The sequence below is a fragment of the Xiphophorus hellerii genome, chromosome 23 (assembly GCF_003331165.1).
Source record: "Xiphophorus hellerii strain 12219 chromosome 23, Xiphophorus_hellerii-4.1, whole genome shotgun sequence".
NCBI lineage: Eukaryota > Metazoa > Chordata > Actinopteri > Cyprinodontiformes > Poeciliidae > Xiphophorus > Xiphophorus hellerii.
This window is the reverse complement of record NC_045694.1, coordinates 11,677,782-11,749,870: the sequence shown is the minus strand read 5'-3', so window position 1 is coordinate 11,749,870 and position 72,089 is coordinate 11,677,782. Positions and strand designations below refer to the sequence as shown.

Here is a 72,089-nt window from a genome sequence, read left to right as displayed (position 1 = left end):
AGTACTTCTTTTATGTGGAAATCTATTTTTGATCAGTCTGCGGAGCAGCAAGACCCAGAAGCAGCTCCAAAGAAACGGAGGGGACGGCCACCAAAGGCAGCTGCTGCCGCCGCCGCTGCCACCGCAGACGATGCAGGTAAATAAAGAAAAATAAAAGAGCAAAACATTTTAAATATTTTTTAGCTCTATTTAGGTAATCCCTGCACACCCTCAAAAAAACAAAATTGGGTTTGATTTTTCAAAATCTCTACTTTAATTTGCCTAATAACTTTGATAAAGTTAAGCTGTTTGTGTAAAATGATTTGCAAGACAACTATAAAATGACTTTTGCATGTTAAAATTAAAATTTTAACCATTATTTCTACAGTTAAAAAGGAGAGTAAAGCAGATGAGAAGGAAAAAGAGCAAAATGATGAAGAAGGGGAGGAAAGCGACAACGAAGAAGATGGGGAGAAGGGAGCTGCAACCAAAGCAACGACTCGGTCTGCAGCTCGCCTCGAAGCTGAAAGGTAATTTTAAGTTTTCTCTAATAAATTAGCTGTAAAGATCAGCCTCAGCTGTGGGTCCTTTTTCTTAAATCTGCTGGAAAGAGCTAAAGCAAAAACGAGCCCGTTCATCTGTGGTGGTACACAAATATCTGATCAGTGAAGATCTTAATATCTTCAGACTGAAGAACCCATTGACGCCGTTTCATCACATTTAATGAGAGCAGGGAAGATTTAGCACTAAAGCAATAATTTTGTTTTATTGCTCCTCAGAAACAAGCCAAGTAAACCCTCCACCCGGGCGAGTCGACAGAGCGGTAAAGAGGAGACCACAGCTGGCACACGGTGAGTTCGTCTCATTGAGGTTCAGCAGCACCAACGAGCTTTCAGGAGCAGGCGACCAAAAGTGACTGCAACCGGATGCCGTTTCTCCCTAAAAAGAACATTTTATTCAAAAGCTTTCCTGGAATCTAGCGTTATTAGTTCCCAGAATGAAAAGAATAAATCTGTCCCGTGAACTGTAGGAAAACAGGTTAAACCCGCTTTAATACGAGCCGAATTTTTGATCGGCTTTCTAATGCTTTTTGGAGTCTTTCAAGTAAGAAGTGATCCATTCCTGTTTTTCAAGAAAAAAACAAAACAAAAACGATTTCTTCTGAGTTTTTCCAGAATTTTCTCTCAGGGAAAAACCCGCTAATCTTAACAATTATTTGACACATTCATCTTCAAGTTCAGCTTAGAAACATCATTTAAAAAGGTCAATACTTTTTTGAAAAAAAAAAACAGTTTTTGTTCCAATATTTTTCCTGATTTATTTTATTTTTGTCATAATTTTTTACATTAAAGTTTTACAATAATCTTGGAGTCGAGACCCATTTAGCTACTATCAAGATGTCTGACATTTATTTTTTCTTTTTATTCAAAGAATAAAAAGAATAATATGAATCTAACATGTAATAAATTGATCATAGAAGGTGTAGAATAACACCATTCCGTCAGAAATGCATACAAAGTTCAGGATTTTATGCAAAATAACAGTTTGTTCAGGGCAGTGGCATTATTAGGACATCACTTGTATTCGAACAAAAGTTTAAAATAAAAACATGAAATAAAGAGGCTGTGTGTTATTTGCATTGAATGCGCAGTAATAAGGCATGTTTTATGCAGTACTAAGTCTACATTGAAGACCACAGCATTAAAACCAAATATTTCATTAAAACTAAAAGTAGCTTTATTTCCTCACATCAACAAAGTCATAAAATAAATTTTGTCGTTGAAGAAACTTTACGATTCTGGTTGTGATTTTAAAGATTGTATTTTTATGGTAAAATACATTTTGATCATATGATTCTTTGTGTCTTTTAAGATTTTTTTTTCTTAATTAATTTCTAAAGCAATAATTTTGCTTTAGAAATTAAGCAAAATTATTGCTTAATTTAGAGCAGATTTTATTTTTTTTGTCACAATTATCTTTGTTTACCCTCGATCTGTTTCCGGCAAAACTTATTATTGTTGTTGTTTCAGTCCATATTTTTGGTGGAAAGTCTTCAGTTTGTATTCATGTGATAGGTACTGAGCAACTTCTTCACAAATAACCGTTGAATTAACAAACGTACCTACACTCTGTCCTTGTTTCCCTCCTGCAGCGGGACGAGGGCCCAGGGTTCAGCCAAGGGGGGCCGTAAACTGGAGGCCAGCCCCCCTGCTGTGCGAACACGGGGAGGACAGAAATCAGAGGAGCCCCCTTCGAAGAGAGCCAAACGCTGAGACCTCTGACAGCGGTGGAGCAGCGCACCCCCTCAGTGTTGTTTTTACTCTGCTTATTCAGAGACTTTCGCAGTCAGTCGGCATTTTGAAACTGTTTGTGCTTCATTGACTGTCAGTATCGAAACCCTCTGGATGTTATTATGCACTCTGCTCTGATGGCTGAGTGTAAACCAGAGGATCAGTAAGGAATCCCTCAGAATGCCTTCTGCTGCCCCATGCCCATATGGTTCGGATCACACTCATCATTCCACGGTTTATTCAGTAATTCCCAGTGAACCGGAGCATTTCAGACCAATCAAAGGCCTAATGTGCAGCCGAGCTGAGCTTTGAGATAAAGAGGCAGCATCAGAATTAACTGTCAGTCAGCAGAGAGGCCACATCTCAGTCACAGACGTCTCAGTTACCCTGACACACACTTGGTGCTAAAGGCGTCTAATCTTTGCTGTGCGTTTTATTTCTTGTTATTCATTCTGTGAATGAAAAGTAAACAGATTTCCCATCACTTTTTTCTTTTTTTATATAGCCACTAAAAAGAAGTATTAGTAAAAGAGAGCTGCAGGAGTTTTGATGTAAACACTGGGTTCCTGTTGGCATTTTTGATAACAGCTGCTGCAAATAAAATACTGTTTTTATGCCATAAATCCCAATAAACACATTTTGTTTCACAATTGTAAAGTAGTCAGTAAGAGATTTGTTTTGGTTCTTATGTATATCCACTGTTTTTTTGTTTAAAAAAAAAAAATTTCTTAGTTTTGTTTTTATAATAAATTCTCATCTGGACCTTTTTTGTGAATATCTGCAGATATTTACGTAGTTTCCGTTTTGTATTTATTATATTAGCTTAAGAGACAGAAAATATAAGCAATCACTCTATTCACAACATTAACATATCAGTTTATGTTTGAAATTGGATAGGAAGAAGTGTAAACTTACTAATTTCTATCCAAGTATCTCAAAATCAAAGTTGTTCCCGTCTCATCATGTTGAAGGAACCATCAGGCATCCTACTTGTTAAAACATTCAACATTGGTCTTTAACATGCCTAACTAAGCTCATGATGAAATTACAAGTGACATTTTCCTACAGCAAAAAACGACATTATACAACAGATACAAACATGAGATATACATCAAACCTTCAACTAAATGCCATTTTTAGTGAAATGTCTTTAAATCTTATTTTAAACTGGGTGATGTTTGGACATTCCTGTATTTATAGACTGAAGCTATTCCCCAGTATCACTCCACAGATGCACTCAGTCGAGTATTTCTTTACACACATCAAAGATCGCCTGATTAACACAGAAATGTCTCAAGTAAAAATCAAAAGGGGCACATTTATATTCCATCCCACTTAACAGATATATTGATGAAACATCTTTCACAGTAACTACAGCTGCTTGTTTTGGAGGCTGTTTCTCCACCTGCTTTTCCCCCCAATTCTCCTTTGCAAAGAAAGAGCAAATATTGATGCATATTCTCAGCGGGATTCAGATCTGGGCTTCAGCTAGGCCATTTTAACACATTAGCTCTAGGTGTGCATTTAGTGTTGCCCTGCTGGAAGGTGAACCTCAAGTTTTATTTTGACTGTAACAGGACTCTTCCTCTATGTGTTTGCAGTGTTTCCTGCATGACTTGTGGCAGGCAGATTGCAAACAGGACTTCTTAGGGTCCTGGTACAACAACAGTTTTCCTCTTTCCACTCTTCCATAGCGGTTGGACTTTTAGAGGTGAGAACTGTGGTTCTTTTGAGCTCCTACATGGTCTTGGATTTCTCTCTCATTGTCCAGCCTGTATAGAGTTAATTTCCTGCCAAAATGTTGCAAACTAATAAAGCATTATAAACTGTTCTCAAACACATAATATATATCTGTTGTAGAATTACCTAAGTTTAGTTCTAATAAAACATATTTAAAATAAAATAAAATATCTAGAACATATTTTATTTGTGTGCAACATTTTGGCAGGAAATTAACTTTGTAAGCCTGTCTGGTTAAGTGGATGGCTTTACATACTAAAGCTTAAACTCTGCTTTTGAAGCTGTAGTATGTAACTTTTATTACATTTTTTAAGAAAGTTTTTTTTAACATATTTGTTAGAGTTATCATTGTCATGATAGTACAATATAGGACAAATAATCTGTGAAAAAAAAATAGACCTGGTGTTAACTGAATAAAAACACTGCTCCATCAGAAACAACCAATCAGAGTCAGTAGGTGGGTTTTAGTGCTGTCAGTCTCTACGTACTGCACATCCCCCTTCCTCTCCACCCCTTGCTCTCTACTACTGCTGCAGCTTTTCCAGGTCAGCAAAGCCTACCATGAATGCTAAGGCTAGCTATCCCCTGATGGCGGCTGATGAAAGGTTCTCCTGTAAGTGTAAGTTCCTTTGCTGTCATTGGTGCAGAGAAGGTACCTGAGTTTGATTGACAGCGCTGAGACCTTCCTCTTGGTTCTGATTGACTGTTTTTGACTGGAACTGGTGTATTTATTCAGATGGAAATAGTAGCGCTGGGAGGAGGTGGAGGAGCTCAATCGTTTTCACACATTATCTGTCTCATACCATGTTGTGATGATATAGTGACAGTCTTAACAAATATGTAAAAAAATATATTTTCGTAAAGATTACATACTGTAGCTTTAAACTACATACTGCAGCTGTTTCTGATGCTGTTCAGAACAAACCTCTGAGACTTTCACATAAGAGCTGGATTTATACAAATGGACTCTACTGATTGGGTAACTTCTGATGGATATCATTAGCACTGGATTTTATTGAAGGGTATCAGATTTACAGGGGCCGCCGACTACATTTGCTTGATAAAGTTAAAGGGGGGTTATTATTACTTTTATGAACATTCGGTTTTTCTCTCTTTGAACCAAGCTGCTGTAAGCAAACATTCTCCTGGTCTTCTTTTCCTTTTCTTTCTTGAATCTGTGAAAAGATCAAACGGCGAAGCTGATTTATTTTTATTAATTTGCCCTCACTATATCTGAAACATTATACTCTGTGTTTCCCCAAATGGATGTGCTCTGTGCCGTGTGTAAATAAGCAACGACCTTAGCCAATCACCTCTGTGAGGAGGAGAAGAGAGGACATTCCTGCCTGCTAATGGAGGATAAAACTGACAAACTCTGAGTGAAATATTCCACCGTCATTAACACATTAGAAGCCTTTAATCGCTGCACCTGAACCTTTGGGATCCAGGAGGGAGGGGATGAAAAGCCAGAATTGGACGTTTTTTCCAGCCATTCCTGTGGCCTGCTAGGTTTTTTAGTCGTTAAAGGTGTACCTCTCTCAGGTATTTCCTGATTCTGCAATCCAAGCTCTAAAATATCAGACCAACAAATTAAATTAAAAGGCTTGGATTAGGTTTTACTCAGCCAAAAGGTTTGGCAGACAAACACTGCACCTTTCACTCACTCATGTCATTACTGCAAGTTATTTACATTGTAGTCCAAATTTTTGGGGGATTTTTTTCTTCGTCATCCTTGCCAAAGAAGGTTTTCTGCACCTATATTTAGGGCACACAGACAGATTTATGGGCCACCATTTTTATAAATGGATTATAAAAGGACCTCACAGCTAGAAAAGGATTTAAAGGGGAGCATAAAAAGCAGCAAACCGGGACCAAAATATAAATCAATGAATTTAAATCCTTTTCTTCAAACTGGAGCTACTTTGTAAATGTCGATTCCATTTTTACCCATTCCAACCACAAACTTCTATGAATTTTGCTCAGATCCTAAGCAATAGACGGGGGTAGGGGACGCTCAAGTCCAGTCCTCGAGAGCAACCACTCCGCAGTTTTCACATGCATCCCTTCTCCAACACGCCTGATGCATGTCTTTCTGCTCTGCAGAGGCCTTCTAATGAGTTATTCATCTGAGTCAGGTGTGTTTCAGAAGGGACACACCTGAATGCTGGAGGATGGTAGCTCTGCTGGACTGGACCCAGGCAACCCTACAATAGAAAAGGATACGTGGATCTCAGTATTTTAGTTCATACAAAACTGAAAAGTGTGGCATTCAGCGAATTCACTACTTTCTAGAATCATCTTTTGGTGCAATTGCAGCTAAATAAAAAAATGCCTCTACACTTTTGCATTACTTGAGACATAAACACCTGCCCAAGTCTTTTTTTTCTTTTTTTTTTTGCAAATAACACAAAATTAGTCATGTTGGGCGTAAATGTTCTGTGAACATCCATTTTAAGTCTTGCCACAGATTCTCAGTTGAGTTTTTGCCAGGAGTTTGACATGTAGATGAATATGTTTTCATCAAAACCATTCCCTTGTGTCTTTGTAAGATTTGGCTTGTTAATTTCCTAATAAAAACAACAATCTCTGCCACAGTCTGAAGTATTTTTAAACCTCGAACAGCTTTTCTTCCAGGACTGCCCTGCATTTCTCTCCGTCCGTCTTCCGATCAACTCCGACCAGCTTCCCTGTCGCCTCTGAACAGAAGCATCTGAGAGCAAACTTTACTGTGATGTGTGGCTTCATTTCAATGAAGGTTTTCTTCTCACCACTATTTCAAAATTACCAAATTTTTGGAGTGCAAGACAAATCATTGTCCCCGTCAACAAACTGAGATCTCTGCAGCTCCTCCAGTTACCATAGAGCTATTGGCTCGGATTAATGCTCTTTTCCCCTTTTAATTCAGAACATACATAGGTATGCTCTTTCCATTTTCACCTGAACTACAACAATGGAAACAAAAGACAAAGTACAATATTAAACAGGTACAGAAGAAACGGTCTCACAGCTCTTTCCCCTCCTCAGCAGGTCTGCAGATGGTAACTGTATAGTTTATGCAGCAGGGCTGTGAAAAGATGGCGGTTTCGCATGGCTGTCAACTAGAATCGAGCTAACTTTTGGTTTGAGCGCCGGGGATCCCCGAAGGCGACTGCAGGGGGAACAGAGGGGCTCTCTCCTGCCCCTGTTTCTCTGCTCTGGGAGTGGTCTTTCCTCTACTGGGGATTTGCCCCAGCCCGCTGGCACTAAATGCATTGCTTTAACATGGACCCACTCCTCTTACAAAACATAAAAGTTAACAGGTGTTTAATGTCAAAAGAGTTTAATACACCAGTCTTAGAAATAGCCAGCGACAGGCAGCAGGGAGGAATGGTGACGTTGAGGTTTTTAGCTTCTTTTTTTTAAGAAGTAAAGAAGCACAGAAAAATATGTTAGAATTTTGTTTTCTCACGGCAGTGTGGACTGATGTTCTTTGCAAAGTATCTGTAACTTTTTTACAATCGTGTAAACAACATGTGTTACTTCTTTGCGTCATAGTTCATAAGAAGCATATTATTTAGGCTTTTTGTTTTACTGCTGCTGGCACTTTCAAATGCCATTTTCAGCTATGTTTTCTATTAAAGCCATTTTCTTTTAAAACACAAATTTCTTGTTTTATTTTACTCTAGCCAACTCAATATGCAGAGTGCAAAAAATCTATTCATGGACTAGATTGAATTCAAGCAAGGAACTGTGCATAAGATGGAAAATGAGCCTGAAAACACCCTGTAATAAAACATGGTGTATTAAGCTGCGGGGATGGAGGGACAGAGAATCTCATTGGGGTTGATGAGAAGGTGCTAAATACAGGCTGCAAACAATTTATTTTGTTAATTTTAGATCTATATTTAGATTTTAGAATAAAGGAAAATCAAGAATTTTCTTGAATGGGCTGTTCCAAATTTATGGAAAAATACGGGAGAAAAAACAGGTAGTCCATTAGCAAATAACAAAAATATTACAAAAAATCTATTTTGTAGCATAAGTGTTATTTATTGCAGAGTCTATTAATAGAATGCAGGAAAATGCACAGACGTCTTGTAAAATGTTCATATTTTAGCGCTTTTAAATTGAGAAACACTGCAGTTCTATATCAATTTTGGGCACCATTATTAAGAGACTCTTCAAAGGGCTTGAAGGGTCATATGTGGTTCCAGAGCCATAGGTTGAAGACCCCTCATAAATCCACAGCTGCAATGGGTTAGATTAAATCATATTCGTCTGTGACAATATCCCAATCAAAGTCTAGACCTAAATTCAGTTGAAAATCTGTCAAAAAAGTTTATATTTACAGAATCTCATCATCCAACCAATGTGAGTTGAGTTACTTTTGCAAAGACGAATGGAAAAAACACATATGCCAAAAATATTAATTTGGAAACATTTTTGAAAATGATATATGATTGGCTTTCTACGTTACAGTTATGTTCTACTTTGTTGGCCCCTCTAATATGCATTGCATGTGGTTGTAATGTGACAAAATGGTAAAGAGTTCACATGATATGAATCCTCTTGCAAGCCACTGTTTGACATTCACAGATTAGATCAATTCTGCAGCATTGTTAGTCACGAATATATGTTTAGTTTCTCCTGTTTTGTTAACTCTGCAGTCTCAGAAAAAAGAGGTGAGTTAGCTTCAGCAAAAAATGAAAAATGACCAAAACAAAACGGAGACAAATCTTCACCTGTCCTGTTTCTGTTTTGGACAGCCTGGACAGGTTTAAACTTTTTTTTTTCTTTCTGCATTCCACAGAAAAGGTGATTGATCAGCTTCACAAGCTCGGTCCCCGAATTAGCAGATCGAGGCTGCTGTTCCTTGAACACTTCTGAGAGAGATAAATGCAGCGCTTGCATTCTTGAAACAAAAACTGCAGCTGCTGTCTCTGACTCCCACTTCACTGTGTGAAAAGAAGAGAACCTTAATATCTCAAGAATTTCTAAATGGCCCTTGAAGTATCCATAACCACATCCACTCCCGCGCCCAAGAGTGATATTTTTTTGCATGTGACATGAACCCGGTGAAAGGATTTGAAGGACATCTTTATTTAGGCGTGAGCGGAGGAGAAAAGAGCCCTGAGTAGGCAGCCAAAGGCCCTTCAGAGCCCGGGAGGCTTTTATGATGTGCTTCAGCTGCATGCATTATGTGTTGCATGCCAGAGTCTGATGGGAGCTCGTTTGTCAGCACGACGGAGGTGAAAATAAACTATAAATCACGCCTGTGTTATCTACACACATTAATTGGACTGTAACAGTGAGGAGCTTCTGCTCTTGTGTCTGCAGTTCTGCAACCATTGTTGGGCTGCTTTGAAAAGCTTCCAGGAGACAGCAGATCCTTCTCTCTGCTTGAGTCTTGCTTCCATTTGCTGCTAAGTGTTCTGTCTCAAGTGCTTTGCCATTTTAAAGCTCGGTTGCATGCAAGGATCATTATTTCTTTTAAAAAGAGAGAGAAAGAAGCTTTGGTTGTAGCTTCAGCGACGAAAACTGCACTTAGAGCTGGCAGTAAGCCCCCACTTTCCAGTGCTGAATTTGATCAAGTGTGCGATCAGACATCTGATGAGAAATCTAGAGGGCGTTTGGGAGCATTTACTGCAAATGACTCCTGGCACTGCCCTCTCTAATATTGCTCCATCTGATCACAATTTGGCATCAAAAGGAAGAGGGAGGCTTGGGTATAATTTGGTGCATTTCTCCTTTTTTTTTTAATACTGCACAAGAGGAAAAAGAAGAAAATCAAAACCTGTCATAAACACAGCATGAAGAGGGGAGGAAACAGAGACATTACCAGAGTACATGATGTGCTGCTGCATCGGGTGAGATTTTTTAAAATCAGAGGATTAAAGTTAACAGAAGTGACAAGAAAACATGAGTCAGGATGGCAGAGGTGAAAGTAATGGTGTAATTTGCCATTAAAGTTTATTTCTTTACTGGAAGCGTGGCAGGAATCTCACCTCAAAGTTAAAATGAATGTGAGCAGCCAAAGAATCTGGAAATATCAAAGGATTCATGTCATCAGTGGTGGTGGTGGGGGATAAAATACACAGTTTCCTGGCATTGCCATTATGAAATAAATGTCTAATGTTTCCAGTTTCATTCTGCTGTAGACGTTTCTTATTCCTACCACCAGAGGGAGCCAGCACACACAAAAGACCCAGTTGGTTCAGGGTTAGTTTGAAATGTCAGATTTCTGGAGAAGGGACCGCAAGAATTTCTCAAAAGGTTTGGATTGTTTATATTTTTTTCACTCTGACATATATTGTTGACATTTTTGAAATATTTTAAACTTATTGCCTAATAAAGAAAATATGTCATTCCAATGTAAAGTGCTTTCAGATGCGGTATCTTTTTCCGGAAAGATAAAATTAAATAAATTGAAACATGACAGTGAATAAATTAAAAAAAAAAAAAGTTTCATCTTAGCAATTGTTCGTCGTCTATTTCAACTACAGAACAAAAAATATTACCGATACTATACTTATCACATTTTTGGTTTTTAGTAACATAAAAAGTAAATTTAAAACCACAATAAATTGTTTAAATTGCTAAAATGTCATAAATGGAAAAAAGAAAAGAAAATTTTTTGTGGCCATTTAATAAATATATGCAAATCATACACATTATTATTAATAATAAAAAAAATATGTCATCACAAATCTTACAAAAACGTGTATTTAAATAAGAAAAACGTGATCATGAAGCTAAAAGTTTCTGTATCTTTTATTGCTCCATTTAATTTTTAACATAAATACACAGTGTGTTCCTTAAAATACTTCAATACTGGAAGATAAATATGTAGTCGATGTTGAGAAATATCAAAATTTGATTAAACGGGTGAAGGGAACCATTTCATTTAGAAATTAATTCATAGGTTTTCCACTGAGAGTAAAAAACCGTTGGTTCGTCCTATCATCTGATTAGATAGACAAGAGAGCAGCGACATGTTATTATTGTCATTTTAAATATAATTGATTCACTTTTTAAGAGAAAGGGGAATAATTGCTGGATTTACTGCAATAAAGCAGAGGAACACCATGACGTTTTTTAATTCGGTTTACATTGAATGGATGCCCTCTCCAGAGAAGAAGAAGAAGAAACCAAGCTGCTGTTTACATTTCCTGCCACTTACTGCTGCTCTTCCTCGCAGTGAGGTTCAGATCAACTAGCAGTGCTCTGCTCCACATCACCGGGATGGCCTCACATTGTCAGACATCTCTAGTTATCCTCCACTTTTCCCAGTTTATAAAGCGGCAGCGGGTCAGGGAACCTGATTTTAGGACAAGAAAAAACAAGAGTGTGGCATTTAAAAAAAGTAAAAAAAAGTGTACGAAGGACAAAGAAATGACCAAGAAAAAAAAAAAAAGCATATTCCAATAGTGGTCAGTAGAAAATGGGTGCGATGTTGGCCTTGGACGGGATGACGAGTTCCTGATAGAACAAGGGCAGGGTGTGTGAAAATCTCCAGATGTATCTGCGGTTTGTGTTTCCCACCAATTTCAGTTGTGATTTTTATGTTGCGGCGACAGACTTTTTATTCCCAAGGAGCCTGCAGTCCTGAGACAATGACTCACAAGTCTATGCACCATTATAATTCGTGTTTATCCCACACAGCAATCCAACGTAATGTAATTATTGTTTATATGAGAAATCTGCCGCTGATTTGGGGTGAAATTTTCACCGTCTGGGATAAAATATGCAAAGTTAGTTTTACTCTGTCTGGTCAGACAAGACATTACAGACTTAAAGATGTCCCAAAAAAAAAAAAAAAAAAAAAAATCAGAGTGGTATATTGAGTGGCCACTAGATGGTATGATCTGTCGGCTTTGGACGAGCTGACCTCAGATCATTTTCTTTGTAATTCAGCATAAATTCAAACTCAGCACGTCTTATTATCTATTTACTGCCCTTAAGTTATATGCAGGCTACGACATCAATGTGATGCTGACTTTATTTAAGGAGGGATGCGTGTTTTTTTCCCCCTGGGATTTACGCTTCGAAAAACAATTTCAAATATTATCTAAAAGACGAGCAGCAGGAATAAATTGTTTGTAAGTGTTAACATATTTTTTGTTATTTACAAAACATTTGAAGAACACAGGCGGTACTATTTTGTCTCTTCAAATGATTTGTTTTGTGCACAACGCACAAACAAGTGTAAAATATATACACTTTAATTTAAAATAGTGTTATTCTGATCAATAATAATAATAATAATAACAATAATAATAATAATAATAATAATACATTATGTTATAATTTCCCTCAGTTTAATTAATACATTTCATTTTAATCAATCAGGTCCAGGTTCTGTTTGTATGTGTTAATAAAGGCTTAATAAACAAAAATTAAACGTGACAGAATCACTCTATAGATAACAAAATAATAATGACAATAATAATAATAATGAAAAAACCATTGGCCTCCAAACATGAGGCCAGAAATGATTCGCCTAAATCAAATGTCTTTCCAGAAAGGCGTGAATGAAGCAAAACATTTGGATCCTAATTATGCGGTCATTTTATTGTGCACTGCGCACTTAAACAGGGAAAACCTGCGGTTTGCAAATGCGCCTTGCTTTTAATCAGACGCGTCCTGCTGTAATTTGGTGGCGGTTTAAGCTGTGAAAGGCGGAGGGTGGAAGGTCCTGATGTGGATCTTCAGGACAAATATTCAAATTTCTAGATTCCGGGATGTCGCTATAGGCAACATGTCATCTATTTGTATATTCTTATGTTTATAGACTATTAAAAAATTATTTTTCTTCTTTCTCAAACATTTTCTAAGCGCGCATTTTTACGCATCTTTGGGCCACCACATATGATCTGACGCTTTAATGATATTAAATCTACCTCAATTGAGACACCCCGCAGTCTACAGCTGCATTCAGGCCCATATTATCAGGAACTGTGTGCACATGTTAAGGCATATCTGTTTTTTTTTTTTTTTGCTTGTTTTTGCAGCAGCACTTCGACTGCGGTGCAGATTAAACAAAACACAACAGATCCCGAGTGATCCGGAAAGCATGCTTCTCCCACTTTGTTGCGTCAATTCTAGACTTGCTTCCCAGTTTGAGGAAACACTCATATTAGGCTACCGACAGAGCTGTCAAAATGATGAAGTGAAAACCTTAAAAAAAATAATAATAAATCCCTGAGCGTTTATTGTAATAAAGCACAGCAATGTTGGATTTAGGCGATGTGTAGAAACCTGGACATGCTTTCTCATATGTTTTATTGCTTTATTGTGATATTGGATTGTTTTATTTTTCCCTGAGCGTTAATGTGTCTATCCCACAAAATGCTAAATTCTGACAATACTAATTGTTTTACATGATTTCAAAAATATCCAAACTCAACCAACAGGCAAAATCCAGTCCTGCAAAGATCTAGTTTGATCGCTGATTTGGAGAATTGCTATGTTAAAGAAATAGATGAAGATCCAACCTGCTTGTCACTTCAGGGTCCAATAATTTAAAAGAAAAAGCTTCCTTTAAACTTTTCTTAACTTTCCCCCACCCGAGTGAAGGCAGCATGACGTCATTTATGCAATGCCCAATCATTAAAAAGGCTTTCCCCCAGTTTAGCCAATAGCCGTCAGAGGGGAGTGCATGTGAGTCACAGGTGAGGCTGTTTGGTTGAAAAAAATGGGCAAAAAGGGCCGGAGTCTGGAAAGAGTCTGAGCTGATGGCAGATCTGTGCGGCGGATAAGCATCGCGCCAGCGGGTTTTTGCAAAACCTCCTCTTCTTCTGCGGGAATGAGAGCGGAAAGCAGCGCTGGAGGGAAAAAGTTCAGTTTGAGCAGAACTCTTGCGAGGGAGCAGCCTAATATGTGGATGAACTGACATTTCCTTCTCCACCAGGGCTGATTACTCAACTTCAACACCGAGCAAAGCGTCGCTCCCCTTGGAAAAAATGGCCGTCCGTGGCAACTCGCTGATGCCTTTTTCCATCCAGGCCATCCTGAACAAAAAGGACTGCAGCAGACACTTACCAGAGCTGGACGTATGCTTCTCCAAAGCGGCGTGTTGGAAAATATTCGGAGAGATGAACGACGGGTCCGGGAGGACCGAGGAGGCGTCCTGTGTGCGGACACAGCAGAAAAGTTACGACTCGGACTCCGGACTCAGCGACGACAACGACGGAAAGACTCAAGCAACGCGCAAGCCGGAGAGGGACGGCGAGCCGGGATCAGACGTGCCGGAGGAGAGCCTGCAGGAGGAGACGGACCATGAGTCTGCGGCTGCGGAGAATGCAAAGAGTGACAGTGAGCCCAACAATACTACGGGTGGGTAGGCCTTTAGAAGACGAGCATACGTGCGTAAAGATACCTCAATGTGTCACAGCGACTGTTTTTGAGTTAAAGCTACAAATTTTGAGTCAAACTGCGTAACAATTGTTAATAATAGATGTTTTATTTTGTGGGCAGAGATGTCTCGACCACGACGGTCGTTTAGGACATTGGACCTAATTTGCAAAGACTTCTCCACATCCTGCTCGCTTTTACGCACGAATTGTTCTCTGTTTATGCTTGATTATGAATGGGAAGTCTGGCACATGTTTAAGCCCCTCACTATTATACCTATGTTTCCTGTATTATTATTCATTTATACTGCAAGATTGAATTGCGGAGTTCATGAGACGTTTTTTAAATTATAATATTCTACAAATCTTCTGGATAAATTGGAGATGTTTCCTTATAACTGAACAATCTCAACAAGACAGTTCAATGCAATTTATTTACCCGAAGCCAAATAATATATATATATATTTTAAAAAAAAACGAACGACGTAAATTATTGCTGAATATCAGAAATTACATGCACGTCCAATTTGTGTGTCTTTTCCGCAGACTCCAGCAACCCAGACGAGAAGAACCTGGAGCAGCCCAAGCAGCGGAAGAAGCGCTCCAGAGCCGCCTTCTCCCACGCACAGGTCTTCGAGCTGGAGCGCCGCTTCAACCACCAGCGGTACCTCTCCGGGCCCGAGCGGGCGGACCTGGCGGCCTCCCTGAAACTAACAGAGACACAGGTCAAGATCTGGTTCCAGAACCGCCGCTACAAGACGAAACGCCGGCAGATGGCCGCAGACTTGATGGCATCCACCCCGGCGGCCAAAAAGGTAGCGGTGAAGGTTCTAGTGCGGGACGACCAGAGACAGTACGGCCCCGGGGAGATCCTGCGGCCCCCGCTGCTCTCCCTGCAGCCTTCCTACTATTACCCGTACGCATACTGCCTCCCTGCGTGGACACTGTCTGCGTGTGCGGGGAATCAGTGAGAACCCTGAGACTTTTATTTATTATTCATTTGTTTGCTTCTCTTCCCGGGAACCAACATAACTTTACGTTTTTTTTTTCTGACAAGAAGAAGAGCCCTGAGGGGAAAGTTAATCAGCTCTGCGTCCCTGATTTGTCTTCGGGTTGTTTCTAGACTTTTTTTTTACACTCTCAAATACTTTAAATAATATTTTAGTAAGAGTCTGTGTCTGATCTGCAGATGTCCTTAAAAACTATCTGGAATGATATGAAAAACTGATTTGTGTCATTTTATCTCGATGCTGGGACCCCCTCAAGAACCCTATAGACTTAAAATGACACCTCATATGATTTTACATGCGCCTTCCTACCTCTGCAGTGATTGGAAATAGATATATTCCGTTGACATTTTTTAAAACGAGCAACTCTCTGTTAGAGATTGTGTTTTGTTTATTAATTTTTTGCTGTGTTTGTAAAGGTAAGATATTTAAGCACTTTTGAGCATATATGTCATTTTTCTTCGTGCAAAATGCATGCAGCGCGCATGTTCGGGTTCGGACTTAAAAGAAAGGCTTGTTGGGCCTGAGAGTGGCACGAAGCGACTTCTGACTGAAATTTGCATGTTTTTGTGTTGAATGGTTGTTTAGATGGAATAACATTAAAACATATCAGGCATTAATTATTGGATCTGGATGCGATTTGTTTTGTTTTGCGTTCTTTTACTTGGAGCAACGTAGAAAACAAGAATGTTTTCCAACATTTTGGAGCGTTTTTCCGTTTTTACGCACACATTAATTTGCAACTTGGTCAGGTAAAATGTACTCATGATCAGTAATACTAATTACTAGTTCTCTAGGTTATATTCTTTAGTTTATTATATACCCACCTGCAGTGACCAGGGCGATGAACTGATTTGGTTAAATCATTTCCATGCCTTGAAGTGAGTTTTCTATGTTTCCTCCTTGGGCTTGATATATATATATAAACAAAAACAGTGATTTACTTAGCGAATAAAGTGTAATTTATTTCACTCTCTCGTCTCTTTATAACATAATCCCTCAGAGATTTTATTTCACCTGAGCCATGGTGGCTTTCCTCCTGTCACACCATGATGAATTGCTCTGTAATTCCTGCACAGGCCGAACTGACAGCTACCTTTACGGCTCTATGTCATCACAAACAGAGGAGTATTCCGGGGTTAAGGAGGCTCATGTCACTACACCTACATTTAAGAACAAAGAATAGGTTTCTCGTTTTGCCCTTTGAGTGTTTTTTTTCCCCCTCTCCTTCATGCTAAACAAAGGCTTAAACGCCTCTTTCTTCGCGGATTGAGGTCTTTATATTGGAACTGAAATATTGCAGGAATCGCGTAGGCTTGTTGTTCCGAGTATATTTACAGCCTGGGTGTTAAGTTGAGGTCAGAAGGGAGCTGCCGTGCAATACTCCCTCATCTTTGACCTTGTAAAGGCTTATTCAATCCCCCACTGACCCTACTTGAAAGCGTTAGACTGCAAATCAGTCCAAACGTACTGAAATCCACTTAATATTGTCTGCTTCAGATGCCTGTGAATCAACTGTTTCCCTTCATTTTTGTTGCGCAACAGTCTTACGCACCGCTGATCTGTTTGATGCAGGCATGCGATCCAGAGCAGCCAACGCATCCTTGGTTGCTTCAGATTTCGAAATGACACACAGTGATGATAGTGACGAGTCCCATATACTTTACATGTATATGTACCTGCATGTGTATATATCTGATACAGAGGGACATATAGGAGCTGGAATTCCTTTCAGCCTTGTATTTAGGAGGGAAACACCCGTATTGGCGTCCATTAACATCCTGTCTCCCCATTATTTCTTTATTGCGTAAACGCTACTGTGGCACAATAATAGCCAGATTTGAGCGATAAATGAGTAAATACTCTTTGCAAATAAAATGAATTTCTTTCTAGATGCAAAAAAAAGTTTACAAGAAAATTATTGACGGACTTGAATTCTGCTCAAAATATTTGGGATTTTTGATTATTATTTCCTTGTTTCGCTGCGATACATATTTGTAAAAGAAGAAGAAGAAAAAACATTTACACCCCTGGAATCAGCTCTGGTTTGGTTCATGTGTTTATCTTAATTGCCCCTCTGTATATATAAAAAAACATGACTAATTGCTATTTAACAATAAATTCTATTTAAATACTCCTGGTTCAGTTTAACGTGCGTAATTTGGCGCATCATGAGCCTGGAGTCACGTAATCAAAATTGTTGCTCCATATAAATTATGAACGAGGGATTTAAATCACATAATTATTTTACTGGTCATCATTATTAAATTTTTTTTTTCAATGTTGTTTTTTCAACAGAGACATCATATAGTCCCGCAACACGAATTGGATTGTGAATGTCTTCTTTATCCTGGTGCATGTAGTTGGGTCTCTCTGTTAATAAGTATCTAATTAGTGGAAAATATTGACACTTCTTTATGCTAACTTATATATGATGGTCTGCTGAATCAAGAGCCCTGGACTTGGGTAGGAGAGCCGCAAAGAAAAATCTGAGAGAAAAGGCAGTCAAGTGTGAAATATTTTTTGTCCAAATGTTTTATCTACAGACATTTGAAATAGATTTTGATCAGCTTTGAATATTTGTTTTCATTTATAGAGTTCTCTACAAATACAGATTTATTATTTTATCAAATTCTTTTTTTTACTGCAAATTGTTGTTTTATTTCAGATTAAAACCTCATCACGTTTTGAATTGCGCTTCTAAAAAGCATGTCATTGCACGATGAAGTGTCCTTTCCTTTCCTTTCCTTTCCTTTCCTTTCCTTTCCTTTCCTTTCCTTTCCTTTCCTTTCCTTTCCTTTCCTTTCCTTTCCTTTCCTTTCCTTTCCTTTCCTTTCCTTTCCTTTCCTTTCCTTTCCTTTCCTTTCCTTTCCTTTCCTTTCCTTTCCTTTCCTTTCCTTTCCTTTCCTTTCCTTTCCTTTCCTTTCCTTTCCTTTCCTTAGCCATGTGCTTCACAGTGGCCAAGGAGCAGATTCCTCTTCATCCCCTGTGATTCAACTTCTGGACCACATGGATCACACTTTCAAACAACACTGTCCGCAAAACAGCTGGAGGCTTTAAAAAGAATTACACCCAAATACCTCGACAGAACAGACTGTAAATTTGTATTTTTAATTCTGTAAATTGGAGGAAAACAAAGTATTGGTGGGCATCACACATGAAGTTACAGTGTGATTATTTCACAGCTTGTAGTTTGATACATTTTAGAGTCCCAAAAATAATATTTTTAAAGATTTAAAAAAACACACTTTTGCTAAGAATTATTGATTCAAATTTAATTTGGACATCTATATTTGATATGATTTGCACCTGTTTATCTTGTAAGTTGTCTTAAGAGGGTATACACTGTAATTTATACACCATATAAAAAGAGAGATGGAGAAAATGGAACCCTGAATGCTGTTTGGAGTAAAAGCTGGATTTAAATCAACAAAGCAATTAGTCAATTGTCTAAAATTATTGTGAGAAATTTCTCTTAAGTTAAGCTGCTACAAGTTGTTGCAAAATATTTGTCTTTTCAATGCCAGAAGGATTTATAGAAACCTCTGTATATTTACTCTCTATTGGGCTAGAATCCTTCAGAAAAGCCTGTGAGTTTGTAAGTTCCCTCTAGACTTAATGCTGATGTGAGTCTGTGTGATTTCATTGACATGAAGTAAATCCTTTTCATAAACAGCCCCCCAAAGAATTTCTACAGCTTGGCACCTGGTTTCACAAGCAAAATGATTACTTCAAGACTTTTTTTGACTGTCTACATTTTGAGTTCATTACTTACTTTACAAACTTATGTTGTCACCAAAACGTGATTTATTTAAGCAAAAGCAAAACCTGAAAACATAATAATTCATCCCAGTAAGATTGCTTGTTATATATCACGGTGTCAATATCCCTTAGTAATTGTTTATATTTAGTAAATATACAGTTACTTAGTTTGCAGAGCAATAATACATTTCTGAAAAGCAGAATGCCTGTCCGAATCAAATGTCTTTTTGAATTAAAAGGTTGATTTCAACAGCATTTCAACAGCATGCATAACAATTATACATCTTTGCAATGGTTCAATGCAAACCCTCAATATATTACTGCCATGTGTGCCTTTGATAGGTTTTCAAATGTGGTGCCCAGATGGGGATCACTGATGGTCCAGGGATGGCGCACCAAAACCAAAACCTAACCAAAATTATAGGAGTTTTATTAAGATGTTGTCATTAATGGGTGAGTGGGGGCTTAGGTTACAGTAGGAACGAGTGACAAGTACTCAAAACGTCAGTGCAGGGGGACAAAATAAATAAATAACAGTTGTGTGGGGGAAGCCTCCCCCCACATAACTTCTCCAGGAACTGCAACCAACTTTCCCCAGCAACTATAACAAATATACTGATAATACAACTGTTGCAATCCACTAATTTCTGACCCATTCCACTCTGTTTCCATCAGGTTAGGAATACACAAGCATCTGGGCACATACCTTCATGTAAATTCCTCTTATGCACCACAGCCACTTTCATGAAAGACATCATTTATTTAGATTGCTTGGTCTGCTTTTTGGGTTAATATATATATATTTTTAAAGAAGACCCCCCATGACCCTATAAAGTTAAGCAGGTGTAGATAATGGATGGATCACTTTTTCAAACATTTTACTTGCATTTACTGAATTTATTGATTGTACACTACCATGCTTTACTACACAAAACTGAGAAGTTCAAGAATTTCATTTCAGTAGTATTTGTTGTACATGACAATAACTTTTATTGAACTGAACTGACTTGCCAAAATGTATTATTTACAAAGTCAAGCTGAAATGTATCCCTCAGGGGCACCCAGAGTTTTCAAAACGGAGGACAAGGTGAAGTTCACATATAATTATTAATAAAACCAAAAGCCATATAAGAATTTCTAGAGCTATGCTACATGCACTTCCAAAGCGGCGTATTAAAAACAATAGAAAAGGGACACAGGAATAAATAGAAAAAATAAATTTTTCCTCACTTGTCTTCTATCTTAAATTCATATAAACATCTCATCCATATTAGACTGGCCAGCTGGGGCACTAAATTTACAAGAGTAGCCATCCACCCAAGGTCCCCTTTGGTTGCGCCACTAATAGGATTTTCTATTTATTTTCATATTTAATATCTTTTTAATTTTTTTTAAAATCAGTAAATGTATTTTATTCCAACACTTTCACCAATAGTTTGTGAAGCCGAAATAACAAGCGGGCAAAAACACTTTAAGTACATTTACATACGGACAAAAGAGTTGTTAAAGTGGTCTATAAAACGCTCATAATTGGGTACTTTAATGTTTTCCACGGCACCAAAACTTCATAAAACGTACTCTGTCATAAATTACAAAAATGTATTAGAGTTTGAAAAAAATAATGACCGAAAATGTGAATTGTAAAACAACTTAAAATCCTGCAGGCTGTAATTATTTTAAGTATTTCTTTGATCTTTAGGTTTTCACTTTTCACTCCCTTACTTTGTCTGGCGTTATCATGGCAACGACAGCACGTCACACACGGCACAGACTGGACCGCACACACGCCGGAGGATTCTGTTTCCGGTTCGAACAGTTTCCTGTGAACACAAAGGGGTTCATGGAGATTCTGACCGTGTTTACAGACTGACATGCCAAGCCGAGGCAGCGGTACGTTAGTGGATCATACCGAGGGGAGAGCAGCTGCAGCCTGCGTTTGTGGAGTCAAAATGGCGTCTGGTTCTCCAGTCAACTCGGCTTTAATCCATCTGTGATTATTCCGACAGCCGGACAGCAACCTGTAACTGGTTACCAGGGCGTATCGGACCGACGCGGGTTGGAGCACAGGCAGTGTCATGTCGGACTCGGAGGAGGACAGTCAGGACAAGCAGCTTAAAATTGTGGTGGTTGGAGACGGAGCATGTGGGAAGGTGAGACCCATCGTAAAACGCACACTGTACCTTCCCCACTTTCAGCGTTATTAGAGAAGGCTGACTTGTGTTTTATTTTCACTCCGACATATTGTTTTTTTTATCGGTAGCTGAACGTTTTAATTAGCATCCAGCTCGTGCTCCTGCTGACGCTGTACTGTCTCCGCCTGGTCACCATGGCGACCGACGCTAACTTAGCTTGACAGGCTAAAACAACAAAGCTAACAACATTCAAGCTCAGATTAAGCTACTCAGTATGAGATTCTGTTTGAGATTTGTGCCTCTATAGTCCAGTTAATGCTTAAGATATACATCATAAACAATCTAAAACATGCTGGCACAATTCTGCTTTTGCAAAAGACGAAGTTTAGTTTTCATATTATTTAATTCATTTTAAATTGACAGTGCATGCAATGGATTACACCATGTAAATCTGCTAGATTTGGCTAGGCAGGTTTATTTTTATTCATAGTCCCTGGAAGATTGATAGCATAGGAAATAAAAAGAACAAGTGGATAAATAACTCTCATTCGTTTATCCACTCACAAGTGAAGCCAAAGTGTTAAAACAAAACAATAAAATAAACATAAACATACAAAGATGATCATGGAGGTACACACTGATTGTTAATGTTTAGATGTAATTTGGGGTTCTTTAAGATGAGCTGTAAAGATGGAATAATTAGAGGAGTCTCTTGAAGTTGTTCCTAAACAATTTCAGTATTTACAGTTTTGGACTCTGTTGGTCCAAACACTGTGGGAATAGATGGGCCTTTACGGTCATCTTTGACGGTATCCCCTCCTATTGGCACTCCTAAACCTCTGACTGATTAAAAACATTTTAATAAGGCTGAGCAGGTCACTGTAAAATCCTATACATGAAACAAACATGTTTAAAATGAATAACATTAAAAACATACACAACTTGTTACTCATGTAAAAATAAGTGTAATGTATTTTGTTTTAGCTTATTTAATAAGTATTTCTTAAGCTGTCACCTGTAAATCAGTTTACTTCTATCAAAATAAAAAAAAAAAATCATAATATGCAAGTTATGCAAAGCTTAAACTATCATTAAATGCAGGGGTCTTCATTGCATTTTTGTTTTTGAACAGGTTGCTCTGTTATGTGATGTACATGAAAAATGTTTTGGATGAAAAATCTAGAGAGAGTAACAGCTCACTTGATGTTAACATAGTTTGCTTTGCTTAGTAATATGGAAAGATAGACAGATTGGAAATATAGCTTGTTTTTTATTATTAACATCCCCTATACTCAAGTAATTTTCCATAAAATTAGTTAAGGTAACTGTATGTTTATCAAATATAAAGCCACTAATTTCTCTTAAATGGCTGATAGAAAGGTTCTAATAATCTAACCTGTATGTTTTCTACAATTAGTAATTACATTTTATTTTATAAATATTTTGGCATCACGCTAAACATCTCTTCTATAAAGGAACGATAAGACCTTTCTAATTGCAGGTTTTATGTGACATCAACTATGCAAAATGTGTATTTTGTGCCGTTAAATCTTACTCAGATCTGTTGCTCTAAACCTCTTATGTCTGTCTGACCCTTAATCCATATTATATCCACACAAGAGGATAGTAAATAAGCGTTTCCTATGCAGCAGTTAAAAAACTATGACCTGCCTATGTTAAGATTTAATTACCTAAATAAATGTATATTTAACTTGTCAAGCTTCATATCTAGAAAGATGTGTCTCTAAAGTAATATGTTTTTGCCAACCTTTTTGAGTAAAACTCATGCACTATGCAGCACTACTTGCTGTGTGACAGTTGATAAAGACCTCAGTTTGCTGGGCCCAAATCCTGCAGCTGGTGGTTGCTTTTCATCAGCAGATCTCCTGGCAAATGCACATGCAAACTCCATATGCATATGGCTGCAGGGAGAGGCCTCATTTAAGAAAATTCATGTTGCATCAGTTCCTGTGAGAAAATGCCTGTTTTCTCTAATTATGACCAAAAATGGCATTCATAGACTTTTGTATTAGTTGTGCAAGTTAACATGTATGCCTTTTGCCTTTAGATAGCTTTTATTTTTTAAAGCTTAAAAATTTTAAATGCTGTTGTTATGTCCTGTTTAGCTTTGTAGCTGATACACCGTGTAATGTTTAAGTCTTGGAAAAAATAGCCAAGCCTACATTAACAACAGGGGATTTTTTTTCTCCTAGTGACATTAAACAATTGTTTGCAGTAAAGCGAGGAGGTTGTCATGACAATTCAGCCACATTTCTTCTTCACTGCATCTCGAATCCCAGACTGATTATGATTTTAAGACAGGCTTGTCAAGTGCTTTTTTAGCCACACATCCCCTTTTGTGACTAATCTCTCCTTCCTTTTGGAAGATAGAAAAGGAACGTTGCTGTAAAGGCGAGACACGAAGAGAAAAATTAGTGTTCTCATTTCAGAAGGTCGACATTTTCTTCTGGGAGGCACTGCGTTGTGTGGGACATACGCACACACATGCACACACACACAACTCCTTGTAGATACGCTACATTAATAACCCCCGCTCACATTGCTCCCAGGTGTCAGCTCGTCTCTGTCTCAATGACTTACCTGCTTGTCTGTTTTGGACAGAAAACAGCAGCCCTGCCCCCCCATTTTGACTAGGCACCCCTGACTGACATCTTGAATGCCGTTTCCCCCCTTATTAATGTCAATTTGCTGAGCAAATTGCAATCGGATCAGTTTTTCTTGGACAGCGTTTTCTGTGGTATTTTAGCTTGCGGTTTGTTGTCCGTTCAGAATATGGGGAGATGTGGAGAGACTTGTGCACCTTAGCGAAATGTTTTTAAAATATGGAATTTCAGATATCGCCAGGCTTTTAAGACGCAGGGCTGACCTTACACACTGCTCTATTTTTCAACCTGAGTTAGAAGACTCAGTTTTTCCTCAGTATTTGCTGCTCTGTGATCCATAGGACAAAATGGAACTCTAGGCGCAGAAGAGTAACAGAAGAGTAAAGTGTTAGCTAGACAACATTTCTATCTGTTGTCACTGTTTTAAAAGTAAAAAGAAGACAGTTTTGTTGAATCACATGATTGTTGTCAATGTTCCATGTTTTTTTTTCTCTCTGCAAGTTTCTGTCTCCAGTTTCCCGGCACTGGTATCAGTGGTGACCCTATGCTGTTCTCTGTCTGTGTGTCAGAATTACGCCAGCTATTACATTTGCCGGTTAGTTCCATTTGTACCATGGTAAAAAAAAAAAAAACTGTGTTGAAGGAAGAGAGGCAAGCTACTGCAATGCCAAGAGAAATGGCCAATAGGCCCAACATGAGCATGTGGAATACATTTCTGCAGTCCAGGCTTGTTAGTCTTATGTTGTCACTGATTGTTTGAGCTACTTAAACGGCTGATTTTCTCCTTGTTACGTCAGTCACTCCTAGCAATTTCTTCTTTACACTTGAGACTGAAACATGTTCTTCACTGGGTAGTACTAAAAAAAACAACCAGCAAATGTTTTCCAAAAATCAGTGAATAAATATTTTACATTAGTTTTAATGGGCATATTATTTGTGAAAACTCAGTATGGGCGAAACAGTAAGACTTAGATTTGAGATGCACTGATCCGGCTTTTTGCTGCTGATATTAGCGTTCTGCTTTCTTTGAAGTCTTGACCTTCTATGACTCTAACATATGCAATACATTTTTATTAAACTAAAAAACATGCTTAGCAGTACACCCTGTTTTCTGGATTGAAAATGTTTGCAATTCTTGATTTTTATGCATTTAATAAATGAGGAACTTTTTTACTTCTTTAATGCCATTTAAGGTAGAATTTTAACTTAAGAGACAAATTGCAGTGCTAGAAAACTAAACACATTTGTTTGTCTCTAAAAGACTTCAGTAAGCCATTTTAAGAGGCTATCCTATTTACACTATATTGTACTGTCTCTTACTTGATTAATTTGGGAGACGTCCTGCCTTATTTGTAAGACCATTAGGCTAAATCTAAACCCATTCAGCTGAAAAGGACACAGGCTTAGCTTAAAGCTTAGCGAACTGAAAGAAAGTATCGAGTTTTAAATCCCTCAACTAGCAGTGATTGTCAGACATCACATTAAAATTCATTTACTGACAGTCATGAACTCTAAGGGAATCCCGCTGCTTCCCTTCTCTGTTGTGTTTATGTAAGCACGCTGCTCTAAAGATAGCTAATAGACATCCACCTCTTCATGCTTTTTCTTAGGCTCATCCATCAAAATGAATTACAGTTGGCATGTACTGACTGCGCTATGAATTCCCACGGATTTTAGGAGAGCCCTTGACATGCTATTTTTTCCCCTTTCTCAAATGCAACAATGACAGTGATGGAAGTTTAATAATTGGGTGCAATTATTAGGTCTTCAGTCCAGAGACATGACACATTCTTTGACACCTGTTTTTGTAATTTACTATGATTTGAACTGCCACTCTTATAGATGAGGAAGCAGACGATTACATCAGTTCACCTTTTAGTCAATCAGAGTTTCTGACTGATTTGAAAGATGAAACTTGTCGTAAAGGTTACATTTCTAATAAATTATGGCTGCATGGATTCCTGGTGAAGAATCACGAAACTGTAGTTTTCTTGAATTCTGAGGAATATTTTAAAATGCAATCATTCAACAAAATAACCCCCAAAAAACTTTTAATGGGTCAAAATATCACCTTTTCAGGAAGTTCTTTAACATTATGCTTATTTTCAATAAAAAGGGTCCGATTTCACCCCTTTTTACACTGTGGTGTATAGACACTAAATTAAATAAATAACACACACTGAATAAAGGCTTCTCCTGTATCCTTAAATCGTTTTTTGCACCCATAGCTTTGCTTTGAATGGCATATTTTTAGTTCTTTTGATGACTCAAGAGATGTCTGGCTCTAATTCTCCACGTCTGTCCTTTTGTCATTCTGTTTCAGACATCACTCGCCACCAGATTTGCACAGGAGGCCTTTGGGAAGCAGTACAAACAAACCATCGGCCTGGATTTCTTTCTGAAGAGAATAAGCCTTCCAGGTGAGACACCTTCATAATCTTTAGGGAGTGCTTCTCATTTTGAGAGACTGTGCAGACATATGTTGCACAACTGCAGAGAATATGTATTTTCAAAGCTAGACCAGTCAACCTTGCTGGTAGAACACTGTAGATTTTGTATTTCTTTTATATAACCTCAACTTTAATAGAAACGTCTATGACACAAAGGTGTCTGTTGTTCCCTATTAGTCTCTGTCACTTATTTCTCCTCGTTTTTTCATTTCCAGGCAGAGTTTTTCATTAACGTCAATGCGTGAGCTGAATGTGACTTTTCTGCTAGCTCCTCATTGTCGAGTGTCTGCCACTTCTCAGGCTTATTTGCTCTGAAAGCTCTCCTCTCTTGAGCAAGCGGCACAATTTTTTATGCTCTCCACAAGACCACTGGTCAGATTTATGCCCAAAGTAACAATTCATGCTTGAGTAAATGCAATTTTTGTGTTTATATATAACTCACTTGAAATAAAGGCACTTTATATATTCTCATCAAATCTAAAAATTAAATGTTTATGGCTTTTTGCTATGTTTGAAAGAAAGTTTCAACCCTTTTTTAAAGTCTCTTTCTAAAATAGGAATTTTCTGCATTTAAATGTATTTTTTTCATCCTCAGCCAAAGCCTAAGATCCAGAAATCTCCAAAGTGGCTCCATTCTTTCATTACTAATAAAACAACATTAAGCAAGGCAAATTAAGTGCTAAAAGTAAAAGTCATGCTGATTCCTGAGTTGGCTGAGGGACTCTGTTTTGAATTTGTGTCCGTTTCAGCTCAGAAGGCTTAGGAGAACTAAACCCCCAAAAATGTTGTGGTGGAGTCTGGTTGAAAAGAGCCAACTATCATCTCAGGCTGTGCTGAGCAACTTAATGTGAAGCTGAACAAATGCTGTTAATTGTATGACCTCTTCTTTCTTTTCAACGTTTTTTTTTTCTTTTCTGTTTGAAACCCAGTGATCTCTTCAGCATTAAAACCGTTGGCTCAGTTTAAATATAGATTTCATATGTCTGGATTATTGGGGCGGCAACAAAGCTGGAGTCAACACCCAAGTTGTTAAATGGCCCATTTTCTGGGGAATCGGGTGTTGATGAGCTGATGAAGAGGAGGGTGGCTCCTCAAGCTGGGTGGTCCCAAATTTTGTCAGGAGCCCCGCTCGCCCTCGGTTTGGAGAGGTTGTGCGGGTCTCTACGGGGCTGTAAGGGCCTTCTGCAGCAGGGGGAAGAGTAGCATATAGCCAGCACTGGCTCTTCTCCCCATGAAGGCCCAGCTTGTCAAACTTAATGTACATTTTCCAACGCAGGCAGAGGTGAGACGAGGCTGACTGGCACACAACAACCTCCTCTGTGTGTGCTTTTTATAACAATACTTCTTCCAGATGTCCCTGCCAAACCAGTGAGGTAAAGGCAGCGGAGAGGGGCCTGACAGGAGCTAAAATCCCCTTGATAAACTGTCAAACCTATTGGGCCTTTTTCTCCTCATCAACGTGAAATCCCACTAAGATAAGTGATATTAGCAACATGCTGTCTATTTGACGTTAACAATCAAATAGCCAGAGGACAAAATTTGACATTATTGGATCTGTGGGTGAAATAGGAAGAAAAAGATTTTTTTTCTACTTACCTTTTAAAAATTAAGACAATAAGCTCCCACCATTTTTGGTCTATAAATAGATCAACCAGCATAATATTCTTATTGAACTTTTATTTTAGTTCATTAAAAAAGTCAGACATACAGTAGGTTATGGATATATGCTTTAACATTTAAAAATAAATATTTTATTTTCTGAACTGCTAAGTCACTATGCAGTATAAGCCTCAAAAGTAAAAAAAATGTGCCATGAAGAGGAAAATAAAGTATATGTTGCAGGGCCAGCCAAACCATTAAAAAAACTAACTTGTACTCCCAAAAATATGGGAGCTTCATAATTCTTTTATTTTTCAGTTGAATTGAAACTGAAATTGATGAGAATTTTTTGTGCCACAAAAAATGGAATCAGTATATCAGACCTGAAAGAAAACCATACATCAGTATCGACCAGCAAAAATCAGATTGGTGCATCTCTAGTTTTAGTTTTTCAGTCTTGCTCATAGTTGCATTTTGTGGGCTTTTTTTGCTGTAAATATGCAGAATTACAGTCCCTGTGTTGAGTCAGCACAAGCCTTTTTAAAACACAAAGAAAGCTGGTGTCTGAGCATGCTGGGTGGGTGGGGATGGCTCTTTATGACACCAAGGAGCTGTAATTCATTGCGTTCCCTGGTGTAATTTGACGTTGACAGTGTATAGTCTAGCTGTAGTGACTGTGAACCTCAGCGCTTCCTGTCTTTTATTTAAAAAGAGGACTTCTGAAGGGGTCGACTCATCCAGTCGTGTCCAGAGCGCACACTCTCATCCCCATCGGAGCTGCAGGCCGTCACTCAAACACAAATTCCTCACTGTCCGGTCCTCCCTCTTCCTTATTAAGCCCTTTTCATTTTCCAAAGGAAGAAAATATTTATTTGGTTTTTGGTCTTTCTCTCGCTTCCCATCATTCAACTCTTCTTTTCTCTTTCCACAAGCATAAGCAGAACGGTCTTCTGTGTCTTTACTATTGCGTTTAATTATTGCTATTTCTCCTAACAGCACATAATTCTCCTCACTTTACCTACTTGGCAGGCGATGGCATAATGCAAACAGGGAAATAAAAAGTCACTGAGACTTTTAAAATTAGAGGGTAAGCGGACATATTCATTCCCCTCTATCTCTGCTTGATGTACTTGGATCTTAGCTACATATAATCTGCCAGTTTAGGAGCCCCTAGCATGAAAGATTAATTACTGCTTTATTGTTTTCATTTTGTGTGAAAAAAGTCTTTAATATACCAAAAAAAAAAGAAAAAAAAAAGAAATCTGCTATGCAAAGCATAGGCTGTGGTGGAATCTATCCATCATTTCCACCGGACTATGGCGTTTACTGAAAGAGAATCCTGGAAAAAAATCCTTAAATGTCAGTCAGATTATAATTTATCCATGTTTTTAGCTGACAGAGCATTAACAAAGTAACTTTGATCAAGATATTTATATCTTGATAAATATTTGTAATGCTGGAGTAATCTGTCTATTTCTGACAAATGCATAATTCAAGTTTTTTTTTATGTCTTTTCTGCCTGTTACAACTTTTTATTCTAAGAACTGTAACCAATAAGAAAAAGGTGGGCTGCAGGTTTATTTATTCTCTTGTAAATGTAATCTTTCTTAATGTTTAGCCTATTTCTGTCTTCTGTCTTTATTCCAGGCAATTTGAATGTGACCCTGCAAGTGTGGGACATTGGAGGCCAAACATTAGGGGGCAAAATGCTGGATAAATATGTATACGGAGCTCATGTAAGTTCACTCTTATCTTATGTTGTTGACCTTTGTACAGTGTGTTTCTTTGCCTTGAGTACTTTGTTGAACCACTTGAAGCACAAAAAATATAACTATTAATGTACAATCATATGGTCCTAGATTTCTGTTCTCAAAACATCGTCAACAGAAAATCATAGTGTGTCACTCTTTTGCTCTTTTGCTAAATAATATATAACAGGGGATAGAAATGTGAAATCAGAGGATTTTTAGTTACATTTAGCTTCAATTTCCTGTTGAAATTGTTATATAGATGTGTATATATATATATAGATGTAGATGTTATATAAAGTAGAACATCTACAATGCATATTGAAGCTCAAGGAGCATTAAAAAGGAACATTTCTGCTTGTGTAATAATCTAATAGTTAATTTCAAACTGAACCAATATTTTGAGATTATATATGTATATTGTTTTTTTCCCATTTCGCCCGAGTAAAAATTATTGCAAAATTGTATGCATATATTTTGCAGTTTGAACCCCCCCCTCCTCCCCCCCTCTCATTGATCTTTGAGAGAACAGCTGGACTTATACTGAGTTCAAAATACCCACAGCTAGACTATTTTCATTTTAAGTGAAATCTAAATGGCAGTTCCAGGTATATGAATGCTTTTGCAAGGTGCTATTTCTATTGAAAATGCATCCATAATCGCATTTAATAAAGTGTGAGCCGCATGTAGCATTAGGTGTCAGGATAAATATACACAAGTAGGGGGCCCTACTAATACTGTGAATGTTTGTTCCAGTGTACCAGCTATATGAATGTATAACTTTTCATGTAAACCGAGGCCAGATAAGACAAAAAATGTTTTTTTCTGCCTTGGTAGCGGAACTTTCTCAACATTTTCCAAAGCATACTAAAAGTTTAATCATCAATCATGTATTTTTTCTATTCTTTCCTTCTTGTCATACATCTTTGCCAATTTATAACACTTTGCTTACTTTAAGTTTTCTCATCAGAGTTGCATAAAACTTAACGCCTTTTGTTTGGCACTGAATATCCTGTAATCAATCATGGCTGTTCAGAAAGGCTGTGGATAATTGTCGGAGGTCTAACCTGTCATCACCAACATTACATGTTGTGATAGTGCATGTCAGTTGAACAAAAAGCAACAAAAAGCTTTTCAGTCATGTTGCATCATGCTGTAAAAGGAAAGTTATTTTCCTCTGCACTCACTGCTTTCCAGTTATTTGAAAAATAAAAGTTTTAGTATTGATAACAATGGCAGAGCTATCAGTGTTATTGATCCTAATTTCAGTCAGCAGGTTTTCTGTCTCTATAATTTTTACTTTATTTTCATGTAAACATCTCTTGACCTGACTGTTCACCCAAACATGAGTCTATTATTGTCTTGTGACTTTATTATTATTATTATTTTTTACACTGTTCTGGATTACTGAGGGTGGAGAAAACTCTCTAAGCAGACAGCCTACATTCATTGGCCCAGAGGAGATGACCTAAGTTGACCTCAGTATATCTGAATCATGAATGACAAATTATGAAGTTATTTATGTCCAAACCTGTATTTTTATTTTTAAAGAGATCCTCTTGAATTCTTGTAATCATATCAATATAATATTAGTGGGAAATTGTTTATCTGTGCTTAAGTGAGACTGTGCTTCACTGTAAAAAGAGAAGCAGTGCCACCTACTGTTTCTATTTTTATTTGATATTTATCATCAAACTGGCTCAGATAAAATTAAACAAAAATGTATGTTTTATTTCCTTTTTGCCATAATTTAATGCATGTTTGTCAAATAAAAAACTAATAATATTCTTTTTCTTTTCCGGTAAAGGGTGTTCTTTTAGTATATGACATCACAAACTACCAGAGCTTTGAGAACCTGGAGGATTGGTTCAGCATGGTGAAGAAGGCAAATGAAGAATCTGATATCCAGCCTGTCGTCTTCCTGGTGGGCAACAAAAGTCAGTATAACATTCACCTACAGACACAATGTCTTGTAAAAGCATTTATACCCTTGTGTATCATGTTGCAGTCACAAACTTAAATGTATTTTAATTATATTTTATGTTATGGATCAAAATGAAGTAGAGAATTATTGTGAAGTGTAAGGAAAAAAAAAAGATTTTATTATTATTATTTTTTTTACATTCACTCCCCTGTACTTTTAACCTGAAAACCTTAAAGTCACCTACCATCTATTCTTTGAACACCTCAGAGGTTTCCTAGAGAACCTTGGCTGACCAACAGTCTCATAAAACCACACTGCTTAGGGAGAAAGTAGGTTAGGTTTTATTTAACAACAATAGCTTAGAACAATATTCTAAGCTTTGGAAATCTCACGAAGGACTGTTCAATCAACCTTCTAAAAACTGAAAAATTATGGGGAGGCTTCACACCTGTGAAGACATGGCTGTCTACGTAAACTGACAAAGAGTGATCAGTGAAGTGGCCAAAAAGTGGCCTATTGTAACTCTGGAGAACATAGAATTTCCTCTATGGAGTGATAGCAGCATCATGCTAAGAGGGGTCTATTTTGCAGCATAAACAGGAAAACTGGTCAGAGCTGATCAGAAGGTGGATGGAGTTATATGCAGTGAAATCCTGGAAAAAAACAGAAGCTGCAAAAGACGACGGTGTGCCAGAAGTTCACCTCTCAGCAGAAAAGTGGCTCAGAGCGTAAAGCTACAATGAAAGATAGATTTGTCCAAAGTCCAAACCTAAATCTAACTCAGACTTTATGGAAGGACCTGAAAATTGATTTTTTTCTCCATTCAGTCTGACTGAGCTTGAGCCATGGTTGCTGGTAGTGACATGCAAATCTAATTATAGAAAATGACTTACAAATGATTGGCTTAAAGGCCAATAATTGGCCTTTAAAAAATTCAGATTTTTACTTTGGAAAATATTTCAAAACTGTGCAGCTTTCGTTCAGCTTTTCAATTATGCACTAATTTGTCTTTCTCTGACATAAAAAAGCCCCTCAAAAAGACATTAAAGTTCAAGGGGTTTCAGTACTTTTACAAGACACTGTAAGTTCAATGCTTCCCTTTAAAAACTGTGCTTCATATTGTTTATAAATTTTTTTTATTTCAATTAGTTATGACTAAAATTAGGTCCGATTTGTTAGGCTGAGCTTGTCTGGATGAATTTCTTTCTGATGCATATTTTTTGCATGTGTGTGTTTGCATGTGGAGGAGTGAGTGTTTTGATGGTAGCAGACATGTTTGTTGGAGCATCCAGATAACTGATTGGTGTGATAAGAGAGTTTTAGAGCAATGGGAATGCTGGTGTTTGTGAACTCATGGGAGTGACTGACTATGATTTAATATCCCTCAGCCAACAGACCCAGGTTACCGCTTATCAGCAATTCTTTCCCTCCTAGTTGGTACCCGTCTGCTCAACCCCGACACCCCCCACCCTTCCTATCCCGTCCCACGTAGTCGCTTAAGGTGAGGAACTCGATGTTAACCAGATGATTCTTCTCCTATCAGTCTGCACGCCTTCTCCTCCATCTCCAAAATAAAGACCAATAATGAAGACTCGTTTTAAACATTCTCTTGACAAATGTGGAGTCATGGCTGCCGCTGTGTTATTGTAAAGTAAGGCATTTGTGTGTGTGCATGTAATGGCAACTGTCCACTTTCCTGAGCAATGATGAACAGTCAACAGAGCAGTGCCTGCACACTGAAAGCTCCCTAATGTTACTCAATAGGGACCATAGGTCATGCTTTAATTCAGCTGTCTGGAGCAGATTCTCTTGTCTTCACATCCGTTGCAACTTCGGATACCCTGGCTTAAGCTCTGGGCGCCTCTGTATTTAGGCTAGATTTTAGATGTGTGGGTTAAGTGTGCATACTGTAATATTTAGGTAGTCCCATCACTTTGTCAGGCTCTGTACCTTCCCACCTACATTTACGGTCTCACCCTAATGGCTACTGTACTGCTCGTGGTCCATGTTTGTTTTTTTTCCTATAGGCTGAAAAAAGAAAAACAAAACCACATGCAGATTGCACCTTCAGGAATAATCAGTTATTTTACAAGACTGCATGAATCTTTGAACCCTACCAAAGACTCTGTCATTTTTCAGGGATCTTGAAGTTTGACACAGTGTCTTGTGATGTATGTGATGACTTGAAATTAACTTTTTTTTTTACAAACCACAGACTTGAATAATTTTACAGGGATTTTAGGATAGACCAACAGTAGTGCATAACTGTGAAGTGGAAGGAAATGCAAAATGTTCATAGTTGTTTGCACACAAATATCAAACATGTTTGGAATGTTTTCCCAAAGCCATGTAGGGACACAAGAAACATTTTGAGTAAGATAAAGCTCATGAGATCAAGATTTAACAATTTTCTCCACAGTACATAAAAAATACCAGACATGGCAAACAAAAAGAGCAAAAATGAGAAACACTAATGAAGATTTATTGACAATATTCTGGACCTTACTGCTACTGTTAGAGGCACAAGACAACATAAACTAAAAGTACAGCTAAACGTAAACTAAAAACTAAATTAGACTAAAGCTGAAGCTTAAACCACAACCTCTCCCAGAATGTGCCGATTCCATAGTGAAACATGTTGGTGGTAGCATCATTGTGTGGGAATGCGTTTCATTAACAAGGATTAACACGTGTTTCTTTTGCTTGTCAGATTTGGCATAAGATAAATGGTGGTAAATGTAAATTAATCTCGGAGCCTGTAAAACACTAAAGAGTGGGAGATGAGGAGTATGTGAGACCCTGCCCATCTGCCTACATATTGCATTACCATGTAAAATTCAAGTTTGTAACACCTGGAATGTATTAACCAACAATTTCTGCACTTTGAACAGTCTTTTGCATTATGAATACTGCACACATGATGATTTCTTCCTGATCTATTGTGTAACCTAAGCACAGTCAGACTGGAGGGCTGTGAACTGAAATTGTTTAACAAATGGGCAAACATTTTTAGCCTTTACATGTGCAAACTGTAAAGACAGATACCCTAAAAGACTTGTAAACTGTGAAAGTCTAATTGTGGACTCAAGAATTAAAATCAGTAAGGCACAGACAATGAGGTTATTTCATGTTGACTTCTTCTATTTTATTCACAATGTATGCTCTCCAATTTCTTTTCTCGCTTCTGCGTCTGAGTTTTTATTCTCCAAGAATTGTAGCTTTGCTCTGCCTCCAACTTCTATCCTTGGCAGACATTAACAGTAAGTTGGGCAAATGAATACACCGCATTCTTTTTCAAGCAAAGTTTAGATTTCAGATGGTTCCCATGATGTTGCACAGAGAGAGGCAACATGTTTGTGACTGCTGAAATAGAAGTACAGCCATAACAAGGAGCTTAGCAAAACACTTCAGATTTATGTCTCTGTGAGGGCTCCTATCTGGGGAGATTGTGGTGTTTAACCACTCAGGCTGTTTTTATAGGCTTTTCAATGAGTTAAACTTAAGGAAAACGTTGATTGTAGATGGTATCCTCTTAGTGAGACTTAATGAACAAGTCAAAATACATATTTTTGTGTTTCTGAGGGTTTGTGTATTTGAGGGTTTTCTGGAGTTTTTCTGGGGTATTTTAAGAGGTATTACACCATGGTGTTTTATTACTGGCATTACCTCTGTTAGCTGATAACAAATACATTTCCAGAATAACTGTGACTGCAATCTGGTTTTTGTAAATCATTTAGGGTAACTAAATCATCGGTGTCATTCTTGCCTCTAAATACTGGCTTGAGTCTTTTGTTAAATAATGGCACCACTTGTAACAATTCAGACTGAAACAGATTTCTGAGGGAACATGTGTGTGCACACCATTATTTATGCACATGCATCGAAACGTACACATATACTTTGATTAAAAAAACACACTTGTGAAGTTTCTGAGAACATATTAGTAATGGAAGAGTGCTCAGTTTATCCAAACATACTACAAATGTGCTTACAGTGCTGCTTCATGCAACTCTGTATGATACACAATAACTTTATAGTAAAGTAGGCATAGATCACTGTAATGTTTGTAAGAAACGATAGTATTTTTACTTAGGATTACCCTAATTAAAAATAGGGTTATCTTAGGGTTTCTTAGGTAAGTAAAGATACTTATTGTTATCGTTTCTTACAAACATTACAGGGTTACAGTATTTATCCAAAAATTAAAAACAAAACTGTAATATCATTAAAGTTTTTATTTAAAATAGATTAGCAACAATTATTCCTGTTGCTACTTGAATGGATAAGATATATTTACTATCATTTTAATGTTGATACATAGAGAAACAGAAGCATGCCAAGATAATATTGGTTGGTTAATAAGTCACGGTTGCAGCTGCTTGGTTAACAGACACGGTTTTGATAACTTGCTCACTGTAGTTTTTAACAGTGCTACCTTAACCAGAGTGATGGACCACACTTCTGTATATTCACCTGAAACTGTCTTGTAGCCTTATTTCAGCCTACTGACTGGCAATGCACAGTAAAAGGAGGGGGAAAGTCTTCCTATGCCATACAAAGTCAGGGGGAAAAAGAAACATCAGTCTCTCTGGAATCTGATTGAATGAGCTTATAATTGTAGGAATTATATTGGGAAATTTAGATCAACTTTGAATCCGTAATTTCTCAAATCTAAGTGTACTTTTCAGAAACTGGATTAATATATGCAAGGGAACTGTTGTGTAGTTTTTAGTTATTTATTTCTTTTTTTTTTTTACAAAAGTTCTAAAAAGTTGAATTCTGTCACTCTTTATGTCAAATGCATTCTGCTTGTTTTTGACTGCCTCTTCAGTCAGATTATGACTATAAAAACACATGGAAAATGTAGTTATCATTGGAACTCTAGATGTAAACATGTATTTATATTTAGCATATTTCTTTTACTTATGTAGCATACATTTATTTAAAAGGTTGAGTATTACTTCGAAGTGGTTTACGTGACTGTTCAAACTTAGTTTACATATTTCTTTTTGGACATTAAGCCTGTGTCGTTTGTCAGCCCAATTTGTTTTCATTAAGTGGCGATCGCAGGACCCCTTGCTCACTCCCCAGCCATCACCATTCCCACTGCCATGCTCTCTTTCCCTCAGGAACTCTGGAGCATCTATCACAGGCTTGCACAGCCCTTATTTGGGTGACTTAAATGGGTTCAGTTCTCTTAACCCCTCCTCATCACTCATGTTTTTTTTGCTCTGTGGTTCCATCACTGTTCACTGGCGATTCACTCAGGCCTGCCATGGGAAATGTTATCTAAGAGATAAGGACTCAGCGCTGAGAGAATATGCACCCTTAAAGATGGCTTACCCTCTTTTTTCTTTTGCTCTTGTAGTTTCTTTTCTTCCTCAAGCGTCTATCTGTCAACATCTCTAAGAACATACTTGTGCATTCATTTTCATCCTTGTGCAAACATCGACTCTTTCAATCACACGCTTATACCCACTCTTTATGCTTATCTCTCACAGGGGTGGACTAACACCTCAGCTGTTGCCGCCTCTGCTTACAGTAATGTCTTTTCATTGCTCTGTCTCTCTGTTGTGTTAAACAACATGCATGTGTTTGTTTTCTGCATGCTAAGGCAGATCTCACTGCATACCGTTGCCCGTTGCACTTCTCTCGCCCCTGGTTTCCGTTCAGCTGTGTGAAAGTTCAAGTAAAACATGGATATCCTCTAACTCCACATTTCTCACCAAGCATGTCTTTGCCCAACAACATTGTCAGTCTTGAGTTGTTTGCCCTCTTGGCTTGGCCTTTGGTGGAGTTGAAGCCCACCCCTCTCCCCAGCTCTCCCTACCCTGTCACCTCTTTGCCCCTGTAAAGCTGCCACAGTTCCTGTCTGTTCAGTGTAGGCCTGCACATTTCTTAATAGAGAGATGCTCAGAAGTCCAGGAGCGCAGAGGAGCTCAATGCACTTCTGTTTTTGGTTTAGCTCAAAAATGTTTTTTCTGGCTCAACCCACTCGTACTTAGGTCCTCTTACAACAAACTAAAAGGTCCTAATTGCCCCCAGGGGAAAGGTTTAGCCACAATAGACATGTGGTGGGACAAAAGCCCAGTACTCATACCCAACAACCCCCCCCCCACCCCAGATAGAAGGGATGAACACGTCAGCAGTGTCTGTTTTGCTCTGTGGGCAGCAAGACCACAGGTTCAACGCTGTAAAACATTATATATACAGCATATAGACCCAGTAAGGCGTAGTGTATGGTTGGGTAGAGACCTGGAATGTTTACAGTTTACAGCAAATCCAATCTTTCCTGTTTCTCTTCACATTTTATTTAAGATAAAGGGTCATACTGAATGTGTGTATCAAATTTTCTTGCTAACCGCACTGACTGTAGGCTGCTGTCTGTCTGCAAATCTGGAAAGATGGGAAATGGGGATTCGGGTTACAAGATGGAGAGAGATGAATAAAGAATTAAAGCTCCATTACGCTGTGGGTTATAAATCAGTGTAAAATCACTACTGCAGAGACTTGTACTCACCGTTAATTAAGGCATTTGTTCTATTTTGGGGCTATAAGGGATTGACAGTGTATTGGTAGTTTTTCTTATTTACAGCTCTGCTCTGTTTGTCCATGCAGAATAATGTAAGTGCTGGGATTTAATTGTAAAAAGTTTTGACCCTGCATTCGTCTCTCTTGATTCTTACTCCTGTTGAAACATGGAAAGTCCTCATTCATTCTAGCCAACCATAAAGCAAATATTGTTGCACATGCAGTAGATGATCAGTCTTCGAATAGCTTCTTGTGTGGTAAGTCATGGGCCATTTGAGTTGCACAGCACAGCTTAGCCACCTGACCGAAGTGCAGCCTGGAACCCTCATCACACTCAGCCTATACTTTATTTCTTCACTGCTTCACAACATTGATATGGAGGAATTCCTGGAAGGGCCCGTGCTGACACAGGACTGGGCAAATAACTGATTGATGTGAATCCACAGGCATATATTATACATGTATGTGAAAAAGCAACAGAGGTCTTCCACAGTTTTTTTGCTATATTTGCTAGTTTTTCATGATGTGTAATATGACATCATATCTTTGAAACTAGATTCTGCTTCACATTTTAACTTTGAAGCTGTTTATTCAGGCAGATGTGATCAGAATTCTTTCCACATTAGGGTTCACTGCTGAGACATCTGTGGCCAGTCTAACTCATCAATGTCCATGTGGAGATTTCATAATCACAGATAGACATATGGAGATGAGATGCATATAATTTTGAAAACCTTCCCATTCCCTGTATAATTATTATAGTTATGGTGCCGGCTCACAGAAGCAACCATTACTGCTCTCCCATAAAAGTCCACTTAGTTTAACAGCAACAGGAGAGAGCAGAGGACATGGCCAGTGAAACCCCGGGCTGCGTCTTGTGCGGTCGGCTCAGAACTGGGCTTTTTGTTCACTTTTCATGAGTCCTTGGAGCCCGTAAACCCAGCCTGCGAGGCCCTTGGCCCCATGTTTTACTATACCAGTGACAGCACGGCACTCCAGCTCGCTCTCCGCCTGCAAAGCTACCGCTGGACACTTTGCTATATAGTCATTCACCGGGGAGGAAGACCACATTGTTTTAATAGCCGCCGTGGAGTATCTGATTATGCTTTAAAGTGTGAATTCATGTGTGGGTGTTTGCACGTGTGTTTGTGTCCACACATCATTTGGCGAGCAGCGATCAAATGACGAGATGATCTGTGATCAATGAGCTGTCGACAGAACACTTCTGACCTAGAGAAAAGCAAGTCCCGCGACGGTGCTGGCCCGTTTCAGGCCACCGGGGCAGGGGTACCGCTACACAAAGAGTGCTCTGTCTCTGTCAGGAACCCCCCGAGGACTCCTGCACGGGCCTCGCTCTCCTTGACAACACCCAGCCTAACTAACAGCACTTCATCTGTCTGTACTCATTCAGAAAAGCCAAGATAATATTATCAACTTACCTTCACACTTAAACATACTGATTATTATTTCTAATAATTCTGCTGCGCGTTTAGATTAAGTTAGACAATGTCTGAAGTCAGTGAAAAATTGTTACCACATTGGGCAGGAACATTTCTGCTCTAATTTTACTTTCCTCTTCTATAACTGGCTGTTCGGGCTATCCTACAGTAAGTTTCAGATTCTTCTGCAGTAAATTAAATGTCCCAGCATTTTAAAAACAAACTGCAAACTTTAGACAATACCTACACTGTTGCATTCTAATGAAATGGACTCTTATTTGATTTCTGAAAAGGTCCTTAGACTGAAGAAATCAGTGAAACTTCTCGTCATTTCACTTCATTTCTCAAATGAGAAAATAAGCGCCAGTGTGTAATTTCCAGAAGGGGGAAAAAGTAGCCATTTTTTTGCATTATGTTGCATGTATTATATGTTCAGCATAATTCTGCTCTGGGTATAAAAACCACAGTTTTAAGAGCTCTCTTTGAGTCATGTTAGACTTAGTCATTTAAATGCTTCACATAAAATTCAGCAGTTATTTTGTTTTATTAGCCGCATGTGCTGTGAAAGTTAAATCAGCGTCTAATTCAATCACACATCACATCAGGATGATTTATTATACTTTTACTGACTTTTTAAACTGTTAAGCATTTTCCTGTATCTTCTACCAGAAAGTTTATTGACTGAATAAAATGCCGCTTACAATTAATCTTACATGAGGAAAAATGACTCTGGCTTCTTTCAGACCCCTGTAGTTATATACGAGTGTGGATTACTTAACATCCTAAGTGACCATGTACTCATTGTTATGTTTTGTGGCTCTTTAAAATGTATTGAAGTATGTGGTGAAATTTAAGAAACTTATGCGACTGAATGTGTAATTGCATGGCAAGTTACTTTATGTTCCACTAATGGCTCTTAAAATGCATACAGACATAGAACCTCTTTAGTGTGCTCTATGAACAAAATCCCTTGATTTTAGGTGTTTTGCCTCATGTTTTACTTTGAGTGAATGATTTTAGATTCTAATCGTATGATTAAAAATGATTTAAAACTACATACTTTTAGTGTTGCAAGGGGGTGGAGAATTTCTTCTGGAATTTCTGGATTAATTATTCAGTTAAGGTTATTTATAATGGATAACCCTGAGTGCTATTTTCACAATAGATCAACCGAGAAGCACATTTTTAACACACTTCTTCAATTCCACAGCTGTAGCTACTGAAAATGTTTCCCTCTTTGGCCATTGCACGCTGCAAAAATTACCTCTGGCTGTAGTGCAAACTATGTTTTGGAAAGTTGATTACTTGTAGCAAAGTTTTGTTTTCAACTCTAAAAGTCATTTTGGCAATAATTTATATTTAGGGCATATTGTGCATTCAACTCCATATCTTGTACTTTAATTGTTTGTATTTATGTTTCACTGTAAAGTGTTTGTAGGTTTTTCACGGTATGCTTGTTTTCTGTTTGTTCATGCAACAAACAAACTTGCAGATAGTCTAGTCTAATTGAAATAATTTTCTTCCCTAAAAATATCCCAGGCAAATTTATCGTGGTTTAGTTTTGAAAAGCATAATTTGCAATTTATTAGACGTGACAGGAATTGGAAAAGATGAAAATGGCATAAGACACCATAATGTAAAAAATAGGATCAAGTGGCAACTCCAGCATGAGAAAAAAAGTGAATAAATAAAATAGTCCCCATATTTTTCTCTATTTATATAAAAAGCCTTAATATTCAACATGTTGTAAATGTCAAATATAATAACTAGGTCCTTATGTTTTTCTTTTAAAAATCTTTAAAACCATATTGCAGTTCAATAAAGGTGATAGGTAAATAATTCCAGTAAGACCAGTTGATTTTATTTATATCTATTAACAGTATAATAGTCTTAAAACAGCCACAAATAAACAGTAGCCTGAATAAATCACATTAATACAGGAAAGCACAGCATTGATCAACCTTGGTCCTTATTTTTGTATAAAGGTTTCTTGATGGAAGAAAACCCATTTATTACAAAACATGCAGCTTGTAATCTGGCTGATTTAGTATAAAAACACCTTTTTCTTCATTAAAGCACCTTTAGTTCTAACACTGTTCTTTGTGACAATAGATATGTTCAGACAGGGAGATTTGTTGTTGTTTTTTTATAGTAAGGAGCAAGTGTCTCAGTCTTGTTTTTATCAGCTAAATGATACTGAGCAGTAGCAAGTGAGGCAGGTCAGTGCCTCACTATGCCCCAAACAGCTGAATAATACTTCAGTGTCTCTGGCACTTTCCTAGACATTTCATTAAAGGAACTTTGAACTGTACAAATGGTATGGTAGAAAGGTTCAGCCTTTTAAAAACTGAAATTGTTGAGACCTTGATATACCTTGATACTGGTGACCATCCCATTCCTAGTTCCAAGCATCACTAAGGAGTATATCCTATCATTAAAATCTGTCTTTTGAAAAAAAATAATGCCATGTAGTAAAATGCATATTAAGTTTAGAAAAATGTCAGAACAATATTTTTCACATATTTGGAACATCTAATAATGCTATACAAAAACTGTACAGCTCTTTTAAACTTTAACAACCACATAATGGTTAATGCTACCCTTAAGGTTCACTGTGCCTTATTAAACTGCAGAACTGGAGATTTGTTAAGAGATGTTTTTAGAGTCAATGGTCCATGAAGATTTAAGTGAAGAATTCGACTGCAACATTGTAAGTCATGCCATTAAGGTCTGTATTAAAGTTGATTATCCTTGCCTATAGATTCATGGTTGATATTTTTGGGAAATTGAGGCAACAGGGTTTTAAAGGCATAGTGTGAGGTAATGTTGGAAGTGATAGGGTCTCCCCTGGGGTTGATTAAGCTCAACCTTGTAACTTTCACTTAATGGGAAATGACCCTGTAGAGCCTCGAGACTGACTGCACACTCACAACTAGCCATTACTAACACACACAAACACATAGGGGCACACACACTTCATACATTCCACCTTAAGTCCCCATAACTCCCTAACGCACCAACTGCTGTTTGGTTTAAAACTGGGCTGTCTGCAATTAACTGTGTTATTTCAAGCTTATTCTCTAGCTGTTGCTCACTGAATAAACTGTTCCAATTGCTCCCCAACTGCCAACTGAGCAGAACAGTGAGTAGGTGTTTCTGTTATCACAGAGTGCTTTTGAATAACACACCAAGGATTTCACAATCTAGTCCAATTCAGTCTATGATTTCAGCTTGGTTAGCCAATGTTAACCTATTATCTGATAGTTTTACCAAAGCTGGATCTGTCAATGTTTTTTGATTTAAAAATGCAGTATGCCAAACTTGGTGCCAAACTTTCATGCTAATTTATCTGATCAGCTGGAGATAGCTCTAAGCCAGACACGTATCAGAGTAACCCAGACCTTATGAAGGCCTAGATTAAAAAATGCTAAATAAGACTTTGATGGGCTGCTGATAACAGTAGTTTTTGCATCTTAACAATAAAATGCTAGGTTTATACAATTGTCCCAAAAACCTTTTCTATTGTATTTCACTGGGCCTTTATTCCAATAATTGTAATTCTGGATGTGCTCTACAAACAGGCACTTAATTTTTTTAATTCAGTAAATTAATAGAGTAAATGGAGCTATGTAATATTTGATGAGTGGATTGAAATATTTCTTCCAACACAGCATAGTGGGTAATAGTTTAGTCAGGTATTATCATCCGCTAAAACAGACTAAATAGTGATATTGCATTGATATATTTATGTCGCTGACATAAAGCCTGTTTCAAAGAGAGAGCCTGTAGCATTAGCCCCACAGCTCTCATATGTGTACCATGTATGCCATCCATGTATGCTTCAAGTACATCTGCAACTTTCATATGAATTTCATGCAATACAATGCTATCACTCTTTTTGATCTTAGGAAGACTCACTCACCTCAGGATGATGGCTGCTTGACAATAAAAGTAAAACTAATGTCATGGACACTGGATGTCTGGATTTATTTACTGTCTTTCATCTACTTACAGTTGTGCGTGCCCAACATAATTCATGCCCTTGGCAGACTTGAGTTTAAAGTGATCTTTTTATTTGACCAACATATTTCTTGTGATTTGAAGTAATATTAATATTTTGAAGTGGCAAAGACAGGAGGTCTTCCAGCCTCAATTAAAATTAAATATAAGACACGTCTTAGATAGTGCATCTTGGACCTTTGTTTATTATCTTTTGACATAGGCGTGTCTCATTTCCTATCAGAAACAAACTTTGTTGAATAAAAATAATTTTCCATAATAAGTTTTAGCTCAACTGTCAAAAACTTTGCTATCTAAATACGGGTTTTAGTAAAAATATGGCTACAAATATGATCCTCTTCTCTACTAAATGTCTCTTTCATTATCAAAATGACAGAGACAAGAGATTGCTTTGTCTCTACAAAATAAAATTATTCTGATCAGTAGTAATCAGGTCATGAATAAACTTAATTTTCTAATATTCAACAGACATAAAAACCTGTATCTGTGTTTGCTGGGATTTAGGATAATCGGCTCTGCCAGTGAATGGATTCTTTCCATGAAGGAGCTCAGCTGAGATCAACATTAGACTGACTGATGGAGGAGATATTTTCCTCTCATTTGGTCTTACCCTCTTTTAATAGGTCACTGCTATAACAAACTAATTATTTACGGTAAAAGCCTAATTCATCCAGCAGATATTAATCTCTAGCCGTTGTCTGGTAATTCAGCCCTACCACAGAAAGACCGTTTAAATAAACACTGATGGTGACCAGAGAGAGGGAGGGCAATCGCTCATGACGAGTGATGATCCTCTCTACTATCTCTATTCGCTTGGAGGCCTAAACAGTTTATTTCGTGTTTGCAGTCACTTCCTAGAGGTTGTTAAGCTGATGTACAGTTTGACAGAAACGGAGGGAAACCAGATCATTGGAGGAAGATTGTTTTGACCTGATAAGTAGAGAAGGGTACATTAGGGAGAAAAATGGAGTAAAACACTAAAACTCTAGGATTAGCCTTGTATTCAGTTTACACAGATTACAGTGTAGAAAACATTTTATGTACAAAAGTAGATATTCTCTGACTAATTGGAGCTACATAAGTCTTTATTGGCTATGATCCTTACCATTTACAGAAATGATGGCAGTCTAGTTGTCCATCAAGATAAACAGTATTTTGACAAATAAATCTCACCATGTACAAAATTAATAATTAGACTTTTCACAAATGTTTGGAGAAATGTAACTTTGAACATCTACATTTCTACAATAACTCACTCCTGAACAGTAGCTTTATTCTCATTCTAGAGCTACACATTTAATTTTCTACTCTTCTACATAATATAATCTATTGAGCTAGTTTTTCTTTTAAAGTGGTCCATTTTTATGAGGAACAAAACGTTTGGTATAAAATTGCTGGTATCTAATAAAAATGCTAATACTAATAAAACTATTTCCTAAGCTCTTTGCCTGTGACACTTCACAGAAGACAATGCCAAATTTAATTTCAAATGTTCTCTTAATTATTCTTTTACAGAATGATCTCCTGTCTTTTCTTCTCTTTTGCCATAGCATGTGAGTGTAAAATATAAAGTCTTGTCTGGATTTTTTATAAAAGCAGATGAAGTACTAGTTTCAGGATTTCTCTGCAGCTTAGCTCTTCCCATTGATGCACACTTCTGTGGGTTGAATTTACAAACACAACTCCATTTACCCAACAATGATGGGTCTTCCCTAGCTCACAGAGTATAGTGTTAATGTTGGTTAATCTGACTGCGACAAATGATGAATAACTTTTCCAAGTGCACAGGATCCAAAGGATTAACACCGTTTACTTCTTGCTATATGCTGGGTGTCTCCTCTGGCAATGACTAGAATTGATAACCAGCTGTGAGAGGCAACAATGTTTATGCACAACTAAACAGTCACATTGAGTAGTTATCAGAAAGGCTTCATGGGTAAAATTGTTCTCCATAGATTATTTGACTTTGACTAAGGCATTATTATAAAATTATTGCAGTTTACATTTCTTGCCATGCATCAACTACCCTTCTCCGAGTTTAACTTTAATCCCACCATCTTCTCATACACATATTCACAAAAACTCTGAGGAGCATGAGAACGGGCTAAATCCTTGACAACTTCAATGAAACCTCACACAAAGACTAAAACTCAGAGCCGGGGCGAGAGAAATGCAACACCTTACAGTAGCCTGACCTCCTCCAGGTAACACAGACATGTATGCACCAGATACCGGGCGTGGCCAGCTCCCTGCACAAAGCCAGAAATAAAGAGTGAAGCTATTGCTTTCAGCTGCAGGACCCCCAGGTGACCTTCCTTATCGACCCCTGCATGACCCCCTTAGTGAGGGGAAAAAGAGCAGGAAAGCTCTCAGTGTCATTGCACAGAAGTTAAAGACACAGGAATAGCTTGACAATAACTATAAAGGATGCGGTCATTGTGCATTCTCAGTGTGGATCAGTGTGTAGGTAATGGTCTCAGGTCTTGGATCCTTGCGCCCACCTTAAAAGCCCAGGATGGTCATAAGTCAAACTCTTTTCTCTATCTACTCTCTCAATATGAGTGTAGCCTCAAGTCTTTGGTCATTCATGTATTGTTCCTTATGTTTTTCTCCACAGATAGGCTGCTTTTTCTTTTTCGGGTCAAAAAGAGGTTCATGGCTTTAGGGTAGAACTGTGCTAAACTTACACCAAGGAATGTGTCACATCAAGCTTTAACACCAGCTGGGAATGGGAGCTCTGGGCCACAAAGTTTTTCATTCCTTTTCTGAAATTTCTGCCATAAATAATTTCAAAGCCCTTTACAGAAGATGACTTGGGTTGAACATAACTATTGGAATGTGTTTTGTTTTGCAGTGACTTTATGTATACCACCGCTGTACACTAGGCAGACGTCTTCCATCTTAACTCGTGTGTAAACAGTTATCCTTTCTGTTTATGTTCTGATATGTTACGGTGAACCCGGTGAGAGTGCTCTATAACCACTGTATAAATCCATCCATCCATCTTCTGTAAGATTTCTCACATTAGGGCGTCTTTTCTCTGCAGTCGACCTGGAGCACATGAGGACCATAAAGGCAGACAAACACCAGCGCCTGTGCCAGGAGAACGGCCTCATCAGTCAGTTCGTATCGGCCAAGACGGGGGATTCGGTTTGTAAAACCCTCCTTTGAGTCATGCTCAGTGTTTTTTAGTAAAGTTTGTATGGTTTATTTTTATTTTTGTCTTTCTCAAGGTTTATCTGTGTTTCCAGCGAGTAGCAGCTGAAATTCTTGGTATCAAGCTAAATAAAGCAGAAATAGAACAGTCCCAGGTGAGCCATAAGCATATATATTTTTAAAATTCTTATTTACTCCTGAGTAATTCACCAAATCTGTTCATTCTTTTGCCAAATATTTCTTGTACTTGAATACGTTGCATAAGTATTGATACCCCTTGGACTTTGGTACATATTGTGATGGCACAACCACAATCTGCACTTAATTAAGATTTCGTGTGATCAAGGATTCTAGTAGTCCTTAAAAGTATTAAATTTTATATAATCTTCCAGCCATGTATGAGTGTGAAAAACCACATTTCTGAAATAAAAAGGGCTTTTCATGATTTTATCATTTTAAAATGTTTTTTCTAACACAGTGAGCATTTGTTTTTTGAGTTACTGACAAACACACTCATTCAGAAATTAAAAAGGACAATTACATCGACAGTGTTTTAGCCACTAGATTTTTGGGTTTTAACCGGAGCCAGGGTTATTGGACTGGGTTTGGCTTGGATGTCAAACAAAGCTGTAAAATTTCAACACTTTGGAATGCTATTAATTACTGTATCACTGAACACAAACTGCAATTGAAAGAATATGTATTTAATATTACATAATCAGTCCAGATTCTTCTAAGTGTTTCAGATTTTAACAAACCTAATTTTGTCAGGATGTCATAAAAAATGAATTGTCCCTGTAGTTCACTGAGAAATCAAAAACCAGCTTCAGTATTGTATTGTTTCTTGATTTGTTGGGGGAAACAATAATAACATTCATGAATGACCATAAGGTTATAAAACACCCTGGTCTGTTGCCTAGGAACCCTTGGTGATAGATTAATGCTAAGTAGTGCATAATAGGGAGTTGAATGAAAAATGATAGCTGGTTTAAAAAAAATACAATTTTGCAAATAAGTCTGAAGAATATGGTTTGTTGTGCTCTTGTATTCATCCCCCTTTACTCTGATTCTGCTAAATAAGATGTGGTGCAGTCAGTCACCTAATCACAGAATAGAGTCCACTTTTGTTTGTTTTTCATACTAAAATTAATATTTTGTTTCATTTTCCTTTATTCAACTAGGTTTTCCATAGGTTTATTTTCTAAGTGACAGTACATTTTAATAACAAGTATACAACTGAGTAGGAAACTGCTTACAGACAGACACGTAAATAACACCAAACTGCATTATTTACTAATTAAGTGTAGTTCTAAAAGCCAGTTGGTTGCACTGAATTTTGTTTTACAGTATCAGAGTAAAAGGAGGTTCAATAAAATTCACATTTAAGTTGTGCAAGAAATTTGAAAAACATTCATCATTTTCCTTCAACTTACGAACTATGCACCACTTTGTTTTGGTCCATGAAATTCCTCAAAATACATTAAGATTTGTTGCAATAACATGATGAAATGTAGAAAAGTTAAGTGGGTATCAATACTTTAGCAAGAGGTTGTGTATTCTGTGTTATGCTTGAACTTAAGGGAGGTCACAGAGAGTGTGTTAGGTCATCAAAGGTTACCACACCCTGACATTTTGTACTTTTTGTTGTGTAAACATGAGTTTGTTACGTCTGCTCCTCTGTGATGGTCTTTCTACCATTGACGCGGTCCTTCTGTAAATAGAACCACGCTGACCGCATTAATGCATGAAGTCCGGGGTCAAAGGTAGGCAGTTGTAAGGGTGAGGAGGTTAGGGCGGGTTGTCTGATTTATTTAGCTTATCTCCCACCGTTTTAGGATGAAACGGGGTCTCCGCTTGCCAGTCAGCCAAAGGTGCCCAATGGTGGCAGCTGTAGGATTTACAAGGCCACCTCCCCCAGAAGCATTAATCCTGGGTCTGATATGAACGGCTGGAGCCACACTGGCTGGGCAGTGGTTGATGAGCATGGGGGCTACAGAGAGGTCAGGACCCCCAGAGAAGGGAGAGCATATAGAAGAAGGACTGACCAAATTCCCAAGATCCACTCCCATCACCAACAGGGCTGCTGACTAACAGAAAATGGCTACACACTAATAGAGCTGTCCATCTACTTTCCTCTCCCAGCCCTCCCTTGATAGTTCTGTCAGTTAAGAAAAGTGCTTTAATCCAGACCAATCAGGCTGGGTGACTGACTGAATCCACTTTACACCTTGAGGAAAAGGGTTGAGATGATCTGACATGAACCAAAAAATGGAGCAATTCAAATAAATAACTATAGAGTTTAAGTCAAGATTACTTTTATAGCCAAATATTTCTAAAATATGAATGTGCCACAGCAAATTGAGGTGAGGATTCCTTCAATTGAATATCTTAATCAAGGTCTTTTTTATTGATAAAGAAGTTCTTAAAAAATTAGGACAAAAAAAGGAAGAACATCATACTGCTTATAAATTAACACTCTAGGAACCATTTGCTTATCTGCTAGCCTTACAGAAATGTACCAAGAGAAAAAAAGAAGGGGAAAGGCAGATGGGCTGGGGACTGAGTGAAATTAAGCAGAGTTGTATAGAAAATGACATATAAGACGTATGTGCACACATTATCATTCATATCATTCATATCAGCTATTGTCCGTCTTTCCTTTTATCAGTAAATGTCAGAAATTGTTGCCAGGTGGTGTAAAAGCTGCACTGCAAAAACACAAAATCTTATCACGTACGATTTCTTAGCAGATTTTTTCTCTTATGGAAAAAAAATCTTTTGTTAAATCAATTTTAAGGAATTATTGACTTTAAACAACCTCCTTTATTATACTGAAAAGTTACTTGTAAGTTAGATTTGCCTTATTTCAAGTGTACTAACATATTTACACCAGAAAAAAATACTTTCAGATGTTGTGTTCTTTCAGTGTGGACATAGAATCTTTTCTGTATAACTTCAGTAACCCATTGTGCACATGAAGGAGGCAAGGAGTCTTTCCAATGCAAATAAACAACTATAGACGACAACACAAATCTCCTGGCTAGGAGAGTAAACAAGGACAAACTCCAAAAAAACAGTTCATTTTACAAATATCTGTTTTATGGTTAAGAGAAACATGTTTACCAGTTGTTACGTTTTCAACACATTTTTAAAATGTAGATCAATTTGAAATCAATTTAATGCATTCAGCTAATGCAATTAACTTATGTTTATGTATTATAAAATTTATCAATGTTATTCCAAGTCACTTTGACACAACCAGGTGGTATCCAGTACTGATCCAAAATCAGTCTAGATCACTGCAGTTTATTCCAACAGGATCCAGTTGTACAGTGACACTCAGGTTCAAGTACTTAAGATCTCAGGTATATTATACCACACTCAAAGTCAAGTCATCATATAACAGCTATGAAAAGTCTTTCTATGGAAGCCCAGCTGGTTGGAATGAATTGTTGACCTTGCAGCATTTGGTGTTTTCAGTTTTCTTTTTTTTTGATAAAAAAAACCAAAACAAAAAAAAACCCCACATTGCTAAATAAGAAAATCACAATCTTACTAAAGAACTGTTGCAGACTGAGATCTTTGTTTTGTTTGGGAAACACTGGAGTGAAATAAAAGCAATAACCATACATGTTATGGAGCATTAAAAAAGGAATGTGCATCGTTTCTCTTCCAAGAAAAAAATAGTATAAGCATTTTTAAAGAACGCCAGAGTTTAATGTTTGTGTCATGCATCCAGAGATGAGGCTTTGAGCAGGTCATGGCCCTGGTTGTAGCTGTAGGCCCAGGAAAGCCTCATTATCAGCTGTCATGTTTAGAGAGCTGAACATGAGGGTCACAACCCCCCGACGGTATTATATCTGCCTGGCAGCCCTCTCCGTCTTGGTTCTCTGTCTGCCGGATCAGATAGTGAGGCTGGAGATCACTCAGTAACCCCGACACCAGGCTTCGGCGGCTCATTAATCTGACAAGCAGCCAGGAAATTCAGCAGTGTGGACTGATCTCCAGTGGTCATGCAGAAAAAAAGGTTGACTTCTGTAAAACTGCCATCAAATATATACTTATTTCAATAAAAGAAATAATGACAATAATAAGAGTAGAGTACTGCAACATGACTTTAGTCTAAAACTCAGCCTGCATCAGTCCAAAAAATGAATTGAGAAGCAAATAAGTCATATGTAATACCTGTCAGCATCAATAACAATTGAGTTTCAAATGTTTGTTAAAAATGATTAGCTGAATATATTTTAGATCCTGTTTCTAATCTGAGGTTCTTTTTTTATCCTGGTTAAAGTCAATTTAAACTAGTTTAATAATCTTAGTTTAATAATTATTTATTTAAAACTAATGTACAATAGTGCGACAGAGTGGCGACCTGCCCAGGGCGTACCCCGCCTCTCGCCCGAAACGTTCGCTGGAGATAAGCTCCAGCACCCCTGCTGACCCCACTAGGGACAAGGGTGTACAGAAAATGGATGGATGTACATTAGTGTCTGACTTTAAATATTTGTACTGCTTGTATATAGACATTGCTTGTTGATTTTGTATATTTGGCTTAGCTGTGCCCACTGGAGCTATTTTTCAAGTTTTGGATTTTATTTTTACTCCATTTCCCATCTATTGTCTTTACTAAAACTTGGTGTTCATTCTTCTCTTTCTTACTGTTCTCTTTGCCATTTTTCTGTTTTATGTTTTTCATCTTTCCTTCTCTGCATTCATCCACTGCTCAGAGGATTGTGAAAGCTGAGCTGGTGGACTACCCACATGATGAAGGCCCAATTAGACAGGACAACGCTCAGCAAAGCAAAATCTGTTTGCTTCAGTAACTTAAAGTATGTCACTTCAGTTACTGAGTAGATCTAAACTCTGCTGTAATGCAGACACAGTAAGTCGGTAGTTGGTAATCTATTCCCTGTAGTTCAGATATGACCTCTAGAAAAATATACTAGAACCTGATTACTCATTAGCTCTCTGCCATTATGTTACAAGTGATTCAGTTATATTTTAATGACCTGTTTTGATGGTAACTTCAACTTTCAGGTACCTCCAGACCTTTGTTTCAACCAGAGTTTTAATTTCTGGCATACATGCTGAGCCTTGTGTTGAAGAAACAGCTCTGCAGTTTGAGATCATGCTTATTCAGAGTCAGACCAACGCCACGTATGTCTGGCTGCTGCATATGTTCCCACAGTGAGCAACTGTAGTAAATCACTCTGTACACATTTAAAACCCCCATTAAATGTTACATTTTACAATCCTTGTTCAAAATTATGGAATTACTTTGTGTGCAAAATATGCAGTTGTTTGACTTTGCATCAAAACAAACAAACAAAAAACTCTAACAGTTTTATTAACTAGCTGAACATTCTGTAATATGCATTTCTAAAACAAATACATGCACAGATCTGACTACTCAAATGATGCTGCAGTTCAAGGACGGCACTTGAAGACGTTACTGAGATGTTGAGCCTGCTATACCAAACAAATATATGAACATCACCTGGAATGTTCCTGCTTATTGGCGAAAGGAACCGGCCAGGTGGCAGGCATTACCTTTCCAGTAAGTGGAGAGGTGGGCAATTAAATTTTAGATGTTTTTTTTTTCTTTCATTTTTCATGATGAAAATGCTTTTTGCCAGCCCAAATGTTTTAACCAAATCATGCCGTATAAAAGGCAGATCTTGCAAGTGCTAAGAAAATGTGCAGTATGTGCACTTCTGTATTTAAAAAAAAGAAATAATAATAATAATAATCTAAAATGTTTCTGGCATTACACCAAATAGAAATATTTTTTGCAGTCCTAACTGACCCACAACAGGAATCATTAAGTTTGATCTAATGTCATGCTGAAAAAGAGAGGTTCCCTTTTGAAGTGTGTAAGTTCATGGTTTCAACTTTCCAGTTTTTAGATTCCTTTAGTAGTAGTAATAGTATCTGATGAAATTGTAGCAGCAGATTTTTAACCCTCTGCTTGTGTTTCCATTTTTACAGCGTGTTGTGAAGGCGGACATCGTGAACTACAGTCAGGACACCGTAGCCAGGACAGCCAACACCCCTCGCAGCTCCATGTGTGTGCTTCAGTGATCCTCTCAAGCACAAAAACACACACATTAAGATGTAAAATCGATCGTCTTCAGGCAGTATTAGAACTTCGAGTGAACTGGATGAGAAAGTATTCGGAGCGAGGTTTCTGTGTTCCTGTGTGTCAGTCGTATTGCTTGGATGAAGAACAGACTGCGTGGCTCCGAGGCCTTGGCATGTAGTTCAGATATTTAGCAGGAATTAGTTCTTGGGTGGTTCACCAAAAAAGAAAATGGGACCTCAGTTTTTTAAGTTTATGTGCAGCTATCAATTACTTCTATACCTTTAAAGCTATTACCTGATTTATACCTTAGGGTGAAGCTGGTAATTTAAAGGAGCAACATAGCAACTGAAAACAATGTTATAGAGACGTTTTTTTGTTTGTTTTTTTCTTTAGCTTTTAGTTTGATAGTCTGCATATTTCAGCTTTAACATATTTTCTGTTTTTTTTATTGAAAATTGCAAATAAAGGACAGGCAGAGGTAAAATCAATATCTTTCATACTTTTATTAAGATCTTTTCTTCTATATGTACTGTTTACTTGTAAACCAGAAAGGTAGAGTGAAAATGCTGCTTTTACTGAAGTAAAACTCCAATTACTGTTTGCCAATTAGGTGGTTGCTTGCTCAGTGTAAACAGTATGCTGTTATTTCACTTAGAGACATTCCAAGATTTATTCTTAACTACTTTTTTCTCCTGATTCAACAATAAGTTGCAACCTGCAAAGTAGTTCTATCCAATTTGTTTTAGTTCACTGGATTTTAGTGATTCAGCTCTTCCTATAATTTTACATTTCCACTCTCATTTTGTTAGTTGTTGAAACATTGACAATCCTAAAAGAAATATCTGAGTATATCTGTGTCATTTAAGCTTCTTTTAGATTAGTTGTTGGACTTTCAGTTGTAAAATAAATGTTCATGTTGGAGAATGGCAATGATGCATAAGGTCTTAATTTTGCTGTCTTAAATGGGAGTTCTTTAGCTTGTCTGTCCCTTAAATGTGTTCAATTTTAAATGTCTTCTTTCCCAATCAGCTTCTATATGATGCTATATGTCAGCATGCTGTTGAAACTGCATTGTTGATTTCTGGTGCAGTAACTCATCTAAGTGGTCAGAGAACATTCTGCAAATGCTGAATATGTAAACAAAATGTACTTTTCGAGAATGTAGAGATACACTCATTATAAAGCAAGAAAGATTTGTTTCCAAATAAAAAGTTGCAACATGGAAAACAAGATGTGCTTGTGTCCCTCTGTTAATACAAAACCTGTTGCATATGGTGAGTTTTTAAGTTTTCAAAGTTCGGTTTTATTATTAGGCAATGAACTTGCATACACTTGAGTAGGATCACTTGCTTGCATCATTTGTATTTATGATATCTTACAAATAATATCACTGCTTAAAGTATGGATGGTTTTGAAATGATGATCGTTCTTAAGACATTTAAAATTTTTTTTTGGTTTATGTCATTTAAAACTTGTAGTTTTAAAATGATATTTTTAAAACTACTACATTTCCAGGGTTTTTGATAAACTTGCTTTGTTGGCCCTCAAATCTTCACCTTTCCATGATCTGCATCAGTCTTTGCAGAATTTGGTCATTTATAGCAACCATTAGACTGTTTCCACACCTGATTGTCTGGTAGACTCTCACTGATTGGGGACCAAGATTGCAACATTTGATTACATTTCCAGCGGGTTTGTTTCATTTTCACGCTGCACTGTGTCAAATGAACCAAACCTTTGAAAACCCTGTTCACCCATTTACCTATGGTGGCGCTGCATCACAAACCACTGGAAACGACATGAAAACCTCTGAAGAAGACAACGAGTGCAACTTATTTCTTTACAAAATGTAAAAAAAAATGGAGTGGTATCAGATTTTAGTTGTAGGATTTCACTTTTCTTGTTGGTAAAAGACCACGTGCCACTTCTCCCTCTAATGATAGACATATGCATTTGTTTTGGTTGTACTTGCTCAGAATACCCTGCGCTATATTTTGTTTCCTGCTTTTGGAGCAGTCTCCGGTTTGCCTGCATTGACATAGGCTATGGATTTGAATCACTCTGGAATTCAGTTCAGCCAAATTGAGACCTAGAGTTTTAGGTGGACCAGAGTTTGGTGCTTTGGTCCACATCAGACCAAAAAAGCTAACTTTTTGATGATGCTATGGAGTCTCCTTCAGGCCTTCATTTGTCAAATTTACTGCAGAAGAACTCACCAGAGGCAGGCTTCTTGTTTCTGAATACTCCGAATGACAGATTAAATGCTATGATACTAATCAAGGTTAAACACTTTCAAACATCACTTTAATACAAGGATTGATTGTCTCTTTAAAGGTTCTAGCGAATCATTCCACTCTATTTAGTACTTCTTTGTAAAATTTGAAACCATGTTTATTTTTTATTCTGTCTTTAATGGCATGGAGGATTGCACTAGACAACTCCTTTTAACAAAATCACTTTTCAGGATTAAGGATATACTGTCAACAGAATATTGGAGTATTTATAGTAATAGATTTAAAACTGAATGGGCACATTTTTCCTTTGCTCATTATATGACTCATATTACAGTGAAATGACTCTTAAATTATATTTTATTTGGCCTTAAAAGCTAATTTGTTAAACTTTGCAGAAACCTTGAAACAGCAAGTGATGCTCATTTGAGAGGTATAGTTTTACCGTCCTCAATGCAAGCTCTGGTGAATGTGTGCAGACTTTGTCATTACTCAACCTTTGTTAGCTTGTAACAGATTCAGGGCTGGGTGTCACCGCAATATTTCACTTCGTGCTGAGAACAAAATCTAAGAGGAAGAGGCCCCTGGAGGAGGTCATGTGAGCAGCAGATGACGGGATCTAGACCATTGCCAATGAGTGCATCACAGATTAAAGGTCCATGCGATGAAATTTAAGCGTGAGGGACAGAAACCTGACCACCTTAGTGATCCTCGTCTACACAGACCTGGCTAATCTCTGGTAGCTAATGAGGCACCTGGTCTTTGTTCAGTAAATCTTCTCTGAAAAAGCACCTAAATCCTCTCTGGACAGATGATACAGACGGCTTTATAAATGCTTGTAAGCTGTATTAATTAATCACCTTCATGGTCCAGCCTTTCCTGGCTCACACACAACTGTAACAAGGTTTGAGTTTAGCCTCTTTTTGTACCCAAGTCAATACCACTAAAATTATGACATTTTTAGGGGGATTAAGTGTATTTGGAAACCCTGAGACAAACAAAACAAACAGCATGTTTTCATGGATATTTTTCACATATATTTCCCCCAGGTGCCTTTAAATGGGACTTTCTTTGACTGCAAACAGCTATGAAACTCAGTGGCGAGTGAAGCAGCCCAGGTGGGGTCATTCCTGCGCACGTGTGTTGTTTCGCCTGAGTGGACGTCTTAGGATACGTCTCTGTTGAATTCTTGTCCAGAGCTGTCACCGGCGCTGACAGGCGAGTCTGGCTCTTGGCTTTACTGCTGTTTAGACAGGTGTTTCAGCAAGGAAAACAACTGCAGCAACAGAATATCAGAGCGAGGATAATTCCTGGGGAAGAATTGGCAAAAGACAAAAATGATTGGTGTCTAAATTCATTTATCAAGGACTCTTTAGTTCAGTATATATCTGCGAATTTTTAAGTTTGTTCTTCAGTTTTAGGATAACTGATATAATAAGTGACTCTATAGCAATATATGTAGCCAGTCTCATTCAGTTTCATAATTTATAATTTATTACATTTCTCTATCCTGAGAAATGAGTCACTTTTAAAAATGGAACAGAGAGTCTGCATGATTAATAATTCATCAGCTAAAATAATTACATGTAATTGAGGATTACATGTATTCACTGTTAATGCCACACACATCTTTTTCTTAATGATATATTCAAGTAAAAAGCAGAATAAAATAATACAAAATACACTCTAACACAATTCTTCCATTTGCTTCTACAAAAGAAAAACGGAAAGTATCATCTAAACTCTTGGTTTCCAAAGTTGGGGTTGGAATTTTTTGGGGGGTCACAAATCATCAAGTATTTTAATGTGTGCCTCAAATTAACTCAAACGAGCCAGAGATTTGTGAAAGGAAACCCAAAAGGTTTGACTCAAGTCATATAGTTAAAAGACATTTATTCCTGATACTTACCAAATGTATATAAACTTCGGAAGTAAAAGATTTCAACTAATCTGGACATGCACATTTTGTGCAGGTTGACCAGACTTTGGAATATTGAATATCTGGACTTTGTCTCATTTTAAAATGCTGAAATTTCAAATGAAGAAAAAATAATTCGGAAGAGTTATTATGAATAAAAAATTATGAATAAAGTAATTGAACTATGCTAAACATTTTAAAGATGGAAAAACAGTCAGCTTTGTGGGAACGTCTTACAGAAGATTGTTGCATACGATATACACAAAAATATTAAAAGACTGGCAAGTCGACGAGGCAGTACTAGCACTAGCAGCTTCTCAGGGAGAAGCTTAATAGAAGAAGCTTAATAGCTTAAAAATACCTACACATTGAAAGTTTTAGGATGCACAGCCAAAGTCACAGCAACATCATTCTTATTAATAACTTAGATGCGTGTAAGCGGTCAGATTTTTTGTGTGGTCACTACAATCATTTTAGTTCCAGCAAAGAGGCAGAAATAAACTGACACAAATGTTTTTATGTACTCAGCTCTTTAAATTTACTCAGGACTTATGATCTCAGATTGTGTTTCGGTCTACCACCAAAACTGGAACACTTCTTCGTCCCAGAGACCTGCTTATTTAAAATCAGTATGCACAACTCATGCCTTTTTGGATTTCTCTTTCCTCGTTCTTATTCGTCTGGGTTTCTCATTGCTGCAACTCTGCGATGACAGACTCAAAATCCACATGACAAGCTGGTAAGAGGGTCCATAGTTGTGGGCTGGGCTCTCGTTTTGTGTGTTTGGGCAGATTGGGGCCAACACCCTCTTGATTACCCACTCACCCTCATCCGTTTTCCACCTGCGCAGAGTGCCAGACCCACAGTGCTGTGGGAGAAGGCAGGACTGAGTCAGGCCCTCTCATGAGCTCCAGTCCCGCTGGTCCCTATATTAGTTCCCATCCGCTGTTGCACTGGGCCAGCCAGCGGTAACTGGATTGACAAGCAAGACAGATACAGAGCCTGAAATAGGAAAGCATGGCATCGATTTATTCAGCACTCTTAAGGAGAGTTGACTCTTAGTTCTCACTATGTGACAGGAAGAATACACTCTTTTTACTGCAGGGTTTCTCAGAAAGTCTGTTTGCATTTTAAGTTGAAGAAATGCTAATTCTGCTCATCTCATTTGCTGCTTGTGTAGAGCAGTGGCAAGGTCCTGGTAGGTGCCCTGTATCTGTTCCAGCAAAGAGCCACTCGATTTATTTTAGGGGTAAGGATGTGGCCATTCAGAGGGGTCGTATTTTTAGTCTGCTGGTGTGGTGAGAAGTCAGGCCAGAAAAAGCAGAGATTCTGAAAAAGACGCCCAGGGGACACAAAACTGAAAGTCTGATGAACTCCAGAAAGTGTGCATTGGTGCTTTCTCAGTGTAATCCGAATAGAATAGAATAGAAAAGAAATGTCCTTTATTGTCCCACAATGGGAACATTTCTGTGCAACAGCATCAAAGTTACAGGCAAAAGAATAGACTCATAAAGATAGAATATGAAATATGAAAACAGAAAAAAAGAATAAAAATTCAACATAGATACAGTGTAGTTATAAAAAATAGTGTACTCCAGTCTAGAAGAATGTGCAGCTGAGTTGGTTAGTTAAAGCTGTACAAAATGTGAATGACTCTTTCAGCATTAAAAGACAGACTAGTTACAATTAGTGAGAACAAAAACTGTGCAAGAGTAAAGATGTACAGATACCAGCATCAGTGCAAACACTTATTGAGTCTACATTAAAAAATAGATTTAATAACTGTTAAATTGTAAAAATTGTATTCTAGTGTTCAACATTGGTGCTGTCAATCTTTTAACAAGCATGAAAGGATTGCTCATAGTTGGGATACGGGAAGGGAAAGCCAATTTCTTTATTGAAATTTAAGCTACCAGTCGTCATAATTTGAAATTAAGGGCAAAGGGGCTTGTAGGGCACAAAATGTTCGCAACGTCTTGGGTTTGGCATGAAGCAAAGAATGAATGAATAGGAAAAACACCTCATGCCCAGGATGGTTGGAGGATAAGTTGCCAGTTTGTCACACGGCAACACAGAAATACACAGGACAAAAACACATGCACACACACACACCATCTCACACCTGAGGGCAATTTAAAGAAACCACCAACATAGCAGTCATGTTTTTGAACTGCAGGAGGAGGAGAAGAACCTGGAGAGAATCCTTGAGCTGGGTCAAGCTCAGAACCTGCTCAACTCGTGTTAAGCAACTGAACTGTATTTAGGTTTTTTTAATGAAAATAATTTTCCTGCATAATCATAATAACGCTTGCATACTTTTAGGCACACGCATTTTGATGGGAACATAATTGAGATTTCAGACTAATTTGCTTTTAATTTTTTTGTTGATGTAAAATTAAATCCCTATTGTATATTTAATCAAAGGTTGGCCTTGTCAGTATACAGTAAGGGAATTCAACATGATACAAAGATGCTCATCATCGCAACATCTCAGATTATCTCACTTTGCAGATGAGCAGATGATAAATGACCATGACCTTTCCAGTACTGAGTCGTCCTCTGATGTGCCTACATAGATTCAAGTATTTGATGAAAGGTCTGCTCTGTTGGAGAAAAACACAGTGATGTTACCATGTATAAATTATATTAACTATATTTACCTGGACACTTAACCTGTTTCTTAGCACCTCAGTTCAGCCTATGCTTGTCTTCAAACAGAGACACCATTGCTGGTTGAAAACAGAGTTGGGTGTCACTTCTTACTGTATCATTAGTCAGAGACATGAGGAGAAAGGAGCTGATGGGGTACAATGAAAATATAAAGAGGGAGGCAGATTACAGGATCATTACTCAACTTTGCTTTTCTCTGTCTACTTCCTTTGTGATTCCTTCTTCATTGTTCCCTCAAAATATGCTGCATGCAAACCTTATATAGCTGCTATTCAGTTTTAAGTGATATTCATTACCAACCACTGGAAATAGCATTTATTTAATGATGACACTTCTTAGAGGGCTTTACAAAAGCAACTCAAGAGTTTCTGCAGGGCCTTCAGGCACTACAAAGTGTGAGTTTACAGGTGAGTATTGCTGTGAAAAAATATTCCTTCCTCTATAGATTTCTTCTGTTTTTGCTCTTTTGGCATACTTAAACTTTTCAGATCATTAAACTAGTTTCTTTCATTAAACAAAGACAACATACAGCAAATAAAACCACAGATTTCATTTGATAATTCATTTTATTAAGGAATAAAGCTATCCAACTCAGCATGGCCTGATGTAAAAAAAGAAAAGGAAAAATAATTATGAACAAAAATCATTATTTGAAATCCAATTTTTTTATTTGTTTGATGATCTGAACACATTTAAATGTGACAAAACAACAAAAACAGAATAAATCTGCGCTATGTATTTTCTTTTTATAATACAGTAGCCTGTAACTTAACTAGAGCAACAACAGTGACTGCCAAAATGAATTGAACATTATTGGTAATTACATATGGTTTATACCCTCTACTTGCCTGGAAATATGGTAATAATAAGTTGATCTGAGCCACAAATTTCGTCCCATTTACTGTGCAACAGGGTGGAACTTCAGTGAATCTGACTGGAAAATTCATTCAGTGCAGAGCCTCAAAAATGAGCCGCTTGTTCAGGCCTCAGTGGAGAAACAATAGTCTACGAAGATGGCACGTATCACAGTTTTGTCTCTTTTTGTTGACATCCATGAGTGATCGCTTCAGGTGTTTGCTTCCCAACAGGGACGACCGCTCCACTAGCACAAATCTGCTCAGCTGTGTTGAAAACATGTGGTCTGTCTAACCTGCCTCTTCCCAAAGAGCAAATATGGACATGAATCTAAATTTTTCCACCAGGTGTTTTTGGGAAATGGTGTACTGATGTGTACAGAGGGCATGCATCATCAGTGAACCTCCACAATGTCAACTTGTCAGCTATTGAAGCTTATTTTTGTGTGATGGAAATGTTTTTCCCATCCACAAAGATTTTGGAAATGTTTGTTGAAATCCTGAAATAAGAACAGTAAACACAACTTCAATGTATTTTAACAAATTAGCCTGTCTTTATGAAGTGGAGATAAAATAATTGTTCTTATTATTTAGAATTGAAGAATGAAAATTTTGGCATGAATTTGTATTTAGTCCATTTATTTCAACTCTAAAATAAATCTGGTGAAACCAGTTGCCACTTGAAGTCACCTAGTCAGTAAAAATCTTTTGATCTCTGTATAAATCCATCTGTTTTATGAAGACCTTGTAGGTTTGTTAGAAATTAGTGAACAAAGAGAATCACGAACCAAAGAAGGCTAGGAAGAAGTTTAAGGTGAGGTTGGGTTATGCAACAGTATCACAGGTTTTGAACACTTCCAGAGGACTGTCCACCTGAAATTAGAGTGTGGCACAATTGGAAAACCTACCAAGATGTGGTTGTCCATGTAATCTAACTGGGCATAAAGAACATTAGTCAGCAGCAAAGGATCCCGTAATAAGACAAGAGCTGCTAGGATCCACATCATAGTACCACATATCCTCCTCATTGTGAAACCTGGTGGTGGCAGCATCTTGCTGTCAGGATGCTTTTCTTTAGCAGTGAAATAATTTGATCAGCGTTATTGGCAAGAAAGATTAAACAATGCTGTAAGAGCTACAATGGAGACGTTTAATCCAAAGCATGATTTTTATTTCTTCGATTGGACCAGCCAAAGTCTAGATCCAAAACTAATAGCTTGTGCTATTTTGAGAAGAAGAATGGGCAAAATGCTTCCGTCTTTTCCTGCATAAAGCTGGCAAAGAGACGTCCCAAAAGACTTGTAGCTTTAATAAGAGCAAATAGTGTTTTATGAAATATAGCTTCAACGGAGCTGCCACACTTTTCAGATTTTACTATGTAAAAATTTATGAAAACATCAAATTCATTTCCACTTGTCAAATGTGTATGACTTCGTCTTGTCTTTACCCCAATGAAACCCCTTTAAGGTTGTGCTTGGTACTTGACAACATGGAGGTTTAAATTACTTTGCTAGCACTGGATTTACATTAAAAAAAGCTATGGGACGCCACCCACTAAACTATTGGGATTTCATCCAAATCCCAATATTATTGTCATAGTTTAGGTATTTGTGTGTGTTTCTTCAATATAGAGTGTGACATTGCAATAAAAGGGTTATAGAAAATGTAATTATGAAATGGTTCCAGCTTTCAGCTGCTTTTAGGAATGTGTTTGATCCTGTGATAAACTGCCCAACACTTAAACATGTTGTAAATTAACATGTCTAAAACATGTTCAGCTTATCCTAGAGCTCCTCAGAAGTCCACAGAGTTACTCTAAATGCCATCAGCAGGCACCCCATGCTCATTTCCTTCTGGACAGTCGGACTGATATTGTGTAGTTTGATCTTAGCAGGATGCTCAGACTGAAAACAACCCTGGATTTTAAAAAGTTTAAGCTCTTGTTTCAGATGATGGCGAGAGCGTAAGCAAATGCAGGAAATTCAGTTTGAGAGGGAGACTTTTCAGTTTTACGCTTCATTACAAGACCCAAACACTTTAAACGATCTGAAAAGTTTGCCACTTTGTTTGCAATGTAAAATGTAGAAAAGCCCAAAGCAGGTCCAAACGCAACATTTTTGTTTTCTTGTATTTTTTTTCAGATGTGTCTAAAGGCCGTGTTTTGTTTGCTTAAAGCCACGTCAGCCTGAACACAGGTGAAGGCTGCTTCCGACCTGCATCCCTGCAGCTGGAAGGAATTCCATATCTTGCTGAAGGGCACCTCAGCAGGGTAGATTTTGGCTGTCAAGAGGAATTGAGCCCCAACTGTTTGGCTGAAGTACCATGACACCAATCACCACACCACCCCACTGGTTTAGCCAACAACAATATATAGCTAAATGAGCGACTGGCACGCCTCAGAGCGGCGCAGAAATGTTTAAATTGAGGGATTTTTCTTGCTGCGTTTGAAAGAAATGTGCCGCGACAGTGTGTGGGTCATTTCTTGGAGGTAACAGACAGCGTTCTCCCACTGTTTTGCCAGCAAGGAAACTTGCATGTTGGAAAAAAGTAGCAGGATTACGTCGTGAAGCACGACAGCGCTGATATAATGTGAGGTGACGTTAGAACTCCTCGCTGTGTCCAACACAATGTGGCCAGTGTGGAGAGCCTGGATGGTGTGACTTTTTTCAGAGTATCCATCACAACATCACGAACGCTGCAGGTCTCACTTATTGTACGCAGCAGTGTTAATCAAAACCAGCCTGTGCCGGGGGCTCAACGGTCATCAGCCAAGAAGAGGAAATTATTGATGGAAATAAAGGTGGTGCGCTGCCCTGAAGGCTCACCCTTACAAACATACTTAATGTTGAGTTCTGGACAGGCAGCACGATGAACAAGGAGGAGTTGTTCACATCTGATTTAAGGGCTGCTTTTGTCATACACTGAGCCAAGGAAGGAGTCATGCTTATATTGGCGGCTTCTGTTTCCATTTCTTGACCTGCACTGAATGTCCACTAAAAGTTAATAAGTTTTTAATATTTTCTTACTTTGAAAATTGCCTTCGGACAGAGCGGAGCCTGTGATTTACTGACGTCTGTTGCTTGAGCTAAACATCAAGAAGCTTTCCCCCCCCCTCCCACTCGTTTAATAACATATGAAATCACTTAGAAGTAGCTACTAATTCACATTGATCTGCCAAACTGGTTTTATTCAGACATGCAGCCATTACAGAATGTGATGACATTGCGTGTGCGAGGCATGGCTGGCTGCCATAATTTGGGAAGAGAAGTGCCACAGAGAAAAATGTCACAAAAGAAGAAAAGGAGCCGTGAGGGTCAGGTTCCCGAGCGCAGGCTGTTGTGTGAAGTGTCTGATGATTGCCAAGCTGTTCTGAAGACGCTGCTGGACAGGGAGGTGAGAGGCAGGTTAATTACTATACTGAGAGGGAAGGATGAGATGCTTTACAGAGCCCTTTGTGGTCCCTGGTCTTGGGTTTCCAGATCAGAGATGTGTGAGCCAAAGGTGCTGGAAGATGGCAGAGGGTGACGCTGCCCCGGCCAATTCCATCCTCAAGTCACCTCATCGATCATCGGAGACAGGATCAATGAGAAGTGTGTGAAAAATATACCATTACCCTTGCAGTTGGTCTCAAGCTGAAGGAAGGAATAAAACTGTCTGGTAATAAGGCCAAGTTTACATATAATGTTTAGTTATTTTGCCCAAATGACTTTTTTAATATTTATGATCTTTGGAGTTAAATTGAGGAATTTCCTGTTTCTCCAAAGAAATTTCAAACACCTTAAGGTGTTTTCACACCTAACAGTCTGGTAGACTCGGTTTGATTGGGAAAACAACATTTGTTACATTTTCAGCTGGTGTGTTTCACTCTCACACTGCACTGTGTCAAATGAATCAAACCCTCTGAAAAACCTGTCCCCTCCCTCGTCCGTTGTGGCACTACACCAAGGACCACTGAAGAACACGACAAAAAACATATGAAGACGACATAAGCTCAACTTTCTATTTCACAAAATGCAAACAAAATGGAGTGGCATCACATTTGAGTGGTTATAGTTTTTATTTTGTCTTTGGTAGAAGGCCATGACATTTTTCTCTGTAGTGCTAGACACAGGTTTGTTTTAGTTGTGTTTATCCAGAAAACCCTGCTCTTTAGTCGACTTTCTGCTTGATATTAACATATTGTATTTGGACCACACCAGAGTTCACTTCAACCAAACCAAGACCTAGGTTTTTAGGTCATGTTTGTGGTCTGCATAGAGTCCCTCCCCAAACAAACCAGACTTTCTAGGCAAACAAACTAGAGTTTGATTAAAGCTGACTAAACAAGAATGGTGTGAATGGACCCTTAAAATGTGAAGTCTGTACAGATGTCACTAGAGAGTTATTTATTGATTAGAATATTGCCTGGAGCACACAGTAATTACAATACATGTTGCAAGAGCGCAACGCTTATTTTGCAGCTTTTTCTTTTATAGATTAACTCTAATCTTTCAGGCATATGAAAATTTTTCATACGCCTGAAAGTTTTTCCATATTTTGACACATCACAGCAGTTATTGCTTCAGTGTATGCATCTGATTTCGAGTGACAAGTGATACATTTTTGATTGAATAATTACTCACCAAACAAAACTACAGAGCTTAGCTAGGAAACATACTCCTATATGTTTTAAAAAGCACCATATTTTCATTATTTTCCCACATTAAAACAAATATAATTTTCCCTTTCTTTAAAAAAGTCACTGAGTGACTTTTCTGAACACCTCAATGGTCTTAAGAGCTTTACACCAACCTGACAGCAATTACTGTGTCCTACCTTTCCTTCTATCTAGACAGCAAATAAATGTGGGTACCCAAAAACATAAACTTGTTTGAGCATATTTTGTGAAAGTATTAACATTAATATGTTTTAAAACACCTCCCAGACTACATAGACCCTCAGCAGTCTTACTTCCCTTTCACTTTTGGCACCAATGGCACCAGTTTGGTTTCACCCTCACTTCTCTGTATCTCTTGGCCGTTTCTCATATTCCTTGATATTTCTGCCTCAGGCCTCACATATGCCCTCATTATTTTTCCAGTGGAAGGCCAAAGTGTGGAAACACTTGATTTACGGCCCCAGAAAGTAGCCTCAGCCAGTCTTTGCTGGTGGGTTAACAAAAGCATAAGTGCAGATATTTACTTTTTATACTATTGCGGTCTTATTACAGATGAGTATGTTTTGAAACACTATGCAATGTCTGTTTGTTTTCCTCAGAGTGATGTTTTTTGCAGCTCATTAACCAAAATGAGAAGGTGCTTCCCCTTTTTAAGTATTCACACACAACTTTGTTAAGCTACGTCAACTGTTTTTAAAATTATTCTGCAGCTAGAGACAGAAAATGTAGAGAACTCCAAACATGATGTGTGGGTTCACTGCTCACTCATCCAAGAGGAAGTTTTCTCATGTGATAAAAAGATGGTATGTATTTTCCAGCCTGAATATACCAAAAAGGGATTATATTAAGTAGAATGAAGATCTATTTCCTATTAGGTATAATAGAATAACCAAAATGACTATAATAGGAGATCTAATCAGATCTTTGAGAAAAGTGGAACATGAGAGTTAATCTTAAGTTGTTTCAAATAAAAGTATATACAGTTAAAACAGATGTTGTGACATTTAGCAAATATAAATAATTTTGGTAATTCTAACTGACCTGAAACAAGAGAAATTTAGTCTGATTTAACTTCAGACAGTGAGGAAAAAGGTGTGTGTCTTTTTGTTCAGTGTATGTAAATTTCTTTATCTGTGTACGGCAACATCCAAATTTTATTCCTTTTCATATCACACAAATATTTCACATAGTTGTAAAGAAACTATTTCCTCATTTTATGTTTTAGTCAACTTAAATGTAGATTGTTGGCGAAATCTGGACCACTCCATTGTAGGATTAGCTGTAGGCATATAAGACTAATCACCCCAACCTCAAGTAATTTGCAGCATTTAGCAGGTTTTCTTTTAGGATTGGCAAAATGTCAAGTAGTTAAAGGCTTGATGGAGAAATGTTGTGATGACGTCCTGAAGTTATAGTGTCGGAAAGAGTAGGAGCTTCTTAAAGAGACAGAGACCAAATTTCATGGCATTACTTTGCAAAGTCAATTAAGACCAACTACTTCAACATTTTGCATTACACTGTCTTGATATATCAGCTAAAACTCAAAAACTACATAGAAATTCAAGGGATATTTATACTTTTGCACAGTAATGTGCTCCTGGTGATAACTAACATACTCAAAATGCCTTTGACTGTAAATGCAAACCATGAATTCTTTATTGAAGTTATTTTGACAATAACACATGCAACACATTTGCAAGATGAATGTTGGCTGTTCCTTCATCAGTTTCTGTGTCTCAATAATTCATCATTGTCACAGTTGGTGAATGAAAAAGAGAAACTGTACAGGGAGGAAAAACTTGATCCCTCTCCCAACAAGGGGAAGTGTGAATATGACAAAGCCTCCCTATGTGACACCCAAGCCAACAAACAGCCATCTGTCATTATATAAGTGGCACCTGATGTGCTGCACTTAAGGGACACCTTGAATCTTTTATGCCGCGATTAAACTGAACCAGTTATCATCTGAATTACTGAGCCATATTTAGAAATGCAGCGTTCAGATAAAGAACGCTGTGTGGTACACAGCAGCGTCTCTGAGGGAACCCTACTATGTGTTACAGATTCATTTATTGTGATGGAAAATAATGTGGTCATTGTATCATGTACCTACCAATATCTTCCCCCGTCAGCGATGCCAACTACTGGGTTATTAATATTCCTGGTAATGAACAATAGAAACCTCTTCAAACACCATAACAGTTAATCCCCTCAACGCAAAAAGTCACCTGTCTCAGGTGTATTGAGGGAGAATGTCAACTGAAACATAATCGCTGTGATGGAGCTTGTGAAAAATATTTTCCTCCTTTTTGTTCGTTTGACAGGACTTAACACCACTTACAGGCTCTTTGACAGGTCTGGGAGGTTTATTTTCAACCATTATGCTTTTTGGGGTGTGGAAATTAAATCTTGCAACAGGGGATTTGATGACACATAATATTCATTTAAACAGGATTCATTAACATCTGTGGTATCCAGTGACTAATCTTAAAACTGATACAAAGACACAGGGTGGAGAGGAGCTCTTAGGAAAGTTTTTTCTTTTTTTTGTAAGAAATTATTCCATTGGGACAAATCCAGAAAAACTAGTTTTACATGGTCTGTAACAAATTAGCTAAAGGTCTTAGAAATAAGGTGAGAGTTTATTTAGCACCGATGAAAACTCTTTATTGTTTGTTTTGTCTGGGTTTGTGGAGGACACGAGTGTAAGCAAAAAGCAGAATCATGGTGCAGTGGATATTTAATCAAAAAACAGAAAAGAATATTGCAACAATAACAATGAGAAAACATAAAAAGACTAGAAATAAAATGTCTACAAAACAAAAAACTGCTGCTTTAGGAGAAACTGACAATGAGTGTGACAAAACAGCTTACATCTTCGGATGGTGGTTACTGGATGAAAAACATCGGAGTTTAATTAACTACAGGATGCAGCTGTGGGAGGAGAAATGAGAGAAAACTAGGAAGACTAGAATGACTGATAAACACAAAAGAGAAAGATGGGGAAATGGAACAGATCATGATAAAACACAGAAAAGTAAAAAACCAAAATAGACAAAACAGATGAAACAAGGAAAGCAGGGAGTGAGTAGATAGAAAACATTACAAAACAAATCAAGAATTACAGTCTATAAAGTGAAACTGTATCTGAGATCAAACTCTAAACCATACATCAAAGGTAAAAGTACAAAATATTGCCAAATGAGCAAAAAATTGAATCAAAAGACCAATTTGTGATGTTCATGGAGAGGACTTCAAGGTATAAAGGTTTCTTTTTTGGAATCCTTGGGATTTTACCTTTGGATTTTTTCCCAGATTATCACTTTTTGCTCTTTTCCTCAAGCCGTGATACTCGCCGTGTACTGAAGCAGTTCCAGCTAATTAAATGTTTTTGTCCATGATTCTCAGTGGGAAAAATGCAGCATTCCCTCTGAGTCAGGGCTGAGTGTCAGGTATTTCATTGTCCTTTGTACAAGTGATAATATGGTGGTGGGTATGGATAGAGTATAGCCATTTGAGGCCTCGTCAGCAGAGATGAGGTTTGAAGAAAATAATTTGATTCTGCACATATAGCTAGGTACTACAGCACATTCAGCTGGAGTATCTTGAGTTGCTGAGTTGAGTTAATTAATCTAAGATAACAAATTTAAAAATGTAATATTTTATCTGTAAAAAATTACATTTTTTTTCATTTAATCTCCAGATGTAACATTGAATGTGGAGTGCTCTGTGTGACTCTGCAGGGCCACTACAGAAGATTCCCCAAGGTGTGGATCTGAAGGGCACGGTAATCCTTGCTATCCTGGCTTCATTGTGTATCTCTCCTATGTGAAACTTTCAGCCCGGGACTGAAGAACCCTATCCTCCGCTCTATGAATAGCAGGGCAGCCAAGGGCGATAACAATAGCAGGAGGTTTGGGTGTTCCCTGCATCGCTTACTCTGGGAGTCTAGCCTTTGGTTCATCCCTGGTCCTTCATCAAACATTAAAGCTACTGTCAGTCAGTGGCAGGAGCTTATAGGGAGGACACTTTTCACAGCTGGTGGGTTGCTGTGGTTGGATCAGCTGACAGTAAAGGCTGTAAATGTTGGCACGGTTGGTGGTGTCACAAGATGTAGCTGCAAGTATGTGAACACCATCTGAGGAAGTGTGTTCATTGCGGTTAGTAAAAGTTTTTCAGATATAGTTTTCCAAAGGTGATTCACCAATTGCCCGATAATGTTGTGAAAATGATCTGAAGTACAATAATGTCAATTGGACTCAAGTGCAACAGTAAAAGTAGTGATGACAATATCTTAACACCACCTTCTTCCTTATAAGTCTTCATCTGTTTGGTGATAAATCTGATGCAAAGATAACTTAGCCAATCTTAATCCTTTATAAAAATTCACCTACAACCTTCCACATTTAAACCTACCTCTTAAACCACAGTTGCTCCAGATGTTGCTGTTATATTTGGCTCTTAAAATATATTTTTGTTATGGAAGCCCATCTTAGACAGCGGCAAAAGATAACCTGTTTGGTATGTTATATTTACAGTACACCAAAAACAGGAAAACATTTATTTAAAAAATGAAAACCTTATTCTAACTTTTTCTGCACCCTGTGCTTGATAACAGAGCAGAGTTAAGATCAGACAAGACGATTGTTGATTAACATTACATAGACATCCATATTTGTTATCCTGACTCCTTTTTATCTAAATCCTCCTCCTGAAGCAACCCGGTTAAGGGGGATCCAACCTCTGACATGTTGACACTAACCATCTCATCAGCACTCCTTGCCCCGTTTGTATAACTCACAGCTCAAAGCTACAAGTTCACACTTTGCTTTATTGTCTGACATATAACAATTTAAGAGAAAAGGAGGAAACTATCAGTAAAATGATGGAGTTTTACTTATAAATTGGTCAACAGAACAAAATTTTGAGTGCTGCATTTTTTCTGAAATAGTTCATGAAACAATAAAAACATGACACCTTTAAAATGTGTCACTCTGTATCCTGCCTCTATAAACAGATAGCATCCAGTCTTATGCTTAGTGAAAAACAAACAAAAAAAAGGATGCGGACATAAAATCAACATTTCCTCTCAGGTCTTTGAAAGTACAGTATTTAAAAACAAACCTTATTGCCAAAACAAAGTTCACCATTATGCAGACTTCCCACAGGACTGACACTGCAAAACAGAGTGATGATAAAGCTACTCTGCAGGTTAAAGCTGAGCTAATGCGCAGTGTTGGTTTTGTACCTGAGCTCAAAGGCTGACATGAAATATACAGTATCATATATCCTGCAGGTGTCTTCTCTGGAGCTCAGTATGAATCCACAGGATTTACTGCAGGACTTACAGGGGCACTCTCCTCTCTGGCAGCGTGCCTGAAGGAATTAACTTTTCTGGTATTTTTTTTTCAACAGCTTTCAAGACGTCCATGAGGGCGCAGTGGCAGCTTGGAAAGAAACACTGAAACCGATCTTCCTCCTTTGGCCCTCCTCTGCTCAATTCTCAATCCATAAACCATTCCTGAACAATCTCATCTGGCACAGCTAACCTCCTAATTGACTCCCCACTCTGCTGCCGACAGACAGCAACAGCTCTTGTCTTCTCTGCGCCTGGAATTTCACTTTTCACATCTTTCAGGCTTTCATTTCCACTGCCTGTTTTACTCCTCTGTCATCTTGTCATTCAAGTCCAACCCTTAAATAAAAATGTTTCTCCTCAGTTTGTGCAGATTCCAGCAACAGTTCAGCTATTTACAGCTGAACTGTTATTCTTTATTTCTTGCTGGACATAAATGAGAAGGAACTAAAAATCTTTTAGCATTACAGGTTGTTGCTTTACCTTTTAGATTGTTCAAAACATTTGCAGAATTCATCAATTTAGGACTTGAGGTTCAAGATTCAACAATCTAAGAAATAAGTATGAGTTGGAATTTATTATGAAAAATAAAAATGACACTACATAGTAAATATAACCGATATGACTTTTTCAAGGTAAGATAACCTAAAAATACCACAGTATTTACAAAATAACTTAACAAAATTGTGTAAGCTACTATCAACAAAAAGAGAATAATAATTATACTATTTGGTAAAATAAAATAACACATTCAATATTGCAGTCATAATAATGAAAAACATCCATAAATCATTGTTTTAATTATTGATGCATAAATTAGATCAAATATATAAACCAGCTACCAATGAAACGAAAGGTTTTCTCTATTTTTTTTAAAAAATGTCCACTCATCAAGGATTGATTTGTATTTGCAGTTTATCATTCAGCACAAAGTTTATGAAACATTTTTGGTCTTTCTAGGAGTCTCAATTTTAGAGTCTGAGATTTGAGATCTTCTGTATTTACTATTGCCTCGAAAGAAACCAACTAAATTTGTTTGCACAATACATAAATTATTTAAGAAAGAATTTGAGATTCAGGAAACTTTTATTATTTTTGTAAAACACAAAAAATACATTTAATGATTCATTTAATGCATTTTGACTTAATTATACTGCGTTAAACAATTACAATAATATAAGTTTCTGAAAGATGAAACCTGACTCAGCAAAATGTGAAAAAAGAGACAGTTTTTAAAAATATATAATTGAAATCTCAATCAGTGTATAACTCCATCTCTCTGTCTACTTATATCAGTCAGTATTTTATTAATTTTTTTTAGTTCTCATTGCTTCTGAAACTCCAGCTTTTCTGTGCAGGAGAGGCTTAGACGGCCCGAGTGCATGTTTTTTGCTTGGGGTGGCAAAAAGAGGCTCTCATCCAGAACTTCCCTTTCCGGAACATAGTCAGATTTTATATGCATCTGCTCAGAAGGAATCTTGCTTTCTCCATTAGTTTCTTTCCTCTACTTGTCTTCTCACAGCAAGGACAGTAGCGTCCCTCTGCTTTCTCATCAGTGACCTCACAAAGCCACAACACAAACAG

At 37.7% G+C, this 72,089-nt stretch overlaps 2 protein-coding genes across 4 annotated transcripts; both read left to right on the top strand.

The window, feature by feature from the left end:
- Positions 1-13,659: 13,659 nt before the first annotated feature.
- On the top strand, positions 13,660-16,251 carry nkx3-2 (NK3 homeobox 2). The gene is made up of 2 exons (XM_032554342.1): positions 13,660-14,324; positions 14,889-16,251. The coding sequence occupies exons 1-2, from the start codon at positions 13,952-13,954 to the stop codon at positions 15,311-15,313; spliced, it is 798 nt and encodes a 265-aa protein (XP_032410233.1). The 5' UTR covers positions 13,660-13,951; the 3' UTR covers positions 15,314-16,251.
- Positions 16,252-20,867: 4,616 nt separating this feature from the next.
- Positions 20,868-54,051, top strand: rab28 (RAB28, member RAS oncogene family). Of its 3 annotated transcripts, none has more exons than XM_032555350.1 (8): positions 20,868-21,261; positions 26,191-26,287; positions 29,564-29,652; positions 31,472-31,601; positions 33,023-33,089; positions 46,625-46,728; positions 46,812-46,889; positions 52,726-54,051. In XM_032555350.1, the coding sequence occupies exons 1-7, from the start codon at positions 21,187-21,189 to the stop codon at positions 46,841-46,843; spliced, it is 594 nt and encodes a 197-aa protein (XP_032411241.1). In that variant the 5' UTR covers positions 20,868-21,186; the 3' UTR covers positions 46,844-46,889; positions 52,726-54,051. The 3 variants fall into 3 exon arrangements, with proteins under 3 accessions (XP_032411241.1, XP_032411239.1, XP_032411240.1); XM_032555349.1 differs by lacking the exon at positions 33,023-33,089 and having other exon boundaries at positions 20,989-21,001; positions 21,118-21,261; XM_032555348.1 differs by lacking the exon at positions 33,023-33,089 and having other exon boundaries at positions 20,873-21,261.
- The last annotated feature ends 18,038 nt before the right edge of the window (positions 54,052-72,089 follow it).

What these genes read in the sequence shown, in the direction of transcription:
- nkx3-2 (XM_032554342.1), top strand. Translation starts at nt 13,952, where the DNA reads ATGGCCGTCCGTGGCAACTCGCTGATGCCTTTTTCCATCCAGGCCATC. An exon ending in TGAGCCCAACAATACTACGG is followed by an intron (nt 14,325 to 14,888) that starts GTGGGTAGGCCT and finishes TCTTTTCCGCAG; the next exon opens with ACTCCAGCAACCCAGACGAG.
- rab28 (XM_032555348.1), top strand. Translation starts at nt 21,187, where the DNA reads ATGTCGGACTCGGAGGAGGACAGTCAGGACAAGCAGCTTAAAATTGTG. An exon ending in GAGACGGAGCATGTGGGAAG is followed by an intron (nt 21,262 to 26,190) that starts GTGAGACCCATC and finishes ATTCTGTTTCAG; the next exon opens with ACATCACTCGCCACCAGATT. An exon ending in CAGAAATAGAACAGTCCCAG is followed by an intron (nt 46,890 to 52,725) that starts GTGAGCCATAAG and finishes CCATTTTTACAG; the next exon opens with CGTGTTGTGAAGGCGGACAT.